Source organism: Salvelinus alpinus, chromosome 7, assembly GCF_045679555.1.
Source record: "Salvelinus alpinus chromosome 7, SLU_Salpinus.1, whole genome shotgun sequence".
NCBI lineage: Eukaryota > Metazoa > Chordata > Actinopteri > Salmoniformes > Salmonidae > Salvelinus > Salvelinus alpinus.
Window position 1 is genome coordinate 59807973 of NC_092092.1, and position 61900 is coordinate 59869872.

At 43.0% G+C, this 61900-nt stretch overlaps 4 protein-coding genes and 1 long non-coding RNA gene across 8 annotated transcripts; 4 read left to right on the forward strand and 1 right to left on the reverse strand.

Moving 5' to 3' along the window:
* The first annotated feature begins 9540 nt into the window (after positions 1-9540).
* LOC139581368 (protocadherin-10-like) lies at positions 9541-17151 on the forward strand. Its single transcript, XM_071411037.1, has 4 exons — positions 9541-12413; positions 15390-15448; positions 15578-15693; positions 16106-17151. Exons 1-4 carry the CDS (start codon positions 9882-9884, stop codon positions 16459-16461), a joined length of 3063 nt encoding a protein of 1020 aa, XP_071267138.1. The 5' UTR covers positions 9541-9881; the 3' UTR covers positions 16462-17151.
* On the reverse strand, positions 16950-35819 carry LOC139581373 (uncharacterized). The gene is made up of 2 exons (XR_011676211.1): positions 35766-35819; positions 16950-19293 (listed from the first exon to the last, which is right to left on the reverse strand). It is a non-coding gene; the product is annotated as an uncharacterized lncRNA (long non-coding RNA).
* On the forward strand, positions 28978-31604 carry LOC139581372 (protocadherin alpha-C2-like). Its single transcript, XM_071411043.1, has one exon. The coding sequence runs from the start codon at positions 29145-29147 to the stop codon at positions 31587-31589; it is 2445 nt and encodes an 814-aa protein (XP_071267144.1). The 5' UTR covers positions 28978-29144; the 3' UTR covers positions 31590-31604.
* LOC139581369 (protocadherin beta-16-like) lies at positions 32018-35027 on the forward strand. Its single transcript, XM_071411038.1, has one exon. It carries the CDS (start codon positions 32201-32203, stop codon positions 34691-34693), a length of 2493 nt encoding a protein of 830 aa, XP_071267139.1. The 5' UTR covers positions 32018-32200; the 3' UTR covers positions 34694-35027.
* LOC139581370 (protocadherin alpha-C2-like) lies at positions 35124-50192 on the forward strand. Of its 4 annotated transcripts, none has more exons than XM_071411042.1 (3): positions 35124-37533; positions 45118-45153; positions 48576-50192. In XM_071411042.1, the coding sequence occupies exons 1-2, from the start codon at positions 35128-35130 to the stop codon at positions 45127-45129; spliced, it is 2418 nt and encodes an 805-aa protein (XP_071267143.1). In that variant the 5' UTR covers positions 35124-35127; the 3' UTR covers positions 45130-45153; positions 48576-50192. The 4 variants fall into 4 exon arrangements, with proteins under 4 accessions (XP_071267143.1, XP_071267141.1, XP_071267142.1 ...); XM_071411041.1 differs by lacking the exon at positions 35124-37533 and adding an exon at positions 37572-40494; XM_071411040.1 differs by lacking the exon at positions 45118-45153.
* The last annotated feature ends 11708 nt before the right edge of the window (positions 50193-61900 follow it).

Consider the following 61900-nt stretch of genomic DNA (forward strand, 5'->3'; position numbering starts at 1 on the left):
AATGTCGTGCCTCATACACCAACACAGCAGCTCTCTCATAGCTCTCTCCTCCAATCTCCCCATCAACTCCTTCACTGTCTCTGCTTCGCTACTTTCGCTCACCTCCAATTTCATCCCGACTGGCTCTGGTTCCATCCTCGGCTCCGCCGACCGTCCCGTGTGGCCCCCTGCCTCTCCTGGCCACGCTGCTTGGTCCTTTGGTGTTGGGTAGTTCTGTAACGATCCTCTTCCTGTGAATAACTGGACCGAAGCGCAGCGTGAGACGTGTTCATGATATTTTATTAAAATCATAACACTAGAACAAAAAATAACAAACAGGAAAATGAACAGTTCTGTAAGGAAACTAACAATACAGAAAACAACTACCCACAAAACACAGGTGGGAAAAGGCTGCCTAAGTATGGTTCTCAATCAGAGACAACGATAGACAGCTACCTCTGATTGAGAACCACACCCGGCCAAACACACAGGAATAGAAAACATAGAACACAAAACATAGAATGCCCACCCCAACTCACGCCCTGACCAAACCAAAAAAAGACATAAAAAGGATCTCTAAGGTCAGGGCGTGACACTCTCCTCCTCTCCCCATCTCCCTCTCTCCTCTGTCTTCTCTCCCATCTCCTTCTCTCCTCCTCTCTCCCATCTCCTTCTCTCCATCTCCTTCTCTCCTCTCTCCATCTCCTTCTCCCCTCCTTTCTCCATCTCCTTCTCTCCTCCTTTCTCCATCTCCTTCTCTCCTCCTTTCTCCTTCTCTCCTCCTCTCGCAATATCCTTCGCTCCTCCTCCCTCCATATCCTTCTCTCCTCCTCTCTCCATATCCTTCTCTCCTCCTCTCTCCCATCTCCTTCTCTCCTCCTCTCTCCATCTCCTTCTCTCCACCACTCTCCATCTCCTTCTCTCCACCACTCTCCATCTCCTTCTCTCCACCACTCTCCATCTCCTTCTCTCCACCACTCTCCATCTCCTTCTCTCCTCCTCTCTCCATCTCCTTCTCTCCACCACTCTCCATCTCCTTCTCTCCTCCTCTATCCCATCTCCTTCTCTCCTCTCTCCCATCTCCTTCTCTCCTCCTCTCTCCATCTCCTTCTCTCCTTTTCTCTCCCATCTACTTATCTCCTATCTCCTTCTCTCACATCTATTTATCTCCTCCTCTCTCCATCTCCTTCTCTCCTCCTCTTTCCATCTCCTTCTCTCCTCCTCTCTCCCATCTCCTTCTCTCCTCCTCTCTCCTATCTCCTTCTCTCCTCCTCTCTCCCATCTCATTCTCTCCTCCTCTCCTCCTCTCTCCCATCTCATTCTCTCCTCCTCTCTCCCATCTCCTTCTCTCCTACTCTCTCCATCTCCTTCTCTCTCATCTCCTTCTCTCCTCCTCCCTCCATCTCCTTCTCGGCCTCCTCTCCATCTCCTTCTCGGCCTCCTCTCTCCCAACTCCTTCTATCCTCTCTCCATCTCCTTCTCTCTCTTCTTTCCCATCTCCTTCTCTCCTCCTCCCTCCATCTCCTTCTCTCCTCTCTCCATCTCCTTCTCTCTCTTCTTTACCATCTCCTTCTCTCCTCCTCTCTCCATCTCCTCCATCTCCTTCTCTTCCCTCACTTTTTTAATCTCTTTCTCTGTCTGTCTCTCTCCTCTCCCTCTCTTTTTGTCTGTCTCTCTCCTCTCCCTCTCTGTCTGTCTCTCACCTTGTTACAGGCTCTCCCTCCCTCTCTTTGTCTGTCTCTCTCTTCTCCTCTCCTTCCCTCTCTTACTGTCGGTCTCTCTCCTTGTTACAAGCTCTCCCTCTCCCCTTGTTCTCCTTAACATCTGCTGCAGTAATCAACAGTTATCTCCCCATAGGGGCCATGCATGCACACGCCTGGCCACACACGCGCACGTGCATGGTCAAGGTCATACACACACACACATAAACATACACACACACACACAAATAGTAAGGAGACTGTGTGTCTGTGTATTATCCAGCATCCACTAGGGGAAACCCTTGTTTTCGTAATGATGCAAGACTGCTGTCGCACCTGGTGAGGTTCTCATTATGCCTTTGCACCCAAATGAAGTACGACATATGAAGTACGTAGGGTTCTAGTGTGTGTGTGTGTGTGTGTGTCATGTCTGATGTCAGTCTATGGAAAGCTGTAGTACTTGTGCCCACTGTTGGGTTTATTGGTCCCTGTCCCCCCCTACAGGATATAGCTCATAGGTACAACAACACGCCATTGACGGTACAGTGCTGCTGGTCAGATGTACTACACACTTACATTTACATTTAAGTCATTTAGCAGACGCTCTTATCCAGAGCGACTTACAAATTGGATTTATCATGCATGAGGCTGGTATATACTGCTGTGTCAACTGCTGATAGTGGTGACATTATTCAGTTGGGCAAAAGCTAGGCCGACATAGTTGCTTAGGCTAAGTGTACGACACGTTTTGATAACTCTCTGAAAGGAGTTACCGGTATATGTAGTAATGTTTCAGCACACATGAAGGTTTGGTTGGAGTCAGTGGCGGATTTAGGCGACATGGGCATCCGCCCAGGTGACATTTGCGCAATCGGTTTTAACGCAGTTAGTAATGCAATTTGGTTTGCGTTACTTGTTTGAAGTGCAATAGTGTGATAATCTGGTTCTCTTCTTTATAAGTGTGTTATTCTATTTGTGTGTTTGTGTGATATAGGATTTGTGCAATTTAGTTTTATCTGTGTGTGATTTGTTAGAAATAGGGTAATGGTGTAATAATTTGATTATTTTGATTTATATACTACAATTTGTTTCAATTTGCCTTTGTTACTTCTTTTTTACATTTATGAGTCTTATTTTTGTATATATATTTATATTCATATAGTTTTAAATGTTATGATTATTTATTTGTGTTGTACCAAATGTCTGAATAAAAAGACAGTTAGTGCAGCATGGTGCTTTCTTAGGGGGGTTCGCCAAGGGAGCCATACAAGCTAGAACCGCCACTGGTTGGAGTTCATAAAGGCACTTGGATCTTAATGCACATTCTCATCCCTTGACGTCGCAATACACCTGTAGCAGTTATATAACTGTGGAGCCAATGACAAAGGTTTGCCAGCTTAGCTCTACGGATCCAGGCTGCGTCACATCCGGACATGATTGGGAATCCGATAAGGCGGCGCACAATTGGCCCAGCGTCGTCCGGGTTTGTCCGGGGTAGGCCGTCATTGTAAATAAGAATAAGAATGTGTTCTTAACTGACTTGGCTAGTTAAATCAAATAAAAAAATACTTCGTATGCTCAAGTTTCCACTCCTCGTCGATCAGCGGGTTGAGAGGGCGAACCGTGAGCGCTGTCTTGCGTTTTGTCACTTCGCTCTACCTGTTACTCTATATGACGTAGTCTCTATCTCATTCAAATGTCAATCTGCAGCCTGAGATTCTCGACGCTGGTTTAGCTCAGTGGTTACTTCATGCAAAATCCTGTTTCACGGTCCGCGGGCCAGAAGTACGAACCACGGGCGCTGTCCTGCGTTTTATTTTTTTATTTTTTTTATAGATCACCAAAACAAATATTTCAATTCTATTTAAAGTAGACAATTACAATACAGGTTACATTTTTCATTTGTATTATGGACATTTAATAATGAAATACATAGTGACCCTGTGGGTATCTTTATTTTGTTAAGTGTATTTATCTTTAAATAAAAAAAGACATTCTGAAAAGTTTGTGATATGTCAGTAGCCTATCTAATCCAACAATTACACTGCATCCTTCACTTCTTTACAAAACCGTCTAAACCATGCAAACGAAACCTGGTCTGTGTTTACCTGCACTGCCAGAATCTACAGTACATTGTCCGTGTGTAGGCTGCCTGATTTACCTGAATAGACCAGCAGGAGTCGCTCTGAGACCACGGAATATCAGATAGGCCTAATAAACATGAACAAACTGCAATTATTTCTTGCATTTCAAATGAGGCCATTGGGCAACCAGTTTTAGATATATAGGGCCTAGTATTAATGAAGACTGCAAAACTAAACAAAAACAAATTAAACATAATTATCAGAATTATTTATTGAGTTTTTCCTATGGAAATTATGTGTATATTGGAAATTATTTTTATATTGTCATATGCCTAAGTGATTTAAGCACTTAGTTAACGGCACATGGAGTTAAACAGGTTGGTTACTTGACCTCAGAAAACTTGAATACAATCTCAATCATTATTTTTATTGTCAAGTTTGGTCGCATTAGTTTCTGTTTTTTTCTCATAGCCTGAGTAATACACAGGTAAGAGCACCAACGCTGTCCACAAGGACCTGTCAGTTCCGTGTTATTGGAGAGCTCTGTGACGTAAGCTATATCTCATACAAAGGTCTATCTGCAGCCCTTGATTTCCGGCGCTGGTTTAGCTCAGTGGTTACTTCAACCTGGTTTCTCTTTCACGGTCCGCGGACCATGAAGTACGAACCACGGGCGCTGTCCAGCGTTTTTTTTTTTATATCGAAAAAATGTATCCAAAACAAATATGTTAATTCAATTTAATGTAGACAATTGCAATTCAGTTGATAGGTTACATTTTTCATTTGTATTATGGACATTTAATAACAGCATAAAAAAAATAAAAAAAACATTTCACCTTTATTTAACCAGGTAGGCTAGTTGAGAACAAGTTCTCATTTACAACTGCGACCTGGCCAAGATAAAGCAAAGCAGTGCGACACAAACAACAACACAGAGTTACACATGGAATAAACAAATATACAGTCAATAACACAATAGAAAAATCTATGTGCAGTGTTTGCAAATGTAGTAAGATTAGGGAGGTAAGGCAATACATTGATAACATTAACTGAATTGACAGCAATAGATGGTGACCCCGTGGTATCTTTATTTTGTTAAATGTATTTATCTTTAAAGAAATCTAATCCATAGTCCCTATTAAATGTTTTTGCAGTCTTTATGAACGTAAACTGTTTAACCGGTAGATGGCGCAGAGGATCATTAATGAAAGAAGAAAAGGATTTGACTTCATTTTATCTGTTGCCAATGACCTTGAGCCTTCTTGGATGGGCGCTTCTAATGTAGCTCTATGGCAGCACTCAAGGGGCTTGAATTTTGGAGCTCTACCCTTAGAGGTGACATAGTGTCCCAGTGAGTGACAGAACACTCACGGTGCACCACTCTGTATTTTCTGCTGGCTTGCCCCACCACCACAGAAAGCACTGAGCTAGGCTGAAACACCTGCATGTTGGAGCTGCCTTACTCCAGAAATAAATAAAAAACAGACCATGTTTGTATGCGGCTTTATTAACTCAATTCTATATTTTTTTACATTGTTTGGAAAATGATATGTCGATTAAAAAACATGAGCTGTCGCACACCCAGAAAAATGTGTTTGTGTGGAGGTGCTGACTAATGGCAAATCAACTGCAAACTGTCAAAATGAAGAGAGTATTTTGTATTGAGTTCTTCCTATGTAAATGATGTGTATGTTGGAAGTGATGTTTATACTGTCATATGCCTAAGTGATTTAGGCACTTGGTTAACAGCACATGGTTTTAAACAGGTTGGTTATTTGACCTCAATAAATGTATATATAGTCATTCATGTCTTCTCTGACTGATTGTACTATGCACATCAAGACTATATATAGATATTTTTCTTCTGAATGTTCCCTGCGATGGTTCAAACCCACAGGCCTGCCTGGTGTTTTTCGACTGAAATTAAATGTTGTTCACAAAAGTTAGCCTATGACGTTATATCAAGAAAATCACATAGGCTATTGATCTAACGAACAATTCTTAAGCCATATAGATGAATGACGAATTTTACAAAACCTTTATAGCACTGTGATAACCTATAGCGCAAAGAATCTTCAACACCTTGGCCTACTCTGTTTATTATGACTTGAATGGAGTCTCAAGTCTGAAATTCTTGTTTTAGTTGTCAAGTTTGGTTGCCTTAGTTTCTGCTTCTTTTTCATGGCCTAAGTACAGCACTGGTAAGTGCACCAACGCGTTGCACATTACACAAGGCCCCGTCAGTTCTGCGTTATTGAAGCTCCCTGCGACGTAGACTCTATCTCATTCAAAAGTCGTTCTGCAACCCGAGATTCTCGACGCTGGTTTAGCTCAGTGGTTACTTCAATCGAAAATCCTGTTTCACGGTCCGCGGGCCAGAAGTACGAACCACGGGCGCTGTCCAGCGTTTTTTTTTTATATCTAAAAATGTCTCCAAAATAAATATGTTAATTCAATTTGAAGTAGACAATTACAATTCAGTTGATAGGTTGCGTTTTCCATTTGTATTGTGGACATGTAGTAATAACATTAAATCAATAGCAGTAACTGAATTAACAGCAATAAATAGTTTAGTTTAATCTTTATTTAGTTAAATGTATTTATCCTGGCCTGGGGCATAAAAAACTAAATTTCTGATTTAGGTCTACCAAATTATTTAAATCTTATAATCACAGTGTTTTTTTCCCAGTATAGTTTCTATCTCGTACTTGCATTCACTGGGAACCTGCAGTCCCCCATTGACCTATAGGTTAGGGAAGACTTGTGCAATAAACTGATTAACGTAGCCTGAATCATAGCGGAGGTCTTCAGTCGTTTTACAGGCTCCCCTCTCGGCGCTGGGTTTCTGCAGAGGTTACTTCAGCTGTGAAACGATCTAAAGGGCATCATGTGGGCCCACATACAAACCGGCAAAAATGAAAAAATCTACTACAAATGAGAAATTGTTGTTATTGGTGAGGGTTCAGCATTACGATTGGGTTAACTTCCCTTTAGAGAGTTGTTACGTTGTACATTTTTTTTTGTAGCCTTTGCCTTCACATTTCACCCGTATTTTAAAAATACATATTTAGGTTTTGTTTTGAGGATATAGTTCAATATGAAATTGAAGTGTTTTTATTGTTTCAATGTAAAGAAAACAAAGATTATGATTATAGGCTACAGTATTGCAGTACTGTCTACACTGACATTTCTCCTCAAACAATTATCCGGCAGATGGCGCTCTAGGATCACGAATAAAAACGCATGTCAGTAAGCCTGTACATTAACTGTGTTCGACTTTCCACATGGCTTAAGGTCAAGTCCATTTCAGTACAATTCAGAATTTAGGAAGTGAATGAGCCGCAGTTTAAGATTTTCAGTATTTTCAGTTAATTAATATTCTTATTCATTTGTAATGTTATGACGAATGATTTCTAGCATACTTTACTGACATTTGGCTAATTAAATAATAATGTGCCCAACTTCTACAAACAAGAATCAAGTAATACCGATACATGACAGAGCAGGTCTGGACTATGATTTTCCGACAGAGTTGAACGTTGTGTGTTTCAAGCCTCCAGCAGATTGAGAGAGTCAGGATGGAATAACATGACTTGAGCAGAGGGAGGACATCGACGGGGGAGAGGCTAGTAGACTATAGAGACATTAACATATTTTGTTGTCGTTCTAGAAATCTTTGTAAACAAATGATCTTCAGCTTCATGTAATGTTTAAAACACGTATAGTTGCTGTCACGGATTGTTGTTCATTGAACCCCATGCCCACTCAGTGATGGCACATCTTGCCTCTATGTCAACATAGAAAAGAACGAACTGCCGTTCAGCCGGTTAACTCTCGGTTTAGTTAGCCTATCACCGGACTGCCGCCAATCGTCTCTCCCCGCGTCTCTCGGCTCTCTCTCTTGCCTCTCTATCAGCTCTCCTCTCTCATTGTGTGTGTGTGTGTGTGTGTGTGTGTGTGTGTGTGTGTGTGTGTGTGTGTGTGTGTGTGTGTGTGTGTGTGTGTGTGTGTGTGTGTGTGTGTGTGTGTGTGTGTGTGTGTGTGTGTGTGTGTGTGTGTGTGTGTGTGTGTGTGTGTGTGTGCGAGGGAGGGAGGGAGGGAGGGAACGGTAGAGACAGAGAAAGCAATTAAATGGCCTCTGTGTGCTCGGCCGGGTCACGGTTAAGGTGATTGTTGAGTGTGAGAGCAGTTCAGAGAATGCCGTGGTGCTTTTGCCATCGGACAATGCAAGTGGGAGTGCGAGGAGAGGCGAGGGCGAGGGCGGTTGAAACGATGCGCCATGTAAATGCATGTTAATGTAACAGGCACCCAGGGACTCTCGGTGCATCCAGTGGAATGTTTTGGGATTATTTATCACAAAACATTTGTATTCTTCTGTTGGGGAACGGTTGATCCCGGATAGCTACACACTAATCCCCCACTCCGTTAATTAAAAAGACGAGGAAACCAATGGAACTGGTGTTTTTTCAGAAATGTAATCATTTCTGGAGAAGCTTAACCATCTGCTGGAGGTTAAGTCTGTGAGCAGCTTGTGTTTTCTGGTTATTTAAAACCGCGGATTTCCCTTTTTTCTACTAGAAGAAGAGGCGGGTGGATGGTCTCTGGGGGTGAAGAGGGTGTCGGGGAAAATTTTCTTTGGTGTCGGTGGCTGTGTCGTCAGCTGAAGTGGAGAAATTTGAGCTCGAGCCACGGGGTTTATTTGGAATGCGACTTGAGTCTGTCAAGAGACGACGCCGAGCGCGCCGAGGGATTCTGTATGCCTAATGTGTGTGTGTTTTGGATGTCTGACTGACTGACCAGGATTAAATGGGAAAGATTAGATTTGAGCAAACATGTGCCACACTCTTAAGAGTCCCGGGCTTTCCTCTTTGTCTTTTCAGAGCCAAAACTGCCATCTCCATAATCTTATAAAGTTATTCCATCATATTTACATCTGTTCAAATTACTTTGGCTAAGATTGTGCCTTGTCTGTACAAATAACCTCCTGTCTTTTGCCATGTTTTTATGTTATCTCCGTAAAATGATCGCAATTATCCCTGTAAATAATCATGTAAAATGTGACTATGATATAATCCCAACAGTAATACCTTCCTGTGATTAAACGGTGTGATTATGCTTTTATGAAGTTGCTTTTATGTTGATTGAGTTGATACGTGTTCAGGTCTGCCTATACAGATAAAGCCGTTGTAATGCGTGTCTCTTTGTACCAGTGCCTCTTTTTTTGCCTTCATTATTTTTAGCTGGAAAATAGATGCTCACAAACAATCATTAAAATTGAATAACCCATTAAGGATTCTTTTTGTAAACCCCAAATACTCTCTGATGATAAATCCATGGGGTCATTTTGGTCATTCATTTTCAAAGAAGCCCTATTTGCAATCCCATGTAGACCTACAGTGGCCAATAGCTATATGATACAAGAAGAGCCTTTTAGTTGTTGTTATAGTTGTATTCCCAACACTGTGTTTATATCAATTGTTTTATTGAAAGGCCTGAAGGACCATGAGCAGGACGAGATCTTTGAAATCTGCGCAGCGAATAACTAGAAAACGACACCCTCGATGGAAAGTGATTTACCCCTAATCCAAATCTGCCCCTGATGTCTCGAATGAAAGTTACGGTGTTGTTGCGTCTCTAATCGCTCTGAGGAGCCGCGCCAGATAAAGGGTTAACCGTGCTACTGTAATTAGAGTCGCTGCTCTCATCTCGTCGTCCTCCAATATAGTGCTGGGCGTAGCCACGGACCCCTACCTCTCCTAACACACACACACACACACCTCCCCATCGGCTCCTCGGAATATCTAATACACTGGGAAATCATAGCGCGAGCCTCACCCGCTCACACACTGCTACTGCGCGCGTGGAGCAGAGACGCTTTATACTCCTCTCATCCAAGTTTACGTTCCTGTTTTATATTATTCTAAAGTGCAATAATTTGGTGAAAGTATATTGTACGTGCGCAAAGGAGCAATCTGCTCGGAAATTTTGCCTTTTTATTTGTTTCTACAACAACTGGAAACAAATCGACAAATAATATTATAAAGTGCATAATGTCAGTGACGGGTAAACTCATTCTGTGCTGTTTTCACTCTTGACGATTTTCTGGTGCGCGTTTGAGATGGCGCACAGGCTCGTGAGCACCCGATGGACACCGTTAACCGGGCTGGTGGGGTGCCTGCTGGTGTGCACTTGTGTGGTGGACCTAGTTCTCGCACAGATTCGGTACTCTATCCCCGAGGAGTTGGAGCACGGAGCTTTTGTCGGTAATATCGCCGAGGACCTGGGCTTGAATGTAGCCAAGCTGTCCTCTCGTCGGTTTCGGATTGTATCCGCGGCCAAAAAACAATACTTAGAAGTGAATCTGGAAAACGGTATTTTGTTCGTTAATGAGAAGATTGACCGCGAGGAACTGTGTGAACGGAGTCCGACCTGCTTCTTGCACTTGCAAGTGGTGATCGAGAATCCGTTAGAACTGTACCGAGTGGAGGTGGAGATTTTGGATGTGAATGACAACTTTCCCAATTTCCCATGGAGCGAGTTTAATCTGGAGATTACAGAGTCAGCGGCGCCCGGGTCTCGGTTCCCGTTGGAAAGTGCGCAGGACCAGGACGTGGGCACCAACTCGCTCCGCTCCTACCAGCTGAGCTCCAACGAACACTTTGTGCTGAACATCCAGACGCGTAATGATGGGAGCAAGTTTGCCGAGCTAGTTCTGGAGACCCCACTGGACCGGGAGCAGCAGAAGAAGCATGAGATGGTGCTCACATCCGTGGACGGGGGGTCGCCGGAGCGCTCGGGCACAGCTCTCATCACCATCACGGTGCTGGATGCCAACGACAACGTGCCCGTTTTCGACCAGTCTGTTTACCGGGCGAGCCTGGTAGAAAACGCACAGAGAGGGACATTAGTGCTGAAGCTAAATGCCACTGATTTGGACGAGGGTGCGAACGGGGAGGTGTCCTATGCATTCAGTGGGCACGCACCACTCAAAGTGCGCGAGCTGTTCAGCGTAGACCAGTACACAGGTGAGATCCGAGTGAAGGGGATTGTGGACTATGAGAAAGAGAGTGTGTATGAGTTGTACGTGCAGGCTAAAGACAGGGGTCCCTCGGCAGTGGCCGTGCACAGTAAGGTGCTGGTGGATATCTTAGATGTGAATGACAACGCGCCAGAAGTCATCCTCACCTCCGTGTCCACGCCTGTCCAGGAGGACGCGCCACCGGGAACGGTGATAGCCGTTATAAGCGTCATGGACCGGGACTCGGGAGAGAACGGGAATGTGGACTGCCAGATCCCCAGCAACGTTCCCTTCCAGCTCCACTCCTCTTTTAAGAACTACTACACTCTGGTGACTAGCACGTTTCTCGACAGAGAAGCCTTCTCCGAGTACAACATTACCCTCACGGCCCGGGACTTGGGCTCCCCGTCCCTCTCCACGAGGAAAACCATCCTCGTCCAAGTGTCTGACATTAACGACAACCCCCCGCGCTTTGCCCAGCCATCATACACAGTTTATGTGACTGAGAATAATGCCCCGGGCGCATCCATTTGCTCAGTCACTGCTTTCGACCCCGATTCTAATCAGAACGCCTATCTGTCCTACTCGATTCTAGAGGGTCAGATCCATGGCATGCCCGTGTCCACTTACGTCTCCATCAACTCGGACAACGGAAACATCTACGCGCTGCGCTCCTTTGATTACGAGCAGCTCGGGAACTTTCAGATACGGGTGCAGGCGCAGGACGCCGGTTTCCCCCCACTCAGCAGCAATGTCACGGTAAATGTGTTCGTATTGGACCAGAACGACAACTCTCCAGTCATCGTGTCCCCCTTGCCCAAGAACGGGACTGTAGCGACAGAGGTGGTTCCGAGGTCAGTGGATGCGGGGTACCTAGTCACCAAGATCACTGCGCTAGATGCGGACATAGGACAGAACTCCCGCCTCTCCTACCAGGTGCTCCAGGCTACAGACCCGGGGCTGTTTAGTGTCGCGCTCTACACAGGAGAAATCAGGACAATTCGCCGGTTCGTGGATAAGGACGCTACGAGGCAGAGACTCGTCATCCTGGTCAAGGACAACGGCCAGCCGCCTCTCTCCGCCACCGTCTCCATCCTCCTCTCCGTGGTCGAGAACGTGCCCGAGTCCCTGTCTGATTTCAGCGACCTCACTCTGAGCCCGCAGCCCCCCTCCAACCTCGCCCTCTACTTGATCGTGTCACTGAGCACCATCTCGCTAATCTTCCTGGTGGCTATTATTGTGCTGGCTGGGGTCAAATGTTACAAGGACAGAGACACCCTCAGTGGGTACAGCCTTCCTCCCTTCGCCTGCTGCTGCTGCGGGGGCTTCCAGCCAGAGCCACCCCCAGAGGTATTCAAAAAATCTAACCTGAACCTGCAAATCTCCACCGGGGCTAAAGTGCCTACCAACTGCATGGAGGTAAATGGCAACGGTACTCTGTCCCAAGCCTACTGCTATAAAGTGTGTCTGACCCCCGAGTCAGCTAAGAGTGACTTTATGTTCCTGAAGCCGTGCAGCCCCAGCAGTACCTCGAGGAACAACGAGTCGAAGGGGGCTGACAACTTTGCCTGGAGCGCGCACAACGGGAGCGCATCCGTGAATAACAATTCTGGAGCCACCACTCCGAATGAGGTAACGTGAGAGTGAATGTGAGAGAATTGATATAATCATTTAGCCCCTTCATTTATACTTTCACGTATACTGTGTGTTAATGCCCATTTCTGTTTAAAACAGAATCAAGTACTTCACATTCTATCTAATGAAGGTGAAATCATACATGCGGCAGTGTGACTGTATCTGAGTGAACTTGAACGACACAATATTCAGACGTCAATATTCATCAGGAGTAAAATTCTCTACTAATGCAACCTACACATGTTTATTTTCCATTCCTGTTAGTGTTTATACCTTAGTTATAGACCTACAGTAATGACGTGATAAAATGTTTTGGTTTTATAATAAGAGAGTGGATATTCTATTCACAGAGGCTATGAAAGAAATATGAAACCAGAACCACAGTATATTTTACACTGAACGTGTGTTGTGGAGCTTCTGTCTCTCTCGTCGCGCACAGAACAGAACCGTCTGCCAGAAATATCCGTTTCACAGAGCAACGGAGATCAATAAACCCCAGTCCTGTTTGTTTCGATGCTTATACATCGATCCCTAATCCATTTTTGCTTATAAGCTATTTGAGCTGTCTATGATCATCATTTGTCCATTGTTTATTTGAAAACATTTCCCGAGTAATAATATAGTAAATGAGAAATCCCATAACGTTTGTATGCTTGTGTATTGGTGTGGTAGCATACAATCAATGTCATTGCATGTTCTATCTCCTGCTATGTGATACGACGAGAGAAACATCGCCCATACTTTTCCTTCACAAACCACCAGTTGGAATTGATTTCTAGTAGTGTCTGCGAATAGAGTTTTTACCATAAGTACAAGGTTAACGGCTGACAGACGGTTAACAGACAGGCCATCTCGGAAATAGAACTCCCCTTTTCTGGGCTAAAGTAGGCTGTCAACGACCGTTCTGGAGAATCGTCCACCTCTCATTTGTTTGGACAGATCACCTCACTAACTATGCCTCAAGGGCACAGACACGGTCGAGCCGTTATACTGCACACAACGCGGTGCATACGAAAGGGGGGTCACGTCCATTATTGATGAAAAATGGCAAAGGGCTGGTTTCTGGGGTACTGGGGAGGAGAAGGGGTGGGGGAGCCATGACCCTGGCTGGGACGTGGCGCGCCTGTAGATTACCCCGGCGAGGAGACAGATGTGGATCCGTGTTTTGTCCTGAGCGAAGGAATGGTGGGGGGGACCGAGGGAGGGACGGAGAGAGAGAGAGGATGGCGAGACTGCTGTTGTCGGAGTCACTAGATTGGACCGGCAAACCGTGAATGTGATGTGTGCGTATTGCCCACTGTACATCTCTATAATCTGCTACAATGTAAGCAGACAGTGACGGATGAAGGGACACTTTTCTTCCTAGAATATCCCATCTCCGTATAGACTGAAGACTAAAAATGTCAGTCCCATTCATAGCAGGAACACCTCTGGCCATATAAAGAGCTTGATTCGAGGTCATGTTGATTGTTCTGCTCGTAGTTATGTACATCCAGGGGCTTGGTGTCCTTGATGACGTTCATTGGTTCCCTTAAATCACCCCTGTGTTCGCGGAGAGTCACTCTCCCATATGAGTCAAATTGGATGGGTGCACAGCATGCGGCGGATCGGCGGATGACACGATACCACCTCAAATACTTACCAACTAAACAGTGGGATGGTTATATAGCCTATTGTCAACCATATCAATGTTTTATGTAGACCTACATGTCGGCCTAGTGTAATCTCAGCAGGGTGATAAAAAATACATAAATTGAAGGTGAAAGAGGAGACAGATTAGGCCTCTCCTACTCACAGGTCAACTGTTCTGTGAAATAGATCAGCTGAGATGACCTAGATAAGTGGATAAAGCTGCGGCACAACTTTTCTCGCCTCTCAGCAAGACATAAATAATTAAAAGCTGATCTTCTCGGAGAATCAGGGCAATATTCATGTAAAAAATGATACATAAAACAACAAAAAACAATTACGTGTATAATTGTATTAATTTCCTGAGAATTTCCTGTGTGCCACGGTTTCCTTTGAATATTAAAATCGTGTTTTCGTTTCATCTCGATTGGGTTCTAATTGTTTTTTGTGCAGAGCTGGCGTGGAATGTATTTTGAATACCGATTCTAATAATAGTGAATTAATAGAGCATGGAATCCACACAATGAGACTTATTCCCGGAATACATATCACTCCGGAGTGCCCGTCCCCCTCCCCTGCTGTGTTGTGCTGCAGTGGATGAAAGCGAAATAAATGACAGGCGAATCATTGCTTAAGGCACGGCGCACATCCTCGCTGCGTTCTGAAAAAAGACCACAGGGAGGCAGTCAAGCTCCATGGAAAAAACATAATTTGTCGACTTCATTTTGACATCCGTTCCTTAAATGTCCAATTCTGCCGTTTTTATTTCAATATCACGTCATTTCTGGGTTACAATTAAGTACCTTACTGCGATTGTTGAAATTAAAATGGTCAAAAAGGAGACAAAAATAGCTTTTTAGCAAAGAGCAATATCTCAAGCAATAATTTAGCTAGGACTCTGGGAGTGGTCTGAGTGAGGAGGGGAAAACTAAAAACTAGATGTTATTAGCAGAGAGGTTTGGAACTCTCTTATTGGTCTATTAACTAATTTATCACATGGTAATGTCAACAGGCCAAAAACCCTCCCACCACAACAGGCTGAAATATCAGGCAGTCGTTTCAAACAGCTCGTACACTAAAAGGGCATTATCATCATTTTCACAAGTTCACAGTGTTATTCCAACCTCATAGTGTGGAAATATATATAATACACAGGAACATCACGTTTCTGACTGCACTGCTCCTTTAAAGTGACATGAATATAATGTAGAATATGGAAATGAATAGAACTCTACTAATATTTACTGAGAAAACATTGAATCACTATTTGTGTCAAAGCTCATCTCTTTAACAAGGTTTTTAGACATGTGGTTTTAATATCTTATTTTCTCTCTTAATCTATAGCTCAAGCAACCAAACACAGACTGGACCCTCCCAAAGAACCAGAAGTCCTCTCTGAAAAGGTAACAGTCACAGTTGACATGTACACTTCCAACTACCTCAGCATACCGGTCTTTGAGACAGAATGTTATTAATGAATGGCTGGTGTGTGGTCATGCCATTCTTTATGGATGGATCTATATCCTCCGCAGCTATAACTCTATCAACATGGACGGCACTCTGATGAGGAAGGCCATGCATGCAGACCCAGAGAACTACATGACACCCATGACGGGCCAGTACTGGACCTGGGGCACCCACATGAGGGGTACGTGAGGGCCTGGGCTTGAAACACACACACACACACACACACACACACACACACACACACACACACACACACACACACACACACACACACACACACACACACACACACACACACACACACACACACACACACACACACACACACACACACACAATACAGAGAGAGAGCTAATGCCTCTCCCTGGATATTAGCAAACAGACAATGAGCAGGTATGTTATACCCTGATGAAGACGTTGGACATAAATCTTTTTGCACCTGAGCTCCAGAGTGTGCGGCTCTCCTTTATTAAAAATAAATAAATGTTATGACGACGTAAGCACCACTTCCACAGCGTTTACGTGTGTGTCTGTACTATCCTTGATTTCAGTGATACAGTATATTAATCAACATTATGTTTCTTCTTCCATAGACTACAAGATGTCTCCTCCTGCCACTGGGCCTCCTCCTCGCTCCTGGACCCCTCTGTGCACCCCTCCACCCCAGCAACAGCCCCAACCCCAATCCCAGCAGCCTCAGCAACCTCCACTCCCCCCTCACCCCCATCCTCACCCTCACCCTCAACCACCTCCAGACTACCAACACAACGTGTACATCCCTGGCACGCCGTCGGCCCTGTGCACCCTGAGGCCAGCAGCCAGCCACCACCGCAGCGAGCTGGATGTCCACAACTCCTTCTCCACCTTCGGCAAGAAGAGATGCTTCATCCACAACTACGAGCCCCGGACAGAAGCAGCTGTCATCAACAACGACCTGTATAACGATTAATAATGGGACTCTGAGAGAGGGATTGAGTGAGTAGCCTCTATGATATGAATGAATGAATGAGCCCTATGATCTGTAAACATAGGAAACATACTATGGACAGAGAGTTAAATGAAAAGGGATTCATTCATGACTGAATTAATTAAATATGTGTACAAACGGAGGAATGAAGAAATCAACTTTCGACCTCTATGCTAACGGAAAGAGGGAGATGGATGGATGAATCCAAGAAGAGTGATCTTTAAACCGTTTTAAGATCTGCCACTGTTGGCCATTGTTATTTTGTATACATTACTGTCACATGTTTTCCACAGTCTGTTTTTCAATTGATTACATTTATTATTGTTATTATTATTATTTAATGTTTTGACAATCAGCCTGGAGCAAAGAAAATTATGAGAAATATCCTAACAGCCTAAGATTGGACAGCACTTTGCACATTGTTATAAATATCAATTCTATTTTTGAATGTTTACAAAAACGGACACAAATAACCAGGTTGCGTTTATTCATCTAAAACGGTTTTTAAATGTACGGTTCTGTTCAGCAGAACTTGTGAGAATATGTATGAATATACCTGTAGATATGCAAACTGCATTTGTGATGCAGGTGATCCACAAATGCTTAAACAGTCATCTCCCAAACACATATATTGTATATACATTTCTGAGAATAAAGTATTTTTTCTCATAATATGCTCTTCTTCCTCATGTATCAAGTATGGATCCTGCCCTGTTGAGCCCATGTTGCGTATGTCAATGCCAGCTTCCCACAAACAGGTTTCATTCTGAGGATGGGTTGAATTGATTGAGACACCTTTTCAATGTCAATCAGCATCAGTCACACATCCACTTTAAAGTTGGGAAATTGTTTTAGGGTGAAAAAGTTGCCAGGAGCACTAACACCGGGGAAAGCTTTCTGCCACAGTCAGCTGTGGCAAGGAATAAACATAGTAAAATGCCAGTACATGTCCATTGGAGTGCTTGCATTTCCATTTGCCCGCAGAGAATAGTCGAGGTTCCTTAACTGAACAAACAGAATATAATTTTAATTAAAGACAGTGGAACTGGGCTTGGGAGCTTAAATGCCACCCCTGGACGAAAACAGCCAAGCGTTCGTCACCCCTCTCTCCATGCACTTTTCCTTTTAAAATCCAGGGGAATGAGTTCCGAATGTCAACAGATCAGTATCCGCCGGATCCAGAAGAGTAATTAGGGCGGCAGGTGCCACAGATTGAAAATAATTATCTTAATAAGGAAACGGTTTCCATGGAGGCAAGACGCTTCTGGAACTGGAGCGTAACCTTCTGTCCGGCTGGAGAGGAGGAGGAGAACCATAGGGACGGTATAGCAGGGCTGGAGAGGAGGAGGAGAACCATAGGGACGGTATAGCAGGGCTGGAGGAGGAGGAGGAGAACCATAGGGACGGTATAGCAGGGCTGGAGAGGAGGAGGAGAGCCATAGGGGCGGTATAGCAGGGCTGGAGAGGAGGAGGAGAACCATAGGGACGGTATAGCAGGGCTGGAGAGGAGGAGGAGAACCATAGGGACGGTATAGCAGGGCTGGAGTTACCGGTCAGCTAGACATCATTTCAATCAGCGTGATACTGTATCAGCTTGAAAAATAGAGGCATACAACTTTTCACACCCACTAAAATATCACCAAACAAGATGTGTCTATGAATAGAAACCATAGCCTGGTATAACATGCTGGGGTGTTGTTTAGTAGATTTCATAGTCCGAATGAATCTGAGGCAGTGTTGCGTTCCGTAGGATGCATGAACAAACAGGCATTCTTCTCATGATCTAATAAACTAAGGACCCCACATTCATAATGACGAGGGCTGCTAAATTGCATTTCCCTTCAGGACATAATCCAAGTCTTGACCTTATTGAGGCCTAGTCAAGCCTCTTCACCTGGACCTCAGAGGGAACACCTGCAGTATGTCTCATTAAACAATGTGTACCTCCAGCAGCTCTGTGAACCATGGGGCTTCTTCTGCGTGGTACAATGTTCTTCTCCTCTCATCATACCTACCTCCTCCCCATAAACATACTGTTCATCTCCCCAAAACTTCGCCCATCCTAACGTCCCCCCAATCCCTCGCCCATCCTCACCTCCCTCTAATCCCAACACATTCTCCTCCATGTCAGCTTCCCTCTTTCCGATCACTGGATCAATAAAAGTCCATTAAATACACAAAGACCACAACATTAGTTATGTAAGCAAAACATGTACATAAAGTCAAAGTAAATGCAAAAAGGCTCTTTCAAACCAGCAGGGAACACCATGTCCTAGATATGTGTTATTGTGAGCGAATACAAGGATAATAAACCATTTAGAGAACTGAATGAAACACATGGCCTATTGTGGTTGCACAAGGCATGACCAATGTGATCAGGCATGGCACAGTATGTATCTAGACATACAGTATCTGTATAGTGTAAAGACAGTAGATCTGTATATGTGGTCTACCTGCTGTATCTCCACCAGGGGGCACCATTCAGTCACAGAGGGAGAAAGAATGAAAAGTAGCAGACGTGATGGAATAGGAGAGCTTTTGCATTTCACAATAAAGATTTCATCACGTAAAGTACACCTTCAATATAATAATGGAACAGATCACATAACAAACATTACTAACTCTCAGACAGCACATAAGGCCTAGTTGTGTTTCAGAAATTGCGGGTATGTTTGCTGAAGGTAACACGTGTTGGATATTGGTTTGAGAAAGGCGATATCAGTTTGTGGACTTGGTGGCTTCCTGGTCATCTGTAGAGGTCGTCTGTAGAGTCATCTGTTGTCTGAGGTATCCTCTGGTTCATCAGGAGGTGACCTGTGATGACAAAACAACACAGAATAAAGCGGCAGTTAGATAGTGACAGTGGAAAAGAAAGCTGTATATATATATATATCATTGCAATACATTATATTAATGAAAGCGGCAATCTGCAATTGCTACAACCATTTTTGAACTTTTAAATTCATGATATACAGTGCATTCGGTAAGTATTCAGACCCCTGGACATTTTCCACATTTTGTTACAGTACAGACTTATTCAAAAATGGATTACATTTGTTTTTTTACTCATCAATCTACACACAAGTCCCCATAATGACAAAGCAAAAACGGGTTTTAATTTTTTTTTGCAAATGTATTACAAATAGAAAATGCAAATATCAAAATGACATAATGTACATCAAACACATGGTTTCCATGTGCTTGATGCCATTCCATTTGCTCCGTTTCAGCCATTATTATGAGCCGTCCTCCGCTCAGCAGCCCTTTTACATAACTATTCAGACCCTTTACTCAGTACTTTGTTGAAGCACCTTTGGCAGCGATTACAGCCTCGAGTCTTCTTGGATATGACTCTACAAACTTGGCACACCTGTATTTCGGGAATTTCTCCCATTCTTCTCTGCAGATCCTCTCAAGCTCTGTCAGGTTGGATGGGGAGCGTCGCTGCACAGCTATTTTCAGGTCTCTCCAGAGATGTTTGATCTGGTTCAAGTCCGAGCTCTGGCTGGGCCACTCAAAGACATTCAGAGACTTGTTCCGAAAACACTCCTGCGTTGTCTTGGCTGTGTGCTTGGGGTCGTTGTCCTGTTGGAAGGTGAACATTCACCCTAGTCTGAGGTACTCAGCGTTTTCATCAAGGATCTCTTTAGACTTTGCTCCGTTCATCTTTCCCTCGATCCTGATTAGTCTCCCAGTCCCTGCCTCTGAAAAACATCCCCCCAGCATGATGCTGCCACCACCATGCTTCACCGTAGGGACGGTGCCAGGTTTCCTCCAGACGTGACGCTTGGCATTCAGGCCAAAGAGTTCAATCTTGGGTTCATCAGACCAGAGAATCTTGTTTCTCATGGTCTGAGAGTCTTTAGGTGCCTTTTGGCAAACTCCAAGCGGGCTGTCATGTGCCTTTTACTGAGGTGTGGCTTCTGTCTGACCACTCTACCATAAAGACCTGATTGGTGGAGTGCTGCAGAGATGGTTGTCCTTCTGGAAGGTTCTCCCATCTCCACAGAGGAACTCTGGAGTTCTGTCAGAGTGACCATAGGGTTCTTGGTCACCTCCCTGACCAAGGCCCTTCTCCCCCAATTGCTCAGTTTGGCCGGGCGGCCAGCTCTGGGAAGAGCCTTGATGGTTCCAAACACTTTCCATTTAAGAATGATGGAGGCCACTGTGTTCTTGGGGACCTTCAATGCTGCAGAAATGTTTTGGTACCCTTCCCCAGATCTGTGCCTTGACACAATCCTGTCTCGGAGCTCTACGGACAATTCATTCAACCTCATGGCTTGGTTTTTGCTCTGACATGCAATGTCAACTGTGGGACTTTATATAGACAGGTGTGTGCCTTTCCAAATCATGTCCAATCAATAGAGTTCACACAGGTGGACTTCAATCAAGTTGTAGAAACATCTCAAGGATGATCAATGGAAGCAGGATGCACCTGAGCTCAATTTCGAGTCTCATAGCAAAGGGTCAGAATACAGTTTTAAAAAAATTTGCTAAAATTTCTAAAAATCTGTTTTCACTTTGTCATTATGGGGTATTGTGTGTCATGAGGAAAATGATGAGGAAAATGTAATTTAATCTATTTTAGAATAAAGCTGTAAGGTAACAAAATGTGGAAAATGTCAAGGGGTATGTATGAATACTTCCCGAATGTACATTACCGTATTGTACATCTAGGTTTGTACCTGTAGACTTTCCATCACCATGATTAAAACCAATGCACAATACAGGCATGGAATACATTGAGACATCAAGTTGTTTGTGTTGATGTGATGATGAGGCTCAGTTGGTAGAGCATGGCACTTGCAATGCTAGGGTTGTGGGTTCCATTCCCAAGGGGGAGCAATGAGAATGTATGCACTCACTGCTGTAATCAGTGTCTACTGATAAGGAATGAATAGACCATTTCAGTTTACTCATAGAAAACTGGAAAACATACAGTACCAGTCAAAAGTTTGGACACATCTACTCATTCAAGGGTTTTTCTTTATTATTACTATTTTCTACATTGAAGAATAACAGTGAAGACATCAAAACTATGAAATAACACACATGGAATCATGTAGTAACCAAAAAAGTGTAAAATAAATCAAAATATATGTAATATTTTAGATTCTTCATTGTAGCCATCATTTGCCAGCTTTGCACACTCTTGGCGTTCTCTCAACCAGCTTCATTGGGAATGCTTTTCCAACAGTCTTGAAGGAGTTCCCACATATGCTGAGCACTTGTTGGCTGCTTTTCCGTCAGTCTGCGGTCCAACTCAACCCAAACCATCTCAATTGGATTGAGGTCGGGTGATCCTGGAGGCCAGGTCAGCTGATGCAGCACTCCATCACTCTCCTTCTTGGTCAAATAGCCTTTACACAGCCTGGAGGTGTGTTTTGGGTCATTGTCCTGTTGAAAAAGGAATGATAGTCCCACTAAGCGCAAACCAGATGGTATGGCGTATTGCGGCAGAATTCTGTGGTAGCCATGCTGGTTAAGTGTGCCTGGAATTCTAAATAAATCACTTACAATGTCAACAGCAAAGCACCCCCACACCATCACACCTCCTCCTCCATGCTTCACGGTGGGAACCATACATGCTGAGATCATCCGTTGGCCTAATCCGCGTTTCACAGACACGGCGTTTGGAACCAAAAATCTCACATTTGGACTCATCAGACCAAAGGACAGATTTCCACCGGTCTAATGTTCATTGCTTGTGTTTCTTGGTCCAAGCAAGTCTCTTCTTATTATTGGTGTCCTTTAGTAGTGGTTTCCTTGCAGAAAATCGACCATGAAGGCCTGATTCATGCAGTCTCCTCTGAACAGTAATGTTAAGATGTGTCTGTTACTTAAACTCTGTGAAGCATTTATTTGCGCTGCAATTTCTGAGGCTGGTAACTCTAATGAATTTTATCCTCTGCAGCAGAGGTAACTCCGAGTCTTCCTTTCCTGTGACGGTCCTCAGTTTCATCATAACGCTTGATGGTTTTTGCGACTGAATAAACGTTCAAAGTTCTTGAAATTTTCCGGAATGATTGACCTTCATGTCTTAAAGTAATGATGGACTGTTGATTATCTTTGCTTATTTGAGCTATTCTTGCCATAATATGGACTTTGTCTTTTACCAAATCTTCTGTATATAACCCCTACCTTGTCACAACACAACTGATTGGCTCAAACGCATTAAGAAGGAAAGAAATTCCACAAATTAACTTTTAACAACGCACACCTTCAAATTGAAATGCATTCCAGGTAACTACCTCATGAAAATGGTTGAGAGAATGCCAAGAATGTGCAAAGCTGTCATCAAGGCAAAGGGTGGCTGCTTTGAAGAGTCAAATATAAAATATATTGTTGAAGTCGGAAGTTTACATACACTTAGGTTGGAGTCATTAAAACTCGTTTTTCAACCACTCCACAAATTTCTAACGAGTCACCCTCCCGGATCCGGGATCCTCCTCATCAAAAAAGCTGACTAGCATAGCCTAGCCTAACGGGACAGGGATATCATATAATATAATTTTCATGAAATCACAAGTCCAATACAGCAAATGAAAGATAAACATCTTGTGAATCCAGCCATCATTTCCGATTTTTAAAATGTTTTACAGTGAAAACACAATATGTATTTCTATTAGCTAACCACAATAGGCAAAGACTCAACCGCATATTTTCACCATGTTTCTACCGTATAGGTAGCTATCACAAAACCGACCAAATAGAGATATAATTAGTCACTAACCAAGAAACAATTTCATCAGATGACAGTCTTATAACATGTTATACAATAAATGTATGTTTTGTTCGAAAATGTGCATATTTGAGGTATAAATCATAGTTTTACATTGCAGCTACCATCAAAAATATCACCAAAGCAGCCAGAATAATTACAGAGAGCAACGTGAAATAGCTAAATACTCATCATAAAACATTTATGAAAAATACATGGTGTGCAGCAAATGAAAGATAAACATCTTGTGAATCCAGCCAATATTTCCGATTTTTTTAAGTGTTTTACAGCGAAAACACAATATAGAATTATATTAGCTTACCACAATAGCCAAACACACAAATGCATTTATTCACCGCAAAAGGTAGCTATCGCAAAAACCAGCAAAAGATATAAAATTAATCACTAACCTTGAACAACTTCATCAGATGACAGTCTTATAACATCAGGTTATACAATACACTTATGTTTTGTTCGAAAATGTGCATATTTAGAGCTGCAAACCGTGGTTATACATTGTGAATATGTAGCAACATTTCCCCAGAATGTCCGGAGCTATTTTGGACACTCACCTAATCTGACCAAAGAACTCATCATAAACTTTACATAAAAATACTTGTTGTATGGCAAATGAAAGATACACTGGTTCTTAATGCAACCGCGGTGTTAGATTTTTTTAAATAACTTTACCATAACAAACAGCTTGCGTTATTGCGAGACAGCGCTCGCCAAAACGGCGGAGAATAGGAATCAACATTTTCCACAGAAATACGAAATAACATCATAAATTGTTCTTACTTTTGCTGAGCTTCCATCAGAATCTTGTACAAGGAGTCCTTGGTCCAGAATAAATAGTTGTTTGGTTTTAGAATGTCCTTTTCTTCTGTCGAATTCGCGCCACAATGCTAACCAATGTTGATAACGTTCCCATTTTCTCTCGACGCAAAGAACGGAAAACTCCAAAAGTTTCAATAAACGTTGAATAATCTGATAAAACTCGGTTGAAAAAACCTACTCTACGATGTTATTATCACATGTATCAAATAAAATCAGAGCCGGAGATATTCGCCGTGTAAACCGAACGCTTATCAGAAGACAATATCGAGGTGCTTCGCGCGCCTTGGTAGACAAAGGAAATTCCTGACCTGCCACTCCAAAAGCTCTTGTTCGACCTCAGATCAAGCTAGACACCCCATTCCACCTTCCACTGCCTGTTGACATCTAGTGGAAGGCATATGAAGTGCATGCATATCGATAAATATAAGGCAATTGAATAGGCAGGCCCTGAAACAGAGCCTTGTTTTCAGATTTTTCACTTCCTGCTAGGAAGTTTGCTGCAAAATGAGTTCTGTTTTACTCACAGACATAATTCAAACAGTTTTAGAAACTTCTGAGTGTTTTCTATCCAATAGTAATAATAATATGCATATTGTATGATCTAGAAAAGAGTACGAAGCCATTTCATTTGGGCACGATTTTTCCCAAAGTGAAAACAGCGCCCGCCTATTGACAAGAAGTTTTAACAAACTATAGTTTTGGCAAGTCGGTTAGGACATCTACTTTGTGCATGGCACAAGTCATTTTTCCAATAATTGTTAACAGACAGATTTCACTTATAATTCACTGTATCACAATTCCAGTGGGTCAGAAGTTTACATACACTAAGTTGTCTGTGCCTTTAAACAGCTTGGAAAATTCCAGAAAATTATGTTATGGCTTTATAAGCTTCTGATAGGCTAATTTACATAATTTGAGTCAATTGGAGGTGTAACTGTGGATGTATTTCAATTCCTACCTTTAAACTCAGTGCCTCTTTGCTTGACATCTTGGGAAAATCAAAAGAAATCAGCCAATACCTCAGAAAATTATAGACCTCCACAAGTCTGGTTCATCCTTGGGAGCAATTTCCAAACACCTGAAGCTACCACGTTCATCTGTACAAACAATAGTATGCAAGTATAAACACCACGGGACCACGCAGCCGTCATACCACTCAGGAAGGAGACACGTTCTGTCTCCTAGAGATGAACGTACTTTGGTGTGAAAAGTGCAAATCAATCCCAGAACAACAGCAAAGGACCTTGTGAAGACGCTGGAGGAAACAGGTACAAAATTATCTATATCCACAGTAAAAACAAGTCCTATATTGACATAACCTGAAAGGCTGCTCAGCAAGGAAGAAGCCGCTGCTCCAAAACCACCATAAAAAAGCGAGACTAAGGTTTGCAACTGCACATGGGGACAAAGATCATACTTTTTGGAGAAATGTCCTCTGGTCTGATGAAACAAAAATAGAACTGTTTGGCCATAATGACCATCGTTATGTTTGAAGGAAAAATGGGGACGCTTGCAAGCCGAAGAACACCATCCCAACCGTAAAGCACGGGGGTGGCAGCATCATGTTGTGGGGGTGCTTTGCTGCAGGAGGGACTGGTGCACTTCACAAAATAGATGGCATCATAAGGAAGGAAAATGAGGTGGATATATTGAAGCAACATCTCAAGACATCAGTCAGGAAGTTAAAGCTTGGTCGCAAATGGGTTTTCCAAATGTACAATGACCCCAAGCATATTTCCAAAGTTGTTGCAAAATGGCTTAACTTCTCTAGGGTACGTGAGACGGTAGCGTCCCACCTCTTCAACAGCCAGTGAAACTGCAGGGCGCCAAATTCAAATACAGAAATACTCATTATAAAAATTCAGAAAACAAAACATATTTTACATAGGTTTAAAGATTAACTTATTGTGAATCCAACCACGGTGTCAGATTTAAAAAATGCTTTACGGCGAAAGCATACCTTACAATTATTTGAGAACATAGCCCAGCAGACAAATCATTACAAACAGTAACCAGCCAAGTAGAAGAGTTACACAAGTCAGAAATAGACATAAAATGAATCCCTTACCTTTGATGATCTTCATATGGTTGTACTCAGCAGACATTCATTTACTCAATAAATGTCCCTTTTGTTCGATAAAGTCTCTTTATATCCAAAAACCTCCGTTTTGTTTGCGCGTTTTCTTCAGTAATCCACAGGCTCAAACGCAGTCAAAACAGGCAGACAAAAAATCCAAATTGTATCCGTAAATTTCATAGAAACATGTCAAACGATGTTTATATTCAACCCTCGGGTTGTTTTTAGCCTAAATAATCGACAATATTTCAACCGGACAATAACGTCGTCAATATAAAAGGTAAACAAGAAAGGTACTCTCTCGATCGCGCGCATGAAAAAGCTCTATGACACTTTAGGGTCCTCTCATTCCGACTGCTCTTACTTCCTCATTTATCAGAATACAAGCCTGAAACTATTTCTAAAGACTGTTGACATCTAGTGGAAGGCATAGGAACTGCAATTTGAGTCCTAAGTCAATGGATACTGTAATGGCATTGAATAGAAAACTACAAAAAAACAAAAAAAACTACTTCCTGAATGGATTTTTCTCTGGTTTTCGCCTGCAAAATCAGTTCTGTTATACTCACAGACACTATTTTAACAGTTTTGGAAACTTTAGAGTGTTTTCTATCCAAATCTATATGCACATCATATCTTCTGGGCCCGAGTAGCAGGCAGTTTAATTTGGGCATGCTTTTCATCCAAAATTCCGAATGCTGCCCCCTGCCCTAGAGAAGTTAAGGACAACAAAGTCAAGGTATTGGACTGGCCATCACAAAGCCCTGACCTCAATCCTATAGAAAATTTGTGGGCAAAACTGGAAAAAGCGTGTGTGAGCAAGGAGGCCTACAAACCTGACTCAGTTACACCAGCTTTGTCAGGAGGAATTGGATAAAATTCACCCAATTTATTGTGGGAAGCTTGTGGAAGGCTACCCAAAACGTTTGACCCAAGTTAAACAATTTAAAGGCAATGCTACCAAATACTAATTGAGTGTATGTAAACTTCTGACCAACTGGGAATGTGATGAAAGAAATAAAAGCTGAAGTAAATCATTCTCTCTACTACTATTCTGACATTTCAAATTTTTTAAATAAAGTGGTGATCCTAACTGACCTAAGGCAGGGATTAAATGTCAGGAATTGTGAAAAACTGAGTTTAAACGTATTTGGCTCAGGTGTATATAATCTTCCAACTTCAACTGTATTTTTATTTGTTAGTTTTTTTTGGTTACTACATGATTTCATATGTGTTATTTCATAGTTTTGATGTCTTCACTATTATTCTAAAATGTAGAAAATTGTAAAAATAAAGAAAAACCCTTGAATGAATAGGTGTGTCCAAACTTTTGACTGGTCCTGTATATCAAGTATTTTTATATTCCACAAGTATTATCAGATGAACTGTTTTGTAGAGATAATTATCAGACTCAAGTTACAAATACTGGTAAACACTCAAATACATTTCCTTTAATTGTTTTCACAAAAGTAGTGCAATGGGCCTTTACTAGTCCTGTATTAGCGGACCGATATAGCGGAAAAAAATGTCTGCATCCCCTCATCGGCAAAAGAATAGCAGCACCCCTTCATGCGGAAATATTGATATAATAACTATCATATTGAAGTTAACTTGGAGTCACGCGATGATATGTTGTGTGGTCCTCCCACTACGACTCGGAAACCATGCAGGTTATTAGGCCACAGATGAAATACATAATGATGAACTTCACAGGGTGGTGAAAGTGCACGTGATGAGCTTGATGCTCCTTGCCAATACACATCTTATTATGGTGACATGATGATCGATGCTTGGTTGCCGTTTGACAATTATTATAAAAAAACATTTGAATAGCTATTATTCCATAATAATCTCATTATGCAAGTAGCCTACCAGCACTGTATATGCAAGGTGTCGGCTAGAGCGCACGTGCCTAGACTAGAGTGGGCATGTTTGCTATTTAACGCAACCGTTTTTGTGACAAAACCATCAGGAGAGTTGAAAATGCGATGGAAACCCATTTAACTTGTATTTTTCATTCGGTGCACAATGTCATCACGCACAGTCTTTATTAATCGGCAATAAGTCAGTTCGATGGAAACACATCTCTGGTGGGAAAATGCGCATATTGTTTTAGGCAGATTTGAGAATATTCATCTGAAAATCTATCACAAATTGGATGGAAACCTAGCTAGTGATTATGACGTGTTCTCCGGGAGCTGTCCACTGGTGCGGTGCTGAAATTGAAGCCAATGGTCTATTGTTGCGTCACATTATAAGATTCTAGACAGCAAAAAGGTATTTCATTCATATTTTTTTCACCGGTGATGTCATAATCAGTGAATGGAAGTCAGATAATTCCAATCACATGGATTTGGCGCTAGATTTAATGATAATACATTGAAATTTGTATTGCGCTTTTCATTACAGAGTTATATTGAAAAATATACAATTATATACAATAAAAACAACATAAATTTAGAATCAAGGAAGATAAAATAATGATTGTGGGCTAGATGCTAAGTACATTTTAGATTTGGACTAGGACGATGAAAAATAAGTGGGGTTTTGATTTCACTGTTTTTGATTTATTCACTGATTATCACATCAACCGTGAAAACAATAGATAGGCATAATACAATAGTACAGGTTAACATGCCCTTCGTTCTTAGTAATATGAATATCAACAGCATACTTAGTAATACAGCACAATATTTACTATTTTATATCTCTATCAGTACTGTCTTGCTTAAGTAGACAATTCTGCAACATCACAACAACCAGTGGCCTCTCTCCCGGACTCCCCTCCTGCGTTAGCCAGATGGTGTCGCTGTTCACCAGTAAATGTCTCAGCTCTGCTGAGAGGGAGCCATGACATTCTCATCCATCTCTGCTGTAGGACAGACCTGTTTTAGCTTAAACAAACATGGCTATTTAATTTACAACAACACTGGTCTGAACACCAGGCTACTATATAGAATTTTATAGAAGCCTTAATAGCATCCGAATATAGGGAGTCTAGTTAAATCTGAGTGGAGTTCAACGTCCAGGATGTATCGGGAGAGAAGGTTTTTCTCGGCTGTCTTTGTGTTCTGTGCGTTATGGGGCAGCGCTTTGTCTGTGACGCGGTATTCCATACCCGAAGAGATGGAGAGAGGTTCTGTAGTGGCCAATTTAGCCGCAGATTTGGGACTGGAACTTGCAGGTCTGGCTCATCGCGAGGTAAAACTTGATATTTTCCATAGCAAGAAGTTTTTGGACGTCAACAAAAAGACAGGTGAGCTGTATATTGTAGAGAAAATAGACAGGGAGTATCTTTGTACCACTAAGACTACCGACTGTTTTTTAAAATTGGACGTTATCATTGAAAGCCCTTTACGCATATTTAACATAGAATTGGGAATAACAGATATTAATGATAACGCACCTCATTTTCGTAGGGACAGAATAGAGCTTGATGTTTCAGAATCAGCTACACCAGGAGAGAGATTCTCCCTTCCTAATGCAGTGGACCCGGATGTTGGTATAAATACAGTCAAAACCTACCAGCTCAGTGCTAGCGAGCATTTTACCATAGAAATCCAGACTGGGAGTGATGGTACTAAATATGTTGACTTGGTCTTGACAAAGGCTTTAGACCGGGAGGAGAACGCCGTTCATAACTTAATACTCACGGCTGTAGATGGCGGGGTCCCATCGCAATCTGGTACAGCTAATATCGTTGTTAGAGTGCTGGATACAAACGATAACGCCCCTCGATTCGACCGTTCGGTTTATACCGTTAATGTGACAGAAAACTCCGCGATTGGAACGCTAGTAATGAAGCTTAACGCCACAGATTTAGATGAAGGGCCAAATGCAGACATCACATATTCATTCACACTTTACACGTCAGAGAAAACACAATACGTATTTGCACTGAATCCAAACACAGGAGAGATAACAGTGAAAGGAACTATTGATTATGAAGATATGAAGTTTTACGAGATGCATGTTGAGGTTAAGGACAAAGGACAGCATCCCCTATTGGATCAATGTAAAATTGTAGTTGACGTTACAGATACAAACGACAACTATCCAGAGATAGCCGTTAAATCGTATAAGAGTACAGTTAATGAGGACATTCCAGTTGGGACAGTCATAGCAATCGTAGGTATAAGCGACAGGGACACAGGTGACAATGGCAAAGTGAACCTATCTATAAACCAACAGGTGCCATTTGTTTTGAACAAGTCGTCTGACTTCCTTTACGAGCTCATTGTCTCGGAAACATTAGATCGTGAGAAAGTTCCAGAATATGATATCACGCTCGTTGTGACGGACGGAGGAAGGCCCTCCTTGTCTGATAATGAAACGATAACTTTACATCTGTTGGACGTCAATGATAACGCGCCACTCTTCCCCCAGTCGTTCAATACTATTCCCGTTATGGAGAATAACGCGCCTGGGGCCTTGCTAAGTTCCCTCACTGCGTTTGATCCAGACCTCCATGAAAACCAGTATCTAGTTTATTTCATCATAGAAAAGGAGATAGTGAACACCTCCATTTCCATGCTGTTTTCCATCAATCCGGAGAACGGTAATCTTTACGCACTGAAGACGTTTGACTATGAGATAGAGAAGGAGTTCCTTTTCCACATTGAGGCCAGAGACTCTGGTGTTCCTCCTCTCAGCAGTAATGTGACTGTCCACATCATTATTGTTGATCAGAACGACAACACCCCGGTCATAGTCTCTCCGTGGCGCGTGCACGGCTCCTTGGTGGAGGAAAAGATTCCCAGATCCACCGATAAAGGATCCCTGGTCTCCAAGGTGATAGCCATAGACACGGACTCGGTCCAGAACTCTCGGATTACATACCAGTTTCTACAGGTTACTGACGCCACCTTATTCAGTCTGGACCAATACAATGGAGATATCCGGACCATGAGAATGTTCAGTTACAGAGATCCGCGTCATCAACGGCTGGTTGTCATTGCTAAGGACAACGGGGAACCTGCTCTCTCAGCTACAGTTACCATCAAGCTGTCAACAGTGGAGACTGCTGTTAAAACCTACTCTGACATGACTGAAGTGCCTCTAGAATATGACATATTTTCAGACTTAAACCTGTATTTGGTGATCGGCTTGGGCTCGGTGTCCTTTCTGTTACTGATCACCATATTGGTCACCTGTGTGCTGAAGTGTCAGAAACCGATGCCCAGCAAAGCGGCTCCTCCCAGTAGGAACAGCGTGATCAGCGAGAGGAACTCGACCATCGCAGATTCCACCCTGGTCTCCAACGATGCCTACTGGTACAGTCTGTTTCTAGCAGAGACCAGGAAAGGAAAGCTGGTAGTCAGACAGCCTGTGCCAAAGGCGGGATCCAGATACATTGTGTCCAGTTTACCAAGGAGCACGGGCCTGACAGAGACCAGCGACTCAGCAGCCTCTACTCTGCAGGTAAGAAAGCAATCTCCATCTGTTTTAACCAAATTACCTACAGCCTTTTTTTGATAATCATGCTGCGTAAAAGCCATAATTTAGGGCGTAATTTGGTACAAAATTTAAATCTGATAAGGGGTAGCGGTGAACAACAAGAATGACCAAAACAACAAACTGATAAACCTTTACTCCCTCTACCAAACGTTTAAACTATACAATGCCATGCAATGTTTATAAAAATGATGACAACATTAGATTTGACAAACGTAGCGAAATGGACAATATATATATATATATATATATATATATATTCCCATGCCCTTTAAAAACAATTTATTAAAAATAACGACGTAAACTTTTCTTTCTCATTATACACCATTCATAGACCACAAAAAAGTGTACCGTTTTCATGTGGATATGTGAATGCTGGTAAATGCACAAAGTGTCGCTGCTCACCAATAAAACACACCTCTTGTGATGTAAAGTCGCAATGACAGTTTGTAACAAGGAAGAAAGCAAGGTCCTTTATCTGGACAGCTCCCTGGTTCTGAAACCATCGCTTTGACAAAGGATTATCTTAAACACGTCTCGCTTCTACTCCCAAACGGTTGACTATTTACATATTATCACAATCCTCACGTTTTCAATTTTGCTTTGCGCATGATAAGCAATCATTTGAAACAATGGATGTACATCGGATCATTCAGCCATCGAGGAGGTACGTCTCGGTCTTTCTGCTTTTCTCTGCAGTCCTGAACATGGCATCTGCCGTTACCCATTATTCTATTCCCGAAGAAATGGAGGAAGGCTCTATTGTTGCTAATCTAGCCACTGATTTGGGACTGGACATGAAAACCTTAAGCAACCGCAAGATGCGGTTAGATACCATAGCTAATAAGAAATATGTGGACGTTAATAAGGACACAGGAGAAATGTATATCGCTGAGAAGATAGACAGGGAACTGCTTTGCAACATTAAGACAGCTACTTGTTATTTAAAAATGGAAGTTGTCCTTGAGAACCCACTGAGGATATTTAACATAGAGTTAGAAATAATGGATATCAATGATAATGCGCCACAATTTCGAAGAGATACAATACATTTAGATATATCCGAGTCTACACCGTTAGGTGAACGATTTTCTTTAAGCAATGCGGTTGACCCTGATATTGGTGCAAACTCGGTGAAAACCTATCATCTTAGCGAAAGCCACCATTTTGGTATTGAAATTCAGACTGGAAGAGACGGGTCGAAGTTTGCTGATTTGATTCTGAAAACGGCTTTAGACCGAGAGAAGCAGGCGTTTCAAAATCTAATACTCACGGCTGTAGACAGCGGGGTACCCACGCGCTCGGGTACAGCCAGCATCATTGTTCATGTGTTAGATACAAATGACAACGCCCCTTATTTTGAAAAGGAAAGCTTTCGTATAAACGTACCGGAGAACTCCCCAATCGGAAATCTTGTAGTGAAGTTGAACGCAACAGACTTAGACGAAGGGTCAAATGCAGAAGTAATATACTCATACAGTCTTTATACAACAGAAAAGACACAGGGCACGTTCAAATTAAATCCTGATAGCGGTGAGATAACTGTAAAGGAAATGATCAATTATGAAGACTTTAGGATCTATGACATGGAAGTCATTGCAACAGATAAGGGGGCCAACTCTTTGTCAGGTCAGTGTAAATTAACTATTTTAGTGACAGATATGAATGATAATCATCCAGAAATGTCAATCAAATCATTTCAAAGTCCTATAAAGGAGGATATAGCAGTAGACACAGTAATAGCAGTTGTCAGTGTCAGCGATAAAGATTCAGGTGAAAATGGGATTGTAGATATTCGTATTCCTGATGAATTACCTTTTGCACTAAGAGAGTCTTCTGGTAACTATTATGAGTTAGTAGTATCAGAACCTCTAGACCGTGAGAAGGTCCCAGAATATGACATAACTTTTACCGTAACAGACAGGGGTTCCCCTCCGCTATCTGACAACGAAACGATGACTTTAGAACTACTAGACGTTAACGACAACGTTCCACAGTTCCCCCAGTCGTTCTACACTCTACCCGTTATAGAGAATAACGCGCCTGGGGCCTTGCTAAGTTCCCTCACTGCGTTTGATCCAGACCTCCATGAAAACCAGTATCTAGTTTATTTCATCATAGAAAAGGAGATAGTGAACACCTCCATTTCCATGCTGTTTTCCATCAATCCGGAGAACGGTAATCTTTACGCACTGAAGACGTTTGACTATGAGATAGAGAAGGCGTTCCTTTTCCACATTGAGGCCAGAGACTCTGGTGTTCCTCCTCTCAGCAGTAATGTGACTGTCCACATCATTATTGTTGATCAGAACGACAACACCCCGGTCATAGTCTCTCCGTGGCGCGTGCACGGCTCCGTGGTGGAGGAAAAGATTCCCAGATCCACCGAAAAAGGATCCCTGGTCTCCAAAGTGATAGCCATAGACACGGACTCGGTCCAGAACTCTCGGATTACATACCAGTTTCTACAGGTTACTGACGCCACCTTATTCAGTCTGGACCAATACAATGGAGATATCCGGACCATGAGAATGTTCAGTTACAGAGATCCGCGTCATCAACGGCTGGTTGTCATCGCTAAGGACAACGGGGAACCTGCTCTCTCAGCTACAGTTACCATCAAGCTGTCGACAGTGGAGACTGCTGTTAAAGCCTACTCTGACATGACTGAAGTGCCTCTAGAATATGACATCTTTTCAGACTTAAACCTGTATTTGGTGATCGGCTTGGGCTCGGTGTCCTTTCTGTTACTGATCACCATATTGGTCACCTGTGTGCTGAAGTGTCAGAAACCGATGCCCAGCAAAGCGGCTCCTCCCAGTAGGAACAGCGTGATCAGCGAGGGGAACTCGACCATCGCAGATTCCACCCTGGTCTCCAACGATGCCTACTGGTACAGTCTGTTTCTAGCAGAGACCAGGAAAGGAAAGCTGGTAGTCAGACAGCCTGTGCCAAAGGCGGGCTCCAGATACATTGTGTCCAGTTTACCAAGGAGCACGGGCCTGACAGAGACCAGCGACTCAGCAGCCTCTACTCTGCAGGTAAGAAAGCAATCTCCATCTGTTTTAACCAAATTACTTATAATCAATCGCTTTGACAATAATGTGCTGGATCTCTTCGTGTAAAACCAGGGCACAAAGTGAAGGCATGGTGAAACATTGATGCATATACTATTGGGGTAGTTGTGAACAAGTATGATAACCGAAGAAAAAAAACTGCGCACAGGCCTACTCTCTCTTCTATTCTACCTATTTTAGGCAATTAAAACTTGCCTGCAAGGTTTTAATTCGCATGTGCGAATGCTGGTAAAATGCGCAAAGTGTCGCTGCTCACCAATAAAAGGCACTGTTCTGTGAAGTAACAGTCGCCATGACAGCTCGTCACAGCGAAGAAAGCAAAGCAATGTATGTGGACATCTCCCTGGTGCTGAATCCATCGCTGTAAAACGATTATCTAAAATACATATCGGTACAATTGTAGACTCGTTTGGCTTCTCAAACCATCATCAGAAGGTCCCGGTTTTTGTATTGCATTACCCACGGATAACAACAATCAAACGATGGAGTCGCATTGCCTCGTTCAACGGTGGAGAAGGTACGTATCGGTCTTTCTTCTTCTCTCTACCACCATGAACACGGCGTCTGCCGTTACCCATTATTCTATTCCAGAGGAAATGGAGGAAGGCTCCGTTGTTGCCAATTTAGCTACTGATTTGGGACTGGATGTGAAAACATTGAATAGGCGCAAGATGCGATTGGATGTTGTCGCCAATAAAAAATACCTGGAGGTTAACAAAGAAACCGGAGAGCTTTACATTTTACAGAAAATGGACAGAGAACATCTTTGCAGCTCTAAAACCAATTGCTTTCTTAAACTGGACGCTACAATTGAAAACCCATTACGAATGTTTAATATTGAGCTAGAAATCATAGATATCAACGACAATTCACCTTATTTTCGAAGAGACGAAATGCATTTGGATATATCCGAGTCGACTGCAATAGGAGAACGCTTATCTTTGAACAATGCCGTGGATCCTGACGTCGGCACTAATTCTGTGAAAACCTACCATCTAAGAGAAAGTCATAATTTCAATATAGAAATTCAGGCCGGACGAGACGGGTCAAAGTTTGCTGATTTGATTCTGAAAAAGGCTTTAGACCGAGAGAAGCAGGAGGTTCATAATCTAATACTCACCGCTGTAGACGGCGGAGTCCCCTCACGCACAGGCACAGCCAACATCATTGTTCGCGTTCTAGATACGAATGACAACGCCCCTCAATTTGATAAAGAAAGCTACACAATCAATGTGATGGAAAACTTTCCAATTGGAAGCCTTGTGGTTACACTGAATGCAACTGACTTAGATGAGGGTACCAATTCGGAAATAATATATTCATATAGCCTCTATACATCAGAGAAAACTCAAGCCACTTTCAGTTTGAATTCTAATAACGGAGAAATAACGGTGAAAGAAATGATAAATTATGAAGACTTCAGGATTTATGATATGGAAGTCATAGCAACTGATAAGGGGACCAACTCTTTGTCAGGTCAGTGTAAAATAACTATTCTAGTGACGGATATGAATGACAATCATCCTGAAATATCAATCAAATCATATCAAAGTCCTATAAAGGAGGATATAGCAGTAGACACGGTGATAGCAGTTGTCAGTGTCAGCGATAAAGATTCAGGTGAAAATGGGATTGTCGATATCCATATTGCGGATGAATTACCTTTTGCACTAAGAGAGTCTTCCGATAACTATTATGAGTTAGTAGTATCAGAACCTCTAGACCGTGAGAAGGTCCCAGAATATGACATAACTTTTACCGTAACAGACAGGGGTTTCCCTCCGCTATCTGACAATGAAACGATGACTTTAGAACTACTAGACGTTAACGACAACGTTCCACAGTTCCCCCAGTCGTTCTACACTATACCCGTTATGGAGAATAACGCGCCTGGGGCCTTGCTAAGTTCCCTCACTGCGTTTGATCCAGACCTCCATGAAAACCAGTATCTAGTTTATTTCATCATAGAAAAGGAGATAGTGAACACCTCCATTTCCATGCTGTTTTCCATCAATCCGGAGAACGGTAATCTTTACGCACTGAAGACGTTTGACTATGAGATAGAGAAGGAGTTCCTTTTCCACATTGAGGCCAGAGACTCTGGTGTTCCTCCTCTCAGCAGTAACGTGACTGTCCACATCATTATTGTGGACCAGAACGACAACACCCCGGTCATAGTTTCTCCGTGGCGCGTGCACGGCTCCTTGGTGGAGGAAAAGATTCCCAGATCCACCGATAAAGGATCCCTGGTCTCCAAGGTGATAGCCATAGACACGGACTCGGTCCAGAACTCTCGGATTACATACCAGTTTCTACAGGTTACTGACGCCACATTATTCAGTCTGGACCAATACAATGGAGATATCCGGACCATGAGAATGTTCAGTTACAGAGATCCACGTCATCAACGGCTGGTTGTCATCGCCAAGGACAACGGGGAACCTGCTCTCTCAGCTACAGTTACCATCAAGCTGTCAACAGTGGAGACTGCTGTTAAAGCCTACTCTGACATGACTGAAGTGCCTCCAGAATATGACATATTTTCAGACTTAAACCTGTATTTGGTGATCGGCTTGGGCTCGGTGTCCTTTCTGTTACTGATCACCATATTGGTCACCTGTGTGCTGAAGTGTCAGAAACCGATGCCCAGCAAAGCGGCTCCTCCCAGTAGGAACAGCGTGATCAGCGAGGGGAACTCGACCATCGCAGATTCCACCCTGGTTTCCAACGATGCCTACTGGTACAGTCTGTTTCTAGCAGAGACCAGGAAAGGAAAGCTGGTAGTCAGACAGCCTGTGCCAAAGGCGGGCTCCAGATACATTGTGTCCAGTTTACCAAGGAGCACGGGCCTGACAGAGACCAGCGACTCAGCAGCTTCTACTCTGCAGGTAAGAAATATCTTCACCTCGGATTCAACATCATTTGCTATAACTTTGTCAGTGTGTGTTCCCCAGGTAGATTCTTACTCCATTTTATACAACCTTAAATGTTGGAACTTCTTTGCTCTGAAATGCATTGCATGTTTTCCTTGTTGCTGATGTAAACGTTTGAATTTTTATACTTGACACCTCATTTTCTATCTATATGTGCACACTTTTAATTAACTGGTAATACATTAATACTATGAGGTCTGTAGTACTTTAAAATGAAAGGTGCAAAGTTTTGTTAAACACGCAAAGCGTCGCTGTCCACCAGTGAAAAGCAATAGTTTGTGATGTAATCGTCTCCATGGGAGCTGCGTCACGGGGACGAGAGGGGAGCATTGTGATATGGACAGCTCTGTGGTGCTGAAACTACCACGTTTGAACGGATCATTTGAAACACAACCTGGCACTTATTAGAAACAGTCGTTGTGTTGTCTTATTCAATATTTTCACTGTTCAATTGTATGTTTTGGAATTGCTTCACACTGGGAGTAAAGCAAACTATTTATAACAATGGATTCGCGTATTAATGGACAGTCCTGGAGAAGGTACGTCTCGGCCTTTATTCTTCTCTCTGCAGCCATGAATACGGCGTCTGCTGTTACTCACTATTCTATTCCCGAGGAAATGGAGGAAGGGTCCGTTGTTGCTAATTTAGCTGCTGATTTGGGACTAGATATGAAAACCTTGAGCAAACGCAAGATGCGGTTAGATGTCATCGCCGGTAAGAAATATCTTGACGTGAACAAAGAGACGGGGGAGCTGTATATTGTTGAAAATATGGACAGGGAATACCTCTGTAGTTCTAAAACAGCTACAACTTGTTTTCTAAAAATGGAGGTAATTATTGAAAATCCAGTTCGGATATTTAACATAGAATTGGAAATCGTTGATATAAATGACAACGCGCCACGTTTTCGTAGAGATATCATAAACCTAGATATTTCTGAATCGACCCCAGCCGGAGAGCGTTTTTCTCTAAGCAATGCAATTGACCCCGATGTGGGCACGAATTCTGTAAAAACCTACCATATCAGTGAAAGTGATCATTTTGATATTGAAATTCAGACCGGGAGGGATGGATCGAAGTTCGCCGATTTGATACTGAAAAAGGCTTTAAACCGAGAGGAGCACGCCGTTCATAACCTAATACTCACCGCTGTAGATGGTGGAGTCCCCGCACGCTCTGGTACAGCCAACATAATTGTTCGTGTCCTGGACACAAATGATAATGCCCCTCAGTTTGACAAAGATTCATATAATATAAATATAATGGAAAACTTTCCAATAGGAAGCCTTGTGGTTAAATTGAATGCAACAGACTTAGATGATGGTATCAATTCGGAAATAATATATTCATATAGCTTGTATACATCAGAGAAAACACAAGAAACGTTCAGTTTAAACCCTAATAACGGAGAAATAACGGTGAAAGAAATGATAAATTATGAAGACTTCAGGATCTATGACATGGAAGTCATTGCAACTGATAAGGGGACCAACTCTTTGTCAGGTCAGTGTAAAATAACTATTCTAGTGACGGATATGAATGACAATCATCCTGAAATATCAATCAAATCATATCAAAGTCCTATAAAGGAGGATATAGCAGTAGACACGGTGATAGCAGTTGTCAGTGTCAGCGATAAAGATTCAGGTGAAAATGGGATTGTCGATATCCATATTGCGGATGAATTACCTTTTGCACTAAGAGAGAATTCCGATAACTATTATGAGTTAGTAGTATCAGAACCTCTCGACCGTGAGAAGGTCCCAGAATATGACATAACTTTTACCGTAACAGACAGGGGTTCCCCTCCGCTATCTGACAATGAAACAATGACTTTAGAACTACTAGACGTTAACGACAACGTTCCACAGTTCCCCCAGTCGTTCTACACTCTACCCGTTATGGAGAATAACGCGCCTGGGGCCTTGCTAAGTTCCCTCACTGCGTTTGATCCAGACCTCCATGAAAACCAGTATCTAGTTTATTTCATCATAGAAAAGGAGATAGTGAACACCTCCATTTCCATGCTGTTTTCCATCAATCCGGAGAACGGTAATCTTTACGCACTGAAGACGTTTGACTATGAGATAGAGAAGGAGTTCCTTTTCCACATTGAGGCCAGAGACTCTGGTGTTCCTCCGCTCAGCAGTAACGTGACTGTCCACATCATTATTGTGGACCAGAACGACAACACCCCGGTCATAGTCTCTCCGTGGCGCGTGCACGGCTCCTTGGTGGAGGAAAAGATTCCCAGATCCACCGATAAAGGATCCCTGGTCTCCAAGGTGATAGCCATAGACACGGACTCGGTCCAGAACTCTCGGATTACATACCAGTTTCTACAGGTTACTGACGCCACCTTATTCAGTCTGGACCAATACAATGGAGATATCCGGACCATGAGAATGTTCAGTTACAGAGATCCACGTCATCAACGGCTGGTTGTCATCGCTAAGGACAACGGGGAACCTGCTCTCTCAGCTACAGTTACCATCAAGCTGTCAACAGTGGAGACTGCTGTTAAAACCTACTCTGACATGACTGAAGTGCCTCTAGAATATGACATCTTTTCAGACTTAAACCTGTATTTGGTGATCGGCTTGGGCTCGGTGTCCTTTCTGTTACTGATCACCATATTGGTCACCTGTGTGCTGAAGTGTCAGAAACCGATGCCCAGCAAAGCGGCTCCTCCCAGTAGGAACAGCGTGATCAGCGAGAGGAACTCGACCATCGCAGATTCCACCCTGGTCTCCAACGATGCCTACTGGTACAGTCTGTTTCTAGCAGAGACCAGGAAAGGAAAGCTGGTAGTCAGACAGCCTGTGCCAAAGGCGGGCTCCAGATACATTGTGTCCAGTTTACCAAGGAGCACGGGCCTGACAGAGACCAGCGACTCAGCAGCCTCTACTCTGCAGGTAAGAAGGACCTCCACCTCTGAATGACCTCCACAGCAAAGCACAATGCAACAACAATATGACTGAGTCACTGCAATCTTAGAAAAAGGGTTCCAAAAGGGTTCTTCAGATGTTCCCATAGGAGAACCCTTTTTGGATCCAGGTAGAACCCTTTTGGGTTCCATGTAGAACCCTCTTTGGAAAGGGTTCTTCATGGTACCGAAAATGATTCTACCTGGAACCCAAATGGTTTTACCTGGAACCAAAACTAGTTCTTCAAATGATTCTCCTATGGGCAACGCCAAATAACCCTTTTAGGTTCTCCAGTGCCATCTGAAAGTATTCAGACCCCTTGACTTTTTCCACATTTTGTTACGTTACAGCCTTATATATATATTTTCTTTTAAATTCCCTCATCAACCTACACACAATACCCCATAATTATCACGGCTCAGGCTAAGACCCAGATGTAGACACAGGAGGTGGAAAGTATGAGTCTCAGAGTTTATTAGTTTAAGGAGCAGGCAATCGGTAGGTTAATAACTTCTTATGGCTGCAATCCCGCTACCGGCATCGATATGACAACAGCCAGTGAAAGTGCAGGGCGCCAAATTCAAACAACAGAAATCTCATAATTAAAATTCCTCAAACATACATGTGTCTTTTATCAATTTAAAGGTAATCTTGTTGTTAATCCCACCAAAGTGTCCGATTTCAAAAATCCTTTATAGCGAAAGCACTACAAACGATTATGTTAGGTCACCACCAAACCACAATAAGCACAGCCATTTTTCCAGCGAAAGATAGCAGTCAGAAAAAGCAGAAATAGAGATAAAATTAATCACTAACCTTTGATTATCTTCATCAGATGACACTCATAGGACTTCATGTTACACAATACATGCATGTTTTGTTTGATAAAGTTAATATTTATAACAAAAAATCTGAGTTTACATTGGCGCGTTACATTCACTAGTTCCAAAAACATCAAGTGATTTTGCATAGCCACATCGTTTCAACAGAAATACTCATCATAAATGTAGATGATATTACAAGTTATACACATGGAATTATAGATATACCTCTGCTTAATGCAACCGCTGTGTCAGATTTCAAAAAAACTTTACGGAAAACGCAAATCATGCAATAATCTGAGACAGAGCTCAGAACAATAGCCGAATTAGCCGCCATGTTGGGGTCAACAGAAACCAGAAAATACATGATACATGTTTCCTTACCTTTGATGAACTTCATCAGAATGCAGTCCTAGGAATCCCAGGTCCACCATAAATGCTTGATTTGTTCGATAATGTCCGTTATTTATGTCCAATTAGCTACTTTGGTTAGCGCGTTTGGTAAACAATTCCAAAGTCACAAAGCACGTCCACTATAACGTGACAAAATGTCAAAAAGTTCCATAACAGTCAGTAGAAACATGTCAAACGATGTACTGAATCAATCTTTAGAATGTTGTTAACATACATCTTGAATAACGTTCCAACCGGAGAATTAGATTGACTTCAGTTGAGCGATGGAACGGAGATGCCTATCACGTGAACGCGCGTGGTCAAAGCATGGTCAGCTCGTGGCAGTGGTGACTAATTCCTGTCTCCTTCGGCCCCCCTTCACATTAGAGTCATCAGACAAAGTTCTATTGACTGTTGACATCTAGTGGAAGCCGAAAACTCATCAATATCTCGCTGTAATTTCAACGAGAGCTTGGTTGGAAACAAGAGACAAAGTGCTGTGAGCCAAGGGTTTCATTCTAGATACATGGAAAGTGGGATGTATACGGAGGGTGTGGGGCAACAGAAAGACCTTACAGATGGGGAAAAGGTCGATAAAATGGGGGGAAAGTTTGCGGAACTCCACCAGGAAGGGCAGATCCCGAGTGGAAAGCCATGGAAAGCCAGAGACCCGTAGCAGAACAGGGAAGGGTGTTGCGGGCATAATCCACCTACACCAATTGCTGGCTCCAGGTGGTGGGATTGGTGGAGACGAGGCAACAAAGAGTCGAATCCAGGTCCTGATTGTCTCGCTTCCGACTGGCCGTTAGAATGGGGTTGGATGAAAACCAGAGGACAGGCTGGCCGACTACCCAATGAGGGTGCAGAACGCCTTCCAGAACCGGGATGAGAACTGAGGACAGTGATTGGAGACAATGTTGACCGGAAGTCCATGGATCCGTAAGAAGTGCTGCACCATGAGCTGGGCCGTCTCCTTAGCTGAGGGCAACTTAGGCTGGCTTTGGAAAACCTATCCACCACCGTTTGGATGGTGGTGTTGCCATCTGACGGAGGGAGACCCGTGATGAAGTCCAAGGATATATGGGACCAGTGGCCGTGAGGGACAGGGAGTGGTTGAAGGAGGCCAGCCGGGGTCTTGTTCTGCACACACAGTGCAGGCGGCAACGAAGAGATGTCAGGAACCATGGCTGCCACCAAAAACGTTGTTGGACCAAAGCCAAGGTCCGATGGGAGCCAGGATGACAGGTGAGTGTGGAAACAAACATCCAGTTGGCTGGGAACACTGCGCCTTGCGGACCAGACCTCCACCACGAACTGACGGGACGGGTCCGGATGGATTAAGATGGAAGCTGTAGTGAATCGCTGCTTGAGGTCTCAGAACGTCCGGTCAGCTGCTGGGAACCATATGAACGGAAGTTTCCGTCACATTTTCTTCTAAGAGTGTGTGCCCTAAAACAGGGGTTCCCAAACTCTTTTACTCGGGGCCCCAACATTGGGGAATATCCTGCATCCCCCCACGCGCGCCAAGTCTATTTCTACGGGCACAAGCACAGTTCATGACACAAACTGTTCACACCCCTCTTGTTGCTAAAAAATAATTTAGTAGCTTTAAAGCTTATTTCCTGCAATTCTATACATTTTATCATTGGGTTACAACAATATCTACATTTTTGGGGCGTACAATATATCTCAATATTTGTATTATTTATTTTATACATTATTTTTTGCTCATTTTTATCAAGGGTGTTGTTAATTATGGACATGACTGTATTGGCAACGCATACGCCTCCAGTTCCACAACAAGCACAGTGACGTTAACCCAGTGAAGTTGTTGGGAAGTTACAGTAATGAGAGAGCAACACCAAATGTTGATTAGAACCACACTACTGTGTAAGAACAACAAGTAAATCCAAGATGGCATCGTGAATAACACAAATATAACACTTTGGGCACAAGTTCTGTTTATTTCTGAGAAGAAGCAATGATGATTTTATAAAATACTGTTCAATAACTGCAACTTGGAAAATTACTGAAACTTAAAATGTGTAAGATCAAATTTGATAATGTTTTTGGCATCACATAACCTATTCACACAAACTTGTCGCATACTGTTTACCCAGTTATACCGTATACAAAGTGTCAGGTGTTGAGAGGGCAGGTGTAACATTTCCACCTTCCACCACATTACCAGTCTAAAAACAGGTCCCCTTCTGGCATTGCCAGGTAATCAGGCCTAGTTCCTTTATCTCTGAAATTCATTCATCTGTTATGAATGTATATTTTCTCCCTCTAGCACCTCAACAAACAGCTGCAGCACCTGCTGGGAAAAAGGCCTCTCTAATTTGGTCTGACAGGTTGAATGGCGTGTGGCTTATATTTCACCGCACTGACTGTGCCTGCATACTGCATCCTTGTAGAGCTAACACACAGTGATGGAGATTACACAGCGCCAGCAGCAATGTTGTCTATATATGGTACAGCCTACAAGAAAATGAGACAGAAACCCCTTGAGCTTTCAAAACAAACAAGGTTACGGTTTCACATTAGACTTCCTGTCCTTTATGAGTCTAGATGGACCAAATGGCTTCCTCTCATTATTGACATCGCATGATCTATTCTAATTCGGTATTTGTTTATTGACTTTCATTTAATCAAATATCTCCATCCCCTGATTTAAAATGCATCCGAATAAACCCCCCCCCTCTCTCTCTCAGTGAGCCGTCAAGCTGAACGCCTCAATGAGGCCACTCCCGCCTCCATGCTGCAGAGGTTGTCTCTCCTCCTCTTACGTCACTCAGTAGGGAAGAGAGAGCACGAGGAGGTCTGCAGCAAGAGAGGGGTCAGGGTTGTAGTGAACTTGTTTTGCTGTGCACCACTCTCTCTATACCTAATAATGTGCACTGTCATTCCTCAAAATCCAGCCATAGCCTATCCATAGTCTATCTACATGTTCTGCAATATCTGTCCTCGTGTTATTATACATTTCCGCACTCGTTCCAATGTATAACAAATGTTTTACTTGATCAAGGCTGGTTCTTGTAAAAAGGTAAGTATTTGTAGAATAAATTATGTGTGTGAGGGTGACTGTGTGTGTGTGTGTGGATTGCTGAAACGGTTGTTTTCCTAACCAACTCATGTTACCCTTTTCAGGTTGCCATGACATTTTTCCTTCTATCCTGTTTTGTCTGTTTTGGGCTGTAGGCTATATATTTTTGAAGTATTAACTTTCAGACTTTTCCCAAGATTGATCAGATAATCCCTTCAGTAGAAATGGAGTGATTAATATGACAAAATGAGAGTATAGCCATAGGCCATAACCATGCATACAGAAAGATTCCTTGTGTTCTGCAATGTCTTGACCATTGAAATGCTTCTTTCTTTTCTCCCTGTTCTTAAGTACCCTAAATGAGGGAAGTCCACTGTGCAGCTGGAGGTATGCAGGAGTCTCACTCAACCGCCCGGGAACCCCTTTTAAAATGGCCTTACAGAAATGATGTGTTTTCTTTTTCGTGTCTGTTTTTGTTTCAGTGGAGTTCTTCTCGTCCTGTGTTTTTCCCCTCTCGTTAAGAGGAGCGGTGGTTTTGATCACAAATGTCACTCTGGTGATACCCCTGCCCCGTTCCTCATGGCTTCATCCATGAAAAGCACCAGATTGGGTCTGTCCTGCATCGACCTTTTGCCACTTTTTAACAGATCCTCATCCCCAAACTAGCCAATGCTGCCCATGTTAGACTCTTATCCTCAAGGCTCCTCCTATTGGGCCTGTCTCAGCTCTGACTACATAATAATATCCTCCTCCTATTGGGCCCGTCTCAGCTCTGACTACATAATAGTATCCTCCTCCTATTGGGCCTGTCTCAGCTCTGACTACATAATAATATCCTCCTCCTATTGGGCCCGTCTCAGCTCTGACTACATAATAGTATCCTCCTCCTATTGGGCCTGTCTCAGCTCTGACTACATAATAATATCCTCCTCCTATTGGGCCCGTCTCAGCTCTGACTACATAATAATATCCTCCTCCTATTGGGCCCGTCTCAGCTCTGACTACATAATAATATCCTCCTCCTATTGGGCCCGTCTCAGCTCTGACTACATAATAATATCCTCCTCCTACTGGGCCCGTCTCAGCTCTGACTACATAATAATATCCTCCTCCTATTGGGCCCGTCTCAGCTCTGACGACATAATAATATCCTCCTCCTACTGGGCCCGTCTCAGCTCTGACTACATAATAATATCCTCCTCCTACTGGGCCCGTCTCAGCTCTGACTACATAATAATATCCTCCTCCTATTGGGCCTGTCTCAGCTCTGACTACATAATAATATCCTCCTCCTATTGGGCCCGTCTCAGCTCTGACTACATAATAATATCCTCCTCCTATTGGGCCCGTCTCAGCTCTGACTACATAATAATATCCTCCTCCTATTGGGCCTGTCTCAGCTCTGACTACATAATAATATCCTCCTCCTATTGGGCCCGTCTCAGCTCTGACTACATAATAATATCCTCCTCCTATTGGGCCTGTCTCAGCTCTGACTACATAATAATATCCTCCTCCTATTGGGCCTGTCTCAGCTCTGACTACATAATAATATCCTCCTCCTATTGGGCCTGTCTCAGCTCTGACTACATAATAATATCCTCCTCCTATTGGGCCCGTCTCAGCTCTGACTACATAATAATATCCTCCTCCTATTGGGCCTGTCTCAGCTCTGACTACATAATAATATCCTCCTCCTATTGGGCCCGTCTCAGCTCTGACTACATAATAATATCCTCCTCCTATTGGGCCCGTCTCAGCTCTGACTACATAATAATATCCTCCTCCTATTGGGCCCGTCTCAGCTCTGACTACATAATAATATCCTCCTCCTATTGGGCCTGTCTCAGCTCTGACTACATAATAATATCCTCCTCCTATTGGGCCTGTCTCAGCTCTGACTACATAATAATATCCTCCTCCTATTGGGCCTGTCTCAGCTCTGACTACATAATAATATCCTCCTCCTATTGGGCCTGTCTCAGCTCTGACTACATAATAATATCCTCCTCCTATTGGGCCCGTCTCAGCTCTGACTACATAATAATATCCTCCTCCTATTGGGCCCGTCTCAGCTCTGACTACATAATAATATCCTCCTCCTATTGGGCCTGTCTCAGCTCTGACTACATAATAATATCCTCCTCCTATTGGGCCCGTCTCAGCTCTGACTACATAATAATATCCTCCTCCTATTGGGCCCGTCTCAGCTCTGACTACATAATAATATCCTCCTCCTATTGGGCCTGTCTCAGCTCTGACTACATAATAATATCCTCCTCCTATTGGGCCTGTCTCAGCTCTGACTACATAATAATATCCTCCTCCTATTGGGCCTGTCTCAGCTCTGACTACATAATAATATCCTCCTCCTATTGGGCCTGTCTCAGCTCTGACTACATAATAATATCCTCCTCCTATTGGGCCCGTCTCAGCTCTGACTACATAATAATATCCTCCTCCTATTGGGCCCGTCTCAGCTCTGACTACATAATAATATCCTCCTCCTATTGGGCCTGTCTCAGCTCTGACTACATAATAATATCCTCCTCCTATTGGGCCCGTCTCAGCTCTGACTACATAATAATATCCTCTAGCAATGCTACTATTACGATGCTGATATGTAGGTTCTGCTGCCCTAGTTTCCTAACTCTAAAGTACATTTGGTCTTTCTTCTCTGGCGGAACAGTGACCTCTGGACGGTTTCCTATCAGGGAAACAAACTAATGGAATTGATTGGCCTCAGAGGACATCAGACAGAGACATTAATAATCATAACGCTGCTGATAATAATAATCATCTGTGATCTATTTGGCAGAAACTCTGGATTTAGTTGTAATCCAGATTAAAGAGGGGGATGGATGACGGTATGCCCTCTCTCCTGCGATTCCTTTTTTGTTTAGGGCACACACCTGTGTGTAACTCCTGATTGCAGCCAGTTACTGAGCACTCAACCCTGCATCTGGCCCCCGGGGGCCGCAGAATGACAGACAAAAAAAAAAAAAAGGAAATCGGACAATTGTCCGGCCCCCTCTTGCACACCACAACTGATCCCTGACTGACACATCTCACAGCATCCTACCCCGGCCCTCCCAGACCCTCCCTGCAACCACCACAGACATATTACAACCCAGGCTGACATACATGTTAGCATGTAGCAGAACTTCCCCCAAATCCCTAGGTTTTCCAGTAATCCTGCTTGGAAGATTATGGACTTCCTGCTTTCCCCCTCCTGATTCAGGTAATCTTCCAACCTGGTATTCTGGAAAGACAGGGGATTTTGGGAAAGTTCCTGGATGTCTGCAACCCTAAACAGAACTATACGGTCCTCTGCATGTAATATTAATACATGCTCATCCCCTTCACTCCCATCACTAATGCAGATCAGGGACATGTTCTACTGTATCTTAGACTGTTTGTTTGGTGGATTGGACTGTACTGTTTGTGGTGTGAATGATTGACTGTTTGATTGTTTGACTGACTGTTGATGAGTTCACAACACAATGATCCTTGTGAATTCGTCTTCACTGGGATGTGATGCCTGACCTAATTCTTTGTGCAGAGGGACAGAAAATGAAACTTATCACCCAGTTACTTAGCAACTACTCTCTCCCTCACGTAATCTTGGAGCATGGTGTACATCGATAGCCCCACCACCACCAGAATCCTCCACTCTGTCGTTCTGCCTGATGCCTTGTCAGACTGACAGACCTCGGCTGCATGAGACGTGTCATAGTCTGGCCAATCACAAGGCAGTGAGTGTCCCAGATCCCTCCCACCTTTGTCTAATCCTCTTCTCTCATTCTCAGGGGTCCACCACCACTGGCAGCGGCAGCAGTTCCTCATAAGGCCCCATCCCCATTGGTCCACCAGAGTTACATCAGAAGGAACCCCGCGTCCACTGATGAAAGGAACCCCCGTCCTTACCCTACTCAGCCCCCTCCCCTAAGCGACCAGGCCTCCAGTGACACTTCACCTACACCCCCTTGGCCAAACAATGACTGTCATCCCAAGGACCTAAAGGACACTCTGATGGTCCCCTGCCCCCCTATCCCCCAGCCATGACCCAATCTCTCTAATAGCACACACTAGCCCCAATCAACTTCAACGTCTTTCAACATCCATTCAACACGCATGGTTCTGCATGGCTATGGCCCATCACTGAGGGCCCCTCACGTTTCAACTAACCACAGTGAAGAGAACATACACTAGAGAGACAGAATGCAGGAGGGTACTACAGGACATGCAGCAGGAGTTAAAACAGCCACTATGAATATACAGAGACAGACATAGGAATGTGGAATTGCCGTCAAAGACTGTACCCCCTTTCCAAAAGGAAAGACCTTGGATGTTAGGTTTTTACTTAAGTATTTGTTCTTGTTCGGTCAGAGCACACGTGTGGAAATGTAGAATCAAACAAACCAATATATCCTAAAAAGGAATTTAGAATACTTTCACCAATCCATTCATCAAACAACAAAGAGTGAGCCCTTCTTTATCAATAGTGTATATGTACGTATATCAGCCCTTTCCTTAATGTGCATCTGCTTTGTTAGGAAATGTGTTAGATGTGGTCCGGGATATTTTAAGTGACTCACAGTGTCTACCAAGGTCTCACTCTACCGTCACTGTTTATTCAGTTTTTTATTTTTCACTTTTCATAACAACAGTGTCATTACAAAGAATACTGTTAGCCACTATGATGAAGTCACAATTATGACACCTCTCTGATGAAGGTGCAATGACAAAGACTGCTGGTCTGGAGGAGGGGTCAGAGGTCATCGTCCTATGCTCTCACCCTCCTCCTCCACTCCAGAGCAGAGCAAACTGCACATAGTTCCCTCCTAAAAACATCCATGTTCTACCCCTATGTGAGGTTGGGGGTTGTCTGGGCTTTGCCAGTGAGGGGAAGTATTAGAAGTATCTGGTAATTTTGAATCATTTTGAATTAGGCCCTATGGCAAATACAGTTTCATCCAAATATAATATGTGCATTTTTTATATTGTTTCACTGCCTTATACGTTCACTTTAAACCTTTATCAGTGAATAAGTTCATTTTAATCACTTAAATGAATGACTGTTATTTTATGTGTAATGCTGGATGTATTTGATGCCAATGCTTTAGTATTGAAGTAAACAAAGAAAACAATACACTGGCCAAATTAATCTGTTTTTAAAGTTGACATTTCTTTATTTTTAAAACTATGTACAAAATGTGACTGCTAAACAAAATGAAACTCCAATATGTATTTAAAATATTACTACAATAACTACTATTCCTGCTTTTAGTTCTGATCAAGGCAAGTATATACGTGCTTTGTGTAGCCTATAGTATCTGTTGATGGTGCAATATGTAGTCAGTCTTTATGTATTGTACTGCATGCCATGTTGATCTGATCTATAAAACTATTACATTAATGATGAATTACCTCTTTGCTCTCTGGTTCTTTTAGCTCTCCAAGGTGGGCCCACTCATCCGTAGGACACAAAAGATGCCCCTAACCGCTGATACGAGGTCAGATATTTTTCAGATATGGTTAAGGTCAAGTTTGGTAGGTATCTGATCCTAGATCTGTGGTGTAGGGGCAGCTTTTGCTAGGGTCAGCTGAGCAGTTCCACAGCAGCTCATTGGTTGACATGCTAGCTACTGAAGCCTCCTCAATTCAACTTTTGAAGTAACTGCACATTAGCAGTTCTACCAGACAAAAGCTTCACGGTTGAACTGATTATTTGAAATGTTTAATAAACAAATCAATAGCCTGATGCAGGGTTTCCCAAACTTGGTCCTGGGGCCCCCCTGGGTGCACATTTAGGTTTTTGCCCTAGCACTACACAACTGATTTGAATAATCAAAGCTTGATGATGAGTTGATTATTTGAATCAGCTGTGTAGTGCTAGGGCAAAAACCAAAACGTGCACCCAGCGGGGCCCCAGAACCAAGTTTGGGAAACCCTGGCCTAACCTGGTGGTGCTGGGGTGTATGTGGTGATCTGTAAAACAGAAGCAACAACAGGACAGTGATAGGAAGAAAGTCATTATAAAATTATTGAATCTCATTGGTTAATACTTTACCGATTGATGAAACGTGATAGGTGGATATTGAAGGTGGGTAAAGTGACAAAAGACTCAGAGGTAGGCCTCATAGAGTTAGATAGAGGACTCATCTTTACATTTGTGCCATTATGGCGTCTGTGACAGCATGGGCAGCGCCATTGAGGTTACAACCCATAGGAATCCCCACCCAGTTGACACTTGAACTACTTTAAATTGGCATGGTGGAAGCCCTCAATGGCGCTACCCATGCTAAAACAGCCATTTGGCCATTAGAGACCTCTATCATTCTCTATGGTAGGCCAATAACTTAAAGGGAAATGTTTTGCTTGTCAGCACTTAGTTTGTTTCCCAAACTACAGAAATCATCCCTGTATGATGCATTTTGCGTCTTATGATGCTGCGTTTTGCATCCTGTTATGCAAAATGCATCATACAAAGATGATTTCTGTATTTTAATAGTTACATATGTTGAAAACTTGATTGCTGACAAGCAAAACATTTTGGGACCTTATCAACAATGGACTAATGAAACAAATACCAAAAGATAGTTATTGGGTAGAATTTCTCTTTAAGTCACTGGCAGAAATCCATTATGGTTCATTTTTTGCTTCAACTATTTTTTTGTTTGGGGGGTGTACAGCTATAATATTCATGTTTCACACTTAGTTTATACCACATGTACCCATAGGCTGCCCTGCCCCCCCCCCAAAAAAAGTAAGAAATACATACAGAGAAATCATATTGATCACAAAGGATTTTTAAAATAATACAATTGGCATGTAAAGAGGTGGGCCTACTCCCCAACATGTCCAGACCTCAATTGTTCCTTGACTTCCGTAATTCTAATGAGTGTTTATGAACGCAATAAGTGGAAAACTAAACTATATCTGCAGAATATTAACTTAATTGAACTGTGAGTTCGGGCAAATGAGGAAAACAACAGGATTTTACTACAAAGGTAAACAAGAACGTCGTTCAATTAGGGCAACAGTGACAAATGAGATATTGTTTCGAATCGTAAATTACGTAAATTCAGCACAGAGAATATGTCAACAATACAGTTATTGTGATATGTGCAATGCTTTGATAAGACCAGGTCTATTTATTCTGATGGCAAAACGAGTGGCGTTAGCTAGCGGATATTTGCTTTTTCACTTTGTGGCCTAAAATGTTGTGTAGGCCTAGTCGTGAGGAAGAGGCAGATACATTTTCACTTTAAATATGATGGAGCTGGCTAGCTACTGGTGAAATGGCACGTCAGATTAGATTTACATACATGCTCACGTAAATGTGGTTTTATTCTGCTATTCACAACATGACAGTGTAGATTTACAGTGAGACAGGCCATGGCTCATGACATATGTGACCTTGAGATGGCCAGAGGGGTCTTGATGCTTGAGTCTGTGTTTATCACTGGAGGTCGGTGGCACCATCATTGGGAAGGAGGGGCTCGTGGTAATGGCTGGAGCGGAAACAGTTGAATGGTATCAAATATAGTACGTTGGGAAAATATTCAGACCCCTTGACTTTTTCCACATTTTGTTATGTTACAGCCTTATTCTAAAGAGGAATATTTCCCCCCTTCATCAATCTACACACCATACCCCACAATGACAAAGCAAAATCAGGTTTTTAGACATTTTTGCCAATTTATTAAGAATAAAAAAACAAAATATCAAAATGACATACTGTACATCAAACATGTTTTCCATGTGTTTGATGCCATTCCATTTGCTCCATTTCAGACATTATTATGAGCCGTCCTCCCCTCAGCAGCCTCCACTGGTGTGTATGGGGTTATGTTAATGTATAGGTCAGCCCATACAAATAGAGTGAATTGAATGGTACTGCTGTAACTAAAGTAGTTGGGCAAAGAGAGATGGCCAAGAGCAACAAGACAGAGTCTACATAACAGACTGCTGTGAGTAGGACATCTAGTGATTCAGCACTATGATTCAGGACAGAGAGCCTCTCCTCCTCACACCGTAGTTCAGTTAGTACTGATTATCTATGATTCAGTACAGAGAGCCTCTCCTCCTCACACCGTAGTTCAGTTAGTACTGATTATCTATGATTCAGTACAGAGAGCCTCTCCTCCTCACACCGTAGTTCAGTTAGTACTGATTATCTATGATTCAGCACAGACAGCCTCTCCTCCTCACACCGTAGTTCAGTTAGTACTGATTATCTATGATTCAGTACAGAGAGCCTCTCCTCCTCACACCGTAGTTCAGTTAGTACTGATTATCTATGATTCAGGACAGAGAGCCTCTCCTCCTCACACCGTAGTTCAGTTAGTACTGATTATCTATGATTCAGGACAGAGAGCCTCTCCTCCTCACACCGTAGTTCAGTTAGTACTGATTATCTATGATTCAGGACAGAGAGCCTCTCCTCCTCACACCGTAGTTCAGTTAGTACTGATTATCTATGATTCAGGACAGAGAGCTTCTCCTCCTCACACCGTAGTTCAGTTAGTACTGATTATCTATGATTCAGGACAGAGAGCCTCTCCTCCTCACACCGTAGTTCAGTTAGTACTGATTATCTATGATTCAGGACAGAGAGCCTCTCCTCCTCACACCGTAGTTCAGTTAGTACTGATTATCTATGATTCAGGACAGAGAGCCTCTCCTCCTCACACCGTAGTTCAGTTAGTACTGATTATCTATGATTCAGGACAGAGAGCCTCTCCTCCTCACACTGTAGTTCAGTTAGTACTGATTATCTATGATTCAGCACAGACAGCCTCTCCTCCTCACACCGTAGTTCAGTTAGTACTGATTATCTATGATTCAGGACAGAGAGCCTCTCCTCCTCACACCGTAGTTCAGTTAGTACTGATTATCTATGATTCAGGACAGAGAGCCTCTCCTCCTCACACCGTAGTTCAGTTAGTACTGATTATCTATGATTCAGGACAGAGAGCCTCTCCTCCTCACACCGTAGTTCAGTTAGTACTGATTATCTATGATTCAGGACAGAGAGCCTCTCCTCCTCACACCGTAGTTCAGTTAGTACTGATTATCTATGATTCAGGACAGAGAGCCTCTCCTCCTCACACCGTAGTTCAGTTAGTACTGATTATCTATGATTCAGGACAGAGAGCCTCTCCTCCTCACACCGTAGTTCAGTTAGTACTGATTATCTATGATTCAGGACAGAGAGCTTCTCCTCCTCACACCGTAGTTCAGTTAGTACTGATTATCTATGATTCAGGACAGAGAGCCTCTCCTCCTCACACCGTAGTTCAGTTAGTACTGATTATCTATGATTCAGGACAGAGAGCCTCTCCTCCTCACACCGTAGTTCAGTTAGTACTGATTATCTATGATTCAGGACAGAGAGCCTCTCCTCCTCACACCGTAGTTCAGTTAGTACTGATTATCTATGATTCAGGACAGAGAGCCTCTCCTCCTCACACTGTAGTTCAGTTAGTACTGATTATCTATGATTCAGCACAGACAGCCTCTCCTCCTCACACCGTAGTTCAGTTAGTACTGATTATCTATGATTCAGGACAGAGAGCCTCTCCTCCTCACACCGTAGTTCAGTTAGTACTGATTATCTATGATTCAGGACAGAGAGCCTCTCCTCCTCACACCGTAGTTCAGTTAGTACTGATTATCTATGATTCAGCACAGACAGCCTCTCCTCCTCACACCGTAGTTCAGTTAGTACTGATGATCTATGATTCAGGACAGAGAGCCTCTCCTCCTCACACCGTAGTTCAGTTAGTACTGATTATCTATGATTCAGGACAGAGAGCCTCTCCTCCTCACACCGTAGTTCAGTTAGTACTGATTATCTATGATTCAGTACAGAGAGCCTCTCCTCCTCACACCGTAGTTCAGTTAGTACTGATTATCTATGATTCAGGACAGAGAGCCTCTCCTCCTCACACCGTAGTTCAGTTAGTACTGATTATCTATGATTCAGGACAGAGAGCCTCTCCTCCTCACACCGTAGTTCAGTTAGTACTGATTATCTATGATTCAGGACAGAGAGCCTCTCCTCCTCACACCGTAGTTCAGTTAGTACTGATTATCTATGATTCAGGACAGAGAGCCTCTCCTCCTCACACCGTAGTTCAGTTAGTACTGATTATCTATGATTCAGCACAGACAGCCTCTCCTCCTCACACCGTAGTTCAGTTAGTACTGATTATCTATGATTCAGTACAGAGAGCCTCTCCTCCTCACACCGTAGTTCAGTTAGTACTGATTATCTATGATTCAGGACAGAGAGCCTCTCCTCCTCACACCGTAGTTCAGTTAGTACTGATTATCTATGATTCAGGACAGAGAGCCTCTCCTCCTCACACCGTAGTTCAGTTAGTACTGATTATCTATGATTCAGGACAGAGAGCCTCTCCTCCTCACACCGTAGTTCAGTTAGTACTGATTATCTATGATTCAGGACAGAGAGCCTCTCCTCCTCACACCGTAGTTCAGTTAGTACTGATTATCTATGATTCAGGACAGAGAGCCTCTCCTCCTCACACCGTAGTTCAGTTAGTACTGATTATCTATGATTCAGGACAGAGAGCCTCTCCTCCTCACACCGTAGTTCAGTTAGTACTGATTATCTATGATTCAGGACAGAGAGCTTCTCCTCCTCACACCGTAGTTCAGTTAGTACTGATTATCTATGATTCAGGACAGAGAGCCTCTCCTCCTCACACCGTAGTTCAGTTAGTACTGATTATCTATGATTCAGGACAGAGAGCCTCTCCTCCTCACACCGTAGTTCAGTTAGTACTGATTATCTATGATTCAGGACAGAGAGCCTCTCCTCCTCACACCGTAGTTCAGTTAGTACTGATTATCTATGATTCAGGACAGAGAGCCTCTCCTCCTCACACTGTAGTTCAGTTAGTACTGATTATCTATGATTCAGCACAGACAGCCTCTCCTCCTCACACCGTAGTTCAGTTAGTACTGATTATCTATGATTCAGGACAGAGAGCCTCTCCTCCTCACACCGTAGTTCAGTTAGTACTGATTATCTATGATTCAGGACAGAGAGCCTCTCCTCCTCACACCGTAGTTCAGTTAGTACTGATTATCTATGATTCAGCACAGAGAGCCTCTCCTCCTCACACCGTAGTTCAGTTAGTACTGATTATCTATGATTCAGGACAGAGAGCCTCTCCTCCTCACACCGTAGTTCAGTTAGTACTGATTATCTATGATTCAGGACAGAGAGCCTCTCCTCCTCACACCGTAGTTCAGTTAGTACTGATTATCTATGATTCAGGACAGAGAGCCTCTCCTCCTCACACCGTAGTTCAGTTAGTACTGATTATCTATGATTCAGGACAGAGAGCCTCTCCTCCTCACACCGTAGTTCAGTTAGTACTGATTATCTATGATTCAGGACAGAGAGCCTCTCCTCCTCACACCGTAGTTCAGTTAGTACTGATTATCTATGATTCAGGACAGAGAGCCTCTCCTCCTCACACCGTAGTTCAGTTAGTACTGATTATCTATGATTCAGCACAGACAGCCTCTCCTCCTCACGCCGTAGTTCAGTTAGTACTGATGATCTATGATTCAGCACAGACAGCCTCTCCTCCTCACGCCGTAGTTCAGTTAGTACTGATTATCTATGATTCAGGACAGAGAGCCTCTCCTCCTCACACCGTAGTTCAGTTAGTACTGATTATCTATGATTCAGGACAGAGAGCCTCTCCTCCTCACACCGTAGTTCAGTTAGTACTGATTATCTATGATTCAGGACAGAGAGCCTCTCCTCCTCACACCGTAGTTCAGTTAGTACTGATTATCTATGATTCAGCACAGACAGCCTCTCCTCCTCACACCGTAGTTCAGTTAGTACTGATGATCTATGATTCAGGACAGAGAGCCTCTCCTCCTCACACCGTAGTTCAGTTAGTACTGATTATCTATGATTCAGGACAGAGAGCCTCTCCTCCTCACACCGTAGTTCAGTTAGTACTGATTATCTATGATTCAGTACAGAGAGCCTCTCCTCCTCACACCGTAGTTCAGTTAGTACTGATTATCTATGATTCAGGACAGAGAGCCTCTCCTCCTCACACCGTAGTTCAGTTAGTACTGATTATCTATGATTCAGGACAGAGAGCCTCTCCTCCTCACACCGTAGTTCAGTTAGTACTGATTATCTATGATTCAGGACAGAGAGCCTCTCCTCCTCACACCGTAGTTCAGTTAGTACTGATTATCTATGATTCAGGACAGAGAGCCTCTCCTCCTCACACCGTAGTTCAGTTAGTACTGATTATCTATGATTCAGCACAGACAGCCTCTCCTCCTCACACCGTAGTTCAGTTAGTACTGATGATCTATGATTCAGGACAGAGAGCCTCTCCTCCTCACACCGTAGTTCAGTTAGTACTGATTATCTATGATTCAGGACAGAGAGCCTCTCCTCCTCACACCGTAGTTCAGTTAGTACTGATTATCTATGATTCAGTACAGAGAGCCTCTCCTCCTCACACCGTAGTTCAGTTAGTACTGATTATCTATGATTCAGGACAGAGAGCCTCTCCTCCTCACACCGTAGTTCAGTTAGTACTGATTATCTATGATTCAGGACAGAGAGCCTCTCCTCCTCACACCGTAGTTCAGTTAGTACTGATTATCTATGATTCAGTACAGAGAGCCTCTCCTCCTCACACCGTAGTTCAGTTAGTACTGATTATCTATGATTCAGCACAGACAGCCTCTCCTCCTCACACCGTAGTTCAGTTAGTACTGATTATCTATGATTCAGGACAGAGAGCCTCTCCTCCTCACACCGTAGTTCAGTTAGTACTGATTATCTATGATTCAGTACAGAGAGCCTCTCCTCACACCGTAGTTCAGTTAATACTGATTATCTATGATTCAGCACAGACAGCCTCTCCTCCTCACACCGTAGTTCAGTTAGTACTGATTATCTATGATTCAGGAGAGAGCCTCTCCTCCTCACACCGTAGTTCAGTTAGTACTGATTATCTATGATTCAGGACAGAGAGCTTCTCCTCCTCACACCGTAGTTCAGTTAGTACTGATTATCTATGATTCAGGACAGAGAGCCTCTCCTCCTCACACCGTAGTTCAGTTAGTACTGATTATCTATGATTCAGTACAGAGAGCTTCTCCTCCTCACACCGTAGTTCAGTTAGTACTGATTATCTATGATTCAGTACAGAGAGCCTCTCCTCCTCACACCGTAGTTCAGTTAGTACTGATTATCTATGATTCAGGACAGAGAGCCTCTCCTCCTCACGCCGTAGTTCAGTTAGTACTGATTATCTATGATTCAGGACAGAGAGCCTCTCCTCCTCACGCCGTAGTTCAGTTAGTACTGATTATCTATGATTCAGGACAGAGAGCCTCTCCTCCTCACGCCGTAGTTCAGTTAGTACTGATTAGCTATGATTCAGGACAGAGAGCCTCTCCTCCTCACGCCGTAGTTCAGTTAGTACTGATTATCTATGATTCAGTACAGAGAGCCTCTCCTCACGCCGTAGTTCAGTTAGTACTGATTATCTATGATTCAGGACAGAGCGCCTCTCCTCCTCACGCCGTAGTTCAGTTAGTACTGATTATCTATGATTCAGGACAGAGAGCCTCTCCTCCTCACGCCGTAGTTCAGTTAGTACTGATTATCTATGATTCAGGACAGAGAGCCTCTCCTCCTCACACCGTAGTTCAGTTAGTACTGATTATCTATGATTCAGTACAGAGAGCCTCTCCTCCTCACACCGTAGTTCAGTTAGTACTGATTATCTATGATTCAGGACAGAGCGCCTCTCCTCCTCACGCCGTAGTTCAGTTAGTACTGATTATCTATGATTCAGGACAGAGAGCCTCTCCTCCTCACACCGTAGTTCAGTTAGTACTGATTATCTATGATTCAGGACAGAGAGCCTCTCCTCCTCACACCGTAGTTCAGTTAGTACTGATTATCTATGATTCAGGACAGAGCCTCTCCTCCTCACGCTGTAGTTCAGTTAGATAATCAGCACTATGATTCAGGACACAGAGCCTCTCCTCACACCGAGCCATCTGGTCTGCTGCAAGGTGCTGACTTTTACTTTTATGTTCTATACATGGCAGCATAATGCAATTCAAACAAATATAAATGAGTAAATTGCGACAGAACTTGAAGGGATGATGATGATCTGGGAGAAAAAGATGGTATCGATAGTATTGATGATATTGCTGGTATTGATTGTATTGCTGGTACTGATTGTATTGCTGGTACTGATGATACTGATAGTATTGCTGGTATTGATGATACTGATAGTATTGTAATGAAACAGCAGGGAGCAGGTGTCAAACCCTCAACCTTCTAGCCCGAGGTCCGGCGCGCTATCGACTGTGCCGCAAAAGCATGCTCGTGCGGCAGAGTCGATTTCCGCGCTTATAAACCCAGGGTCGTTACAGTATTGATGATATTGCTAGTACTGATTGTATTGCTGGTATTGATAATACTGATAGTACTGATAGTACTGACGGTATTGATTGTACTGATTGTATTGCTGGTATTGCGGTGAAGGGTGCCTGTCAGAGACAGGTAAATAGTCAGGTCCGTAGTGTTAGCAGCACACCTCGCTGTCCCTTCACGTCCTTTGGCTCTGGTCTGTGTAAATGGTATAGCTGGATTTGTTTTTATTTCACCTTTATTTAACCAGGTAGGCCAGTTGAGAACAAGTTCTCATTTACAACTGCGACCTGGCGAAGATAAAGCAAAGCAATGTGACAAAAACAACAGAGTTACACATGGTATAAACAAACGTACGGTCAACAACACAATAGAAAATTCTATGTACAGTGTGTGCAAATGTAGTAAGATTAGGCAGGTAAGGCAATAAATAGGCCATAGAGGCAAAATAATTACAATTTAGCATTAACACTGAAGTGATAGATGTGCAGATGATGATGTGCAAGTAGAGATACTGGGGTGCAAAAGTTAACCACTCCTCTCCACTGCATAGCTAGTTAACCACTCGTCTCCACTGTATAGCTGGTTAACCACTCGTCTCCACTGCATAGCTGGTAAACCACTCGTCTCCACTGTATAGCTGGTTAACCACTCCTCTCCACTGTATAGCTGGTTAACCACTCGTCTCCACTGCATAGCTAGTTAACCACTCGTCTCCACTGTAAAGCTGGTAAACCACTCCTCTCCACTGTATAGCTGGTTAACCACTCCTCTCCACTGTATAGCTGGTTAACCACTCCTCTCCACTGTATAGCTGGTTAACCACTCCTCTCCACTGTATAGCTGGTTAACCACTCGTCTCCACTGTATAGCTGGTTAACCACTCGTCTCCACTGTATAGCTGGTTAACCACTCCTCTCCACTGTATAGGTAGTTAACCACTCGTCTCCACTGCATAGCTGGTTAACCACTCGTATCATTTGTGAAATAGAGAATTGGTCAGCTAAAAAAAGACAACTCCTTAATTGATGACCAAATAAAGCTAGAAAACATATAATTATCATAATATTACGAAAACCTACTCTCAATGTAACTATTATTGGTGGCAAAAACAAAGAATTCTTCAGCAAAAAACAAAACAGACATTACTCAAGGATTTTCTTATACAGTTGAAGTTGGAAGTTTACATACACCTTAGCCAAATACATTTAAACTCAGTTTTTCACAATTCCTGACATTTAATCCTAGTAAAGATTCCCTGTCTTAGGTCAGTTAGGATCCTCACCTTATTATAAGAATGTGAAATGTCAGAATAATAGCAGAGAAATATTTATTTCAGCTTTTATTTCTTTCATCACATTCCCATTGGGTCAGAAGTTTACATACACTCAGTTAGTATTTGGTAGCATTGCCCTTACTTTTTTAAAACTTGGGTCAAACGTTTTGGGTGGCCTTCCACAAGCTTCCCACAAATAAATTGAGTGAATTTTGGCCCATTCCTTCTGACAGAGCTGGTGTAACTGAGTCAGGTTTGTAGGCATCCTTGCTCGAACACGCTTTTTCACTTCTGCCCACAAATTTTCTATAGAATTGAGGTCAGGGCTTAGTGATGGCCACTCCAATACCTTGACTTTGTTGTCCTTAAGCCATTTTGCCACAACTTTGGAAGTATGCTTGGGGTCATTTTCCATTTGGAAGACCCATTTGAGACCAAGCTTTAACTTCCTGACTGATGTCTTGAGATGTTGCTTCAATATATCCACATAATTTTCCTGCCTCATGATGCCATCTATTTTGTGAAGTGCACCAGTCCCTCCTGCAGCAAAGCACCCACACAACATGCTGCTGCCACCCCCGTGCTTCACGGTTGGGATGGTGTTCTTCGGCTTGCAAGCATCCCCCTTTTTCCTCCAAACATAACGATGGTCAAACAGTTCTATTTTTGTTTCATCAGACCAGAGGACATTTCTCCAAAAAGTACGATCTTGTCCCCATGTGCAGTTACAAACCGTAGTCTGACTTTTTTTATGGCAGATTTGGAGCAGTGGCTTCTTCCTTGCTGAGCAACCTTTCAGGTTATGTCGATATAGGACTCATTTTACTGTGGATATAGATACTTTTGCACCCGTTTCCTCCAGCATCTTCACAATGTCCTTTGCTGTTGTTCTGGGATTGATTTGCACTTTTCGCACCAAAGTAAGTTCATCTCTAGGAGACAGAACGCGTCTCCTCCCATGGCGGCATGACGACTGCGTGGTCCCATGGTGTTTATACTTGTGTACTATTGTTTGTACAGATGAAAGTGATACCTTCAGGCGTTTGGAAATTGCTCCCAAGGATGAACCAGACTTGTGGAGGTCTACATTCTTTAAAAAAAAAATGTTATTCTTTTATTTATTTTTTAAATCTGAGGTCTTGGCAGATTTCTTTTGATTTTCCCATGATGTCAAGCAAAGAGGCACTGAGTTTGAAGGTAGGCCTTGAAATACATTCACAGGTACACCTCCAATTGACTCAAATTAGGTCAATTAGCCTATCAGAAGCTTCTAAAGCCATAACAATTTTCTGACATTTTCCACGCTGTTTAAAGGCACAGTCAACTCAGTGTATGTAAACTTTTGACCCACTGGAATTGTGATACAGTGAATTATAAGTGAAATA

Bases quoted from the DNA above. Each gene is read 5' to 3' on its own strand.
- LOC139581372 (XM_071411043.1), top strand. From the start codon at position 29,145: ATGTATCGGGAGAGAAGGTTTTTCTCGGCTGTCTTTGTGTTCTGTGCG.
- LOC139581369 (XM_071411038.1), top strand. From the start codon at position 32,201: ATGGATGTACATCGGATCATTCAGCCATCGAGGAGGTACGTCTCGGTC.
- LOC139581368 (XM_071411037.1), top strand. From the start codon at position 9,882: ATGGCGCACAGGCTCGTGAGCACCCGATGGACACCGTTAACCGGGCTG. The intron at 12,414-15,389 runs GTAACGTGAGAG...CTTAATCTATAG, and splicing joins GAGCCACCACTCCGAATGAG to CTCAAGCAACCAAACACAGA. The intron at 15,449-15,577 runs GTAACAGTCACA...TATCCTCCGCAG, and splicing joins CAGAAGTCCTCTCTGAAAAG to CTATAACTCTATCAACATGG.
- LOC139581370 (XM_071411039.1), top strand. From the start codon at position 38,083: ATGGATTCGCGTATTAATGGACAGTCCTGGAGAAGGTACGTCTCGGCC. The intron at 40,495-48,575 runs GTAAGAAGGACC...TCTCATTCTCAG, and splicing joins CAGCAGCCTCTACTCTGCAG to GGGTCCACCACCACTGGCAG.